This window comes from Numenius arquata, chromosome 24 (genome assembly GCF_964106895.1).
Source record: "Numenius arquata chromosome 24, bNumArq3.hap1.1, whole genome shotgun sequence".
NCBI lineage: Eukaryota > Metazoa > Chordata > Aves > Charadriiformes > Scolopacidae > Numenius > Numenius arquata.
The window spans coordinates 7,230,180-7,299,450 of NC_133599.1; the positions used below are offsets into that span (position 1 = coordinate 7,230,180).

Genomic DNA, 69,271 nt, shown 5'->3' on the forward strand with positions numbered 1-69,271 from the left:
GACCCAGTCCTAACGCACTGCTGGTGATCAGCTTTTCCTGGTGATTAGCTTAAGTCTCACCTCCTCCCACTGAACCTGTCCCAGTCTTGCTAGACAAAAGGGCCATGACAGTGTGCTGTTGGGACACCACCAGCCAAGCTGCAGCAGGACTGTTGGGCATGACCACACACACTCACACCATCACATCCTACTGATCATCAGCACCTGCCTTAAATCCTCCCACAGGATGCCAAGCAGCTGGAGAGCTGGAGTGTCCCCAGAACTACACATTCCCCCCCCGCAGGTCACTAGCAGAGAAGAATGAGCACGTGGGGGTCCTGTGGCACTGGAGATGCAGCACCATGTCTCTGGTCCTGACTTGAAAATACTGCACTTCCCAGATGGAGTCGTATCTACAGCCATGATCAGCACAGGACCATCTGGGTGTTACTCTGCCAGGAACTCCCACAAGGAGTTGATGGTGCTCCTTGATAGAGGAGAAGCAGGACTGCTGTCCCATCCCCACTGCTGGGGAAGAAAGTGCCCAGGTGGACCAGGCATGTAGTGACTGAAGCAGGAGCTGGGGTGACACCGTGGTTAGTGGGGTGACACTCACTGATGGAGGATAAATACAAACATCTCAGCAGCTTCCTTCCACAGCCCTAGGTTACACATAGGGATATAGTTCCCTCGAGCAAATATACCAGCTTTCCACCTGGTCTGCTCCTCAAAACACACAGATGCTTCTGTTTGTAGCCAGTCTTCACAGGCAAGCAAGCCGTACCTTGGGTGGGGGGTGGGTTTGGCCAGCCAAGTTCATGCCATGAAGAGCTTCACTGCTCCAACCTGGTGGGAGTGAAGTCTCATGGCAGCCAAGACCTGTAGTTTTGGCCTTAGGTAGACATAAAGCTCCTCTGGCCACAGGGTAGCCCAAAGCGGACCCAGACCCTTCCTTTACCTAACTGTGGCCTCACTTATTTTGGCTCCTGTTCTCCTTCCCTGCTGGCTGCCCCCAGTCCCAGGAGTAGAGGGATGCCGGGAGACACGGCATCAGGTGTCATGCGAACTGTCTTGCTGCAGCCCAGCAGTGTCTTTGTACGGTCGTGAGCTAAAGCCTCGGGGAGGAGCTGCCCACTGTGGGTGCAGAGCTCCACGGGCTGATCTAGATGTGGGACGAACTTGTGTCAGGGCTAGGGCAGATCCAGACAAGTCCTGAAGGGCTGGATGTGGTGTCTGCATTGGGTCCTGGCAACGGGACAGTGTTGCATGGGCCCCGGGCTTGGGGCTTTGGTTTCATTTCTTGCTGCAGTATCACCCTTCCCGAACAGCCTGCAGGGGGGTCAGAGTGGGTCACCAGCTCTGGTCTGGGGTCTGAGTGAGACCTGGGTGCCCTGAGCCCTTCCCACGCTCCAGGGCATGCTGGGGCACACGCTGTGGGAGCCTGGGTTTGGCTGTGGCAGGGGCCAGGGGCGCAGGCACAGGGGAGGAACAGCTGCCTGCGGGGCCCCGAGGCGCACGTTTTCTTTTCAAACAAGCTGTTAGCATTCACCTCCATAAATAAATAAATACCAGGAGCCTGGCACTCGCCTGCTCCCAGCCATTACAAAGAGGCCAGTGTTCGCAGCCAGGCTCCTCCTCTGGCACTCTCAGGGCTTGCTCATCCCCAGGGCCACTGCGGTTTTGCAAAGTCAGGACGTGGGCTCTTCTCCAGGGCCGAGATCCGCTCAGGAGAGTGTGTGGGGCTGGCTGGGGGCAGAGCCCTCGGGATGCCTGGGTGCCGAGGCGGAGCAGGTCCTGGGGATCGGAGGGAGGTGGGGAATTTCCACGGCCAGGCAGCCAGCAGCTGAGCCGAGCCTGCACCTTGGGAAGCCCAATGACACAGGAAGACGTGGTGGCCAACCCAAGGTCGGACTATGAGTCAGCGGCACGGGTAGCAAGGTGCAGGGCTGGGGACAAGCCTACAAACTCCATGGCACGTGTAGCAGCAGCAGGCACAGCCTGCAAGGCTGCAGGGCTCCTGCCCGAGGGTGCCAAATGAACCACCCTTCTTCCAGGAAGACAGGAGTGAAGTGCAGAAGATCCTGCAGCCCTTCCCCTCCCTGCAAGCCTGTTCTTTCCCTGGGAATGAGGGCAAATTTCTGCCTTCATCCAGGATGGGTATCTCTTCCAGTCCTGTGTTAAAAGGAGTAAGCAGCTCTGCCACACTTGCATGGGGTTTGGTTTGGGGTCTCCACTGCCACTCTCAGTGTTGCTTTTTATTTCTGTGAGGAAAAGATTTGCAGGAAAATTAGTTTCAGGAACAGTACATGTCTGAAAAGGAACAGAGCTCCCCAGAGCCTGCAGCCCCTGTGCTGCTGGTAGGGGGCTGCCCCAGCGCTGCAGGTCCCGTCCATGTGGCAGACCTGAGCCACAGCCAGGCACGGAGCCACCTCTGTGCCCTAAAAGCCCCCTGCAGCGAAGATACCTCCTGGAGCTGCCGGAGAAGCGGGGCTGTGGTGAGGCTGACACATCCCCGAGGGCTCAGAGGTTGGGCCATGCCTGGCCACCTGCACCCATCGTTCCTGTCCTGGGGAACCACTTGGTCAGGCTGACGAGGTGGCCAGGGGTCTTCCCATGCCATGCCTTGATGTCCCTTGCTGCAAGACAGCTGGGATGGGAAGGCAGAATAGCAGAGAGTGGCCAAGGACTTCTCCTAAAGCCAGGGCAGGCAGGGACACCTCAGACAGGAAATCCAGCCCCGACTGTTGCTGCTGCAGCAAGGAACAAGTGGTGCTGGTCACTGTGGCTAAGCTGAGCTAAAAGCTTAGCCAACCTCAGCAGCCCTGGGAGACCCAGCAAGCTTGCAAGATCTCCAGCTGCCCTGGAGATCTGGGTGGGTGCCGGAAACCTCCTGCCTTCCCGCATCTCTGCCTGGAGTGCAGCCAGAAGGCGATGAACCCCAGGTCCACGTGCCCGTTGCTGGGGGAGGCGAGCAGGAATGCAGTCCCAGCTGTTACACGCCCTCCAGGCACTTGGCTGGGGGAATCCTCAGTCCCAACACGTTTCAGTTTCACATGAGTTGGTGGTGTGCTTTGTGTATGCTGGGGTAAAGGGGTTTGCTGTGTCCCTTCATCCACCCTCTGCGCCCCGCTGCCACTCGGCTCTCCCAGGCTGACCTGGATGAGGGAGGTGCGGTTCAGCCCGGGCACTGGCAGAACCCACATCTGCCCTTTATGTAGTTCATGACCCAACGTCTGTTTGCAAAATGAATGTCTGGGCGGTGCCGCACCCCTGGCTGACATGACGTCCTCGCTCAGCTCCACGCTCGGGGGCCCTGCCCACACGTACATGCGTGCGCACACACACACAGACCTCCCACAACACAAACAGTGCTAGGGTTAAGCCAGCCCTGGGTCGGCGGCCGTGGTGTGAGGCTGCAGGTGGGTCCCTCCGCTCACCAGGTCAGGCAGGGAGGGACCTGCTCTGGCGCTGGCTCCGTGGGCCATCAGGAAACAGTGTCTGTGGCCATGTTTTGGCTGGAAAAGAGAAGATTTCCAACCATCATCAGGGCAGGAAGGATCTGCAATCGTTTCCCACATAAGCAGCTGGAGCAAGGAACAGACAAGGTGTTGAGGCAATGCTTGACCTGTCCACAAGAAGGGGGGCCTGTGGGGTCCCTCAGACCCCGGGGGCAGACGTTCCTGCTGGCCCTCTGCCCTGGCCTGGGGATGGAGCCAAGGGCAGCGTGGCCAGACTGGCCTTTCACTGGTGTCCGGCTGCTCTGCAGCCACAGGGCAGGTCTGGGGCAGCGCAGGGTCGGTGGACATCGGGAACATCCTCAGCTCTCACAGTGCTTCTCTAGTCCCTCCTCAGTTTTCTGGAGGCTGTGGCCAAGGCCAAATCTCTGTGTAGACCACATGTGGTACCAGGTTTCCAGCCCTGACTCCTCCAAGGGGACCCTCTGGGTCAGCAGCCAAGACCCCCTCTAATACCCAAACCACAAGCCCAAAGGGTAGAGCAGGGAGAGACATGGATGGGGGGACATTGTGGTACCTGGGATGCTCCTTCCCTCTCTTTCCCTTAGGTTTTGTTTCCAGAGAAGAGCCTTGGGCTTGCTGAAACCTGCAGACGTGCTTTGAGCTACCCTGCCTAGGGCTGGACCCACCACCCACGCTGGGTCGCACCCCAGGGGGAGAAGATGGGTGTTTGCAGGTTCACGCTTTATGGGATCCCAAAAGCAAAAAGGGGAGAAAAAACAGACAGTCCCAGGGGCTGGCACGTGTGTGTGCACATAGGCACGCAGAAAAGATGACTGCAAGGATGGGGAGTGTGTGTGCAGGGCTGAGGTGTGCATGAGAGGAGCAAGGGGTCTGTGTGGCCAGAGGGGAGTGTATGGTGCAGGGGGCGAGGGGACAGCACTGCAACCTCCCCAGTGGCACATGGGGTGAGCACAGGTCTTCAGGGGCTATGGCCGTGGCATGTCCCAGTGGGAAAAGCAGCTGTTGGAGAATCATAGAATCATAGAATGGTTGGAGTTGGAAGGGGCCTTAAAGAAGAGGAGAATGAGCTTCCCATGAAGCATCACCAGGTGTCAGAGGTACCGAGGGGGTCCAATGCCTTGGGATGGCAGACCAGCAGGGCTGCTGTGCCTGGTCCCTGTGCCCTGCAGGGTCGTGGCCCCATGAAAAATGTTGCCCAGTTTTGTGATCAGGTAGCAAAGGGCAATCTGGGGAGGACAGGAGGGAGCTCCAGGGGCTGTGAAAAATGTTCTGGTCCTTCAGGGGACATTTACCCCACTGGCTGTCAGGCTGGGGAGATGACAGTGAGGGACACACCTACTGCAAAGGACAGAGATCCTGTCCCAAACAGCAGAGGGATGCTTTCATGCTGCAAAACTCATCACAGAGGTCTCTGTTGATCCCATCCAGGTCAGGTCTCCCGATCTGACCCAAATGTGACCCATCCTGACCCCAAACTGCCTTTTCCGGGTTTGATGATAATTATGCCCTGCAGACTGTTCAGCCTCTCTGCCGCACCTTGTAGGCGGGGGCGAAGTCTACCGCGCCCCCCCATCTGTGCCACGTGGCCATACTGCAGTGCCTGGCGCTGGGCTCCCAAGCCCCCACCCCTCCGGAGCTCCCATGGGAAGAGGAGGGGGCTGCACCTGCCTGACTACCCTGCTCCCGCACCCCCAGACACCCCTGGCTCCCACTCACCTGTGCTTGCCCTGGGCCCTGCAGACCTTGAATAACCTGTTCCCACTCCTCTTGCCTCATGACAAAGCTCCTGGCATGCAGCAAGGAGAGTAACCACAGCAAAATGAGCTCATCGCCACCCCAGGGACAGCGTGGGACAATCGCAGGGTCATGGGAGCTGCGGCCAAGGACCCCTTCCCCATTCAGCTTTCTCTGCAGCACATCCGTGTTAGGTGCCTGTTTCTTCAGGATAAGTGGGATTTGCTCTCACTGCGGACAGGGGGTCATCAAGCTAGAGACTATTGTAGGCTCTGCATCTAGATTCCCAAAGTGCTGTTGTAGATCCAGAGTGAGCATCTGCTCTCCCCACCACCCTGTGCACCAGCAGTTTAGCCTGAGTGTCTGTGCAGTGCCAAGTCACTTCTTGCTATGCTGCACTCTCAGCCTTCCTCACCTCCCAGCTGCAGTCATCTCCTTTGAACACTGGCCAGCGCCTCTCGCCTCTGCCTCATGGTAGACCTGATTGCTGCTTTCATCCAAGTGAACTCCCATCACCCTGCCCCTGCTTTCTGGGACTCACATGTTATGCTCACCCAACAGCCCCAGGGATGCTTGGTGGCTTTCTCCTGGGCAAACTGAGATAAATACCAGTCGGTTGGTCTGGTCTGTGAACAACCCACTGTGGTCAGCTTGCTGGGGCAGAGGGCTGCCCACCAACCTCTCCACCTGGGCAGCTGCATGGCACTCCCACCCCATCCTGTGGGGCACCCAGGGAGCTGGAACAGCTTCAGCAGCACCCCACGGGACAGGGAGGTGCAGTGTTGGCGTGTCAAGCACGGGCTCCATGGGATCTTTGGGTTGCATCTCACAGCGGGAACAGCAAGAGGACACAGGACCTGCCTGGAGGAGAGACAGAGCCCACACCTCTGCTTTGTTTTCAAGAGGGTTGTGATGTCTGCAGCCAGTCTGGGAGACCTTGAGCTGTTTGGCTTGTTTGCAAGTGGCTGGACAAGATGCTGAAGGCCTGTTGCCTGGGGCTGGAGTGGCCCGGCCAGATGCTGGTGGCTGTTTGTGACCCTCAGTTATCTGCTGCGATGCTGGAGGTGTCTGACCCCAGACAAGTCTGTCGCTGAGCTCAGGTCACTAATAGGTCAACGAGGACTGAAACTAGGAAAATAAACAGCATGCGATCACACAGCCCTTGGACACTGCCCAGCTGTGTGCCAAACGGGCCCTCGCAGTCCCTGCTGGGGACATGCTGGGTGGATGGTGCCAGAGCTGGCTGGGTGCTGGCCAGCACTCCCACAGGTACAGGTCTGGCATTGCCTCCTCTTGCTAAAATACCCAGGGATGGAGGAGAGCCCACCCATGATCTGCTTGCACCTTCACCAGGCAGGGCTGGCGGTTGGCTCCTGACTGTTGGGGGTTCCTGCTGCCCCAAACAGGGAACACTCACCCTGCATCCGCAGGTGCCTTTGCCTGTTGCTTCCAGCTGGCCCAGGGCTGGAGCAGGGCATGACACACCACTGTGATTCCTTGGCCCCGTCAGCAAGCCGCAGGGATTTCTGCCCATCCCAAAGCCCTCCCCAGCCCAGAGAGCTGGGAGCAAGAAGACAGGCTGGGGAGTGATCGGCTGGCACAGCAGGGCTCGGGGGGCACCGGGGCACCTGGGCATTTTCTGTAGGTGGTGGGAATGGGACAGAGGTGTATCTTGGGCTGCCACCATGCTGGGTGCAGCCTGTCCAAGGGAACATGGGTGCCCGCGGGTGAGGAGTTGTGTAGGGGCTTGTGTGAGTAACTGCATGTGAGTAACCGTGTGTAACTGCTGACATGCCTGAGGAATGCAGTGAGTAATTTTGTGTGTACACCTGCAACACACACTGTGTGTGCAATGCGCTGTGCGTATGTGTGCAGCTGTGTCCGTAACCATCACGCTGTGCATGCATCTATTGTGTAACTGCAATTGTGACTACCAGGGTGGCACACTCTGCACACATCTATATGCATCCATAACTGTATGTCTGCAGGTGTGCCTGTTGCTGTGTAACCCACTGCGCATGCGCTCACCCATGTGCAACTGAGTGTGCTTGTGGGCAACGTGCCACGGTGCAGGATATCTCCACCCAGCAGTGAGTTGCCTCCCGACGTCCCTCTGTGCCAGGGGCAGATCCGTGCTGTCCCTGCAGGCTGGCACTGCTCCTCCTGCCCACGGCAGCGGGGCCACCCCTGGCAGGGCCCCGGCAGGTCGGGACAGGCAGTGGGTGCCAGCAGCTGCCCCCACCCTCGCTCTACCTGTCAGACAGGTGGGGCTGGCCGCCTGCCACCACCTGCCACCGTCACTTCTGGGAAGGGAGGATGCAGGAGGGATGGGTCTCAGCACAAAGGCTGGGGACCTGCACGCAGATAGATCAACCTTTGGGACCTGCTACCTGAGATGGCTTGGGAAGGGTTCCCAGCACCAGGGGCCCTGGAAAGCCTCAGGGCTGGAGTGTGCCAAGGAGAGGGGACTGCAGCCCACAGACACTCAGCCACCCCAGGTGCCCATCTCCTCCACTGCTGTGCTTGAAGAACCCCTGAGCAACATCCCAGGACCCCTCCTCCCAGTCCCATGGCTGGAGCAGGGTCTCCTGCACTTGGGTCCCACCAACTTGTTGGGGTGGAGAAGGTGAAGGGCTTCCCCTGTGTGTCCTGGGGAAGTCAGTGCCCATCAGCCCCTATAGATCCTACCCAGACCATCCTGGCCGTTGGCAGAAGCTGACTTGGGGCCAGACACTTTCTGTCCATCCTGATGGACCTGCTGCCTGCTCTGACCCTGGCTCCTGACAAGGCCAGCACCCCAGAAAGGCACCAGTTGGTACGTGGTGCCAGACAGAGCCAGGTCTTGCTGTGCTCAGCTGGGTACACTGAGAATTTACAGGCAAGAAAACTGGGACACAGCAGCTCTGGCATCTCCACCTCTGGAAGCCTGATCTACAGATCACCTGATAGACAACAGCCACACTGTGGCCACTGTATCAGTTGCAGCTCATGCACCAAAAAGTGCTTGGTGCCACTAATGTAGAGGCTATCCTTAGTGCAGGTACAGAGATTGCCCCAGTGGGATACGGCGCTGGGGCATGCAGGTCTCATTGGGACAGTGCAGGTGGTGGGCATGGTCTATGGTGTCATCCTGCAGGACCTTGTCCCAAAGTCCCCGTACCCCCTCAGGCTCACCTCCCTATGGCTCAGGCACCGGGCTTCTTATCAGTTCAGCCTGCTGGCCGCCTAAAACATCTCATGTAATGGCAGTGGTGGAGGTAGCTCCTTCAGTGCTCTGAAACTCAGCTCTTTTTAGAAAGGCCTGGAGCAATGAGATCCTCTTGTAGGACCCACCCCTTGCCTGAAAGCAGTCTCAGGCCTGGACTTGCTTGCCTGCAAGCAAGGCAGAAGGCAAAAACTAGAGGAGTGCCAGCTCTCTGGAGAGCCTGAAGATCCCACCGGAGCTGCCACCATGTTACTCCATGATGACAGCACCTTGGCCGGCTGGATGCGCCCCAGATGAGATGTGTCTGTGGCCTGCACACTGTGGCCACAGGAGCTTGCCAGCAGATGGGGGGGTCACGTTGCCTGGCATGTGTTGTGACAGCAAAGACCCTGTCACCCTAGGGGTCACTCCCCTGAATGAAGAAAGCCTAGCCAAGGGGATTTGGCCCCCCAGCCAGATCAATGTGAAGGGACATCCTCAAAGGTTTTGTCTTAGGATGACCAGGACTAGATCCTCAGCTCATTTCTAGACCAGGACTAGATCCTCATCTTCATCTCCCTGGCTCACCCTGTCCTTTGGAGATGGAGGGAGCTCTGCCACCTCCACCCCAAGCAGACCTTTGCCCTAGGGCTCTGGAGGAGCGTGTAGTTGACGCAAGAGCGTGTCTCGTGCTCAGCGGGTGTGCCCGCAGTTCAGCAGGGCACCGCCATGCCTGTCGTTGCATGCTGACACACCAGGCAGCTGGAAATTTCTGATGTTTGTGGCCAATGACAGGATACATCACTTGGGCCTGTGGGGGTCACCCTGCCCTGCAGCACAGCTGCGCTCTCTGGTGCTGTACTCTTCTAGGAGCTTTGGAAGAGGTTGAGCTGAGGAGTGTCACCACTGGCCCAGCCATCAACTTCAGGGGCCAGCAGGCAGGGAAATCTGGCAAATACGGTACAGCCAGCTGGACATTTCATTATGCATGTCTTCCATCTCTGCTCACTGACCCCTTGAGCCCTGCCAGAAATAGACACAGGAGGAGTGTGATGCTCCCATCCATTGCCATGGCAGTCCTGACCTCCCTGGCCCACCACAGAGTGGCACACTGACTGTGTGATGGTTTCCATGTCCCGTCCCGCCCCCCCCCCCCCCCCAAGGTGCTCTTGTCACATTGCTGGCCATCGGCAACCCTCGTGCCATACCTGGTGCTGGAGGCCAGGAACCCCCAGAATTCTTCATGAAGCACGCAGAGAGACTGCACTCTCCACCCAGGCGTGATGGGCACAGTAAAATGCTCAGCAAATGGTTCCCCATGTATCTGGATTCTTTAGGCACCCAGGAATGTGGCATTGCAGGGGGGTGGTCAACTTCTGTCTTCCAGCTCCCATCACTCCCTTGCATCTTCTCTCAGGTGTGTTGGGCACCTGTGCTCCTCATCTTCCTTCCCTCTCCACCACCTCATTCCCTTCTTCCTTCCTCTCTGACTGCATGTGTTCATGTGCTCTGTCACAGGGTGCTGGGGTACTTCAGCAGGGGAAGGCAGGGAGCTGGGACACCCTTGTTCATACACCTCTACGCTGCAGCAAGGCAGGTCAGTCCTGGCTGTGCTTTCAAAGCTGTGGATTTCAAAGAGTAGCTCAATGACTAGTGCCTTGCTGAACTGGGGTCAGAATGTACCCAAAATGCTCTCGTGGACTCAAACACCTTAATTTACTGCCTGGATTCTCAGCTGAAAACTTAAAGGTGAGCACGTGGCCATGACTGGGGAGGAAGGTGAGCAACGAATGGAGGAAATCAGGGCTACTGAAGACTCATTTCACTGTGAAATGAGTCTGCAGAAGCCAGAGGAAAGAAAATATCAGCTGGGAGCTGCAGCCCCTGAGTTAACACAGCTCTGTCCCCCCCCCATCCCCAGCTGCAGTGTCTGCAACTGTCCCCATCCCCATGTGCTCTCATCACAAAGCCAGGAAGAAGCCTTTCCAGGACACAGGGCTTTCAGGACCGCACATCTTAATGGTTTGACAGAAGGTTTCTGGGTCTGTTTCAGCATGGCCTGCTCAGCAGGAAGTGGGGAGAAGAGCTAGAGGTGTGTGGTCGTCTGTGAGAAGGTTAGGAGATCTCAGGAGGCATTGGTCCGTTGAAGTGAAATGTGTGTGTGATGGGACTCCGGGCAGCCTCTTCAGCATCTGCCAACCTGCCGCTGATGCCATGAGCTCGATTGGGACCTTCAGTTCATGCTTTCTTGTTCCTGGGCTTTCCAGCTCACACCCAGTGACTCCATTTGCAAGCTGGTGCAGTGCCAGGCTCTGTGCCCTGTTTGGTGGATAACAAAGGGTAGAGTTGGCCAGGAAACAAGAATGTGATTAATATTTCTTTTTGTTTCACAATGAAACAGGACTGGGATTTTTTGGTGGCAGTGGTGGAGGGAGGGGAGGGGAAGAAGCTGGAAAGACCCAAGAAGACCCATCAGTGCCACCTTTCTGAGGATGCCAGAGACCAAGAGCTGAACATCTATCCTGACCTGGGCAGCCCAGGATCTGGTGTTTGCTGCAGGAGGGGAAGCACCTGTGCAGGGAACACAGGCTGGGGAAGATGCAGAGATGCAACTTTGTCAGACTTCGGTGGGAATAAAGCTTTGGGCTGGGAGCAGGTCCCCAGGTCTGTTCTTAAGGAGCAGGTACCAGCTTATGTGGCCAGCTTGAGCCACATGTGCAGCACGGCCAAGCCGCAGGCAGAGCCCTGGTCCCAGAGAAGCAGCAAGCGCAGGACAGGACAGATGGGGCTAGTGCTATCCTTCCCCATGGGAGGTGACAAGGTCCCTTCTTCTTTACTCACAGGCTGCGGGGAAAATGTCTGGTGCTGAATCACCATGGGGGCAACCAGGAGCAAACTGCTTGGGGAGCCTGAACCCTCCAGCACCATCCTGGATGTGCTGGAGTGTCAGGGAGACAAGCAGAGGACCTTCTAGTACAGACTTCTAGGAGCTCTGGCTGGAGGCAAGGGATGGGTGGGATGCAGAAGCCTGGATGCAGTGCTGACCATAGGGAAAGGGGAAAATGGGCATGAGCAGGCAGAGGCATGTGGCGTGCCCCAGGGTGGTACCCCTGTGCCCTGCAGGTGCTTCCCGGAGTGCGCAGCCCACTGGCCACCTGCTATCTCTGGTTCCAGGCAGCCACCGCAGTGGCTTCCCTGTTCCTACAGCAGGAACAGCCGCACTCTTTTTTAACAACCAAACAGCCCAGGGTTTTAACAGATGAGCGGGTAGCTCTCCTGGACAAGCCAGACACCCCCAGGGCAGCTACTGCTGAAAGCAATTATCAAAGAAACTGTTGGGCTGCGAGGCAGGGGGGAACGTTGTCTGGGAGCCCAGGTAACTGCTGTTGCCCCGGGGAAGAGGGACGCAGCCCTGGGGGGCCTGCCCAGCCCCAGGCATGCCAGCCCAGCCCAGCCCTGAAACCGGGCTGCATTTGAGCCTGCCGTGGCAGCACCCTGCTACAAACGACTGGCAGCAGTGTCCTTCCCAGCTCCTATATATATATAGGATATATACCCTCTGGGCAATAACTCTGCCCTGCTTATCGCACCTGAGCATCAACCCTCCCCTCATATAATTCAGTTTCCAGAAGTGCAGGTATAAAACACCCCCATCTCTTACAGCGCTTTCTCCAGCGCAATTCACCTTCCTGCCCCCAGCACAGCCCCTAAAAAGACCCCATGAGACCCCTCCCAGGACTGCAACCTGCAGCTGTGCAACCTGCCCCACAGCCTTTACTCCCCCAGCGCAGTGTGGAGATCCCCTCCCATGCAATGCCCTTGGTCGCCAAGGTGTACCTTGTTCCCAGCTCAGCAGATGTCTGTCCCCAGAGCACAGTCCCCCCTGCAACGGTGGTGCCCCTGCTCTGCCACCCCTGCTCACAAACCACGGCTGCTCCCAGGTTGGCTCAGGGCTATGCAGATGGGGTGCCCCATCAGGAGGATGCTTCTCCAGGTATGTTTATACCAGCTGATTGCTAATCTGCTGGAAAAGCACCCAGAACACTTGGGCAGCTCAAACTGTCTGACACTGCTGCTTCTCTAACAATTTCCATGGCAGAGTGTGGGTATTCTGGAGCTTGGTTCTGTCCATGCCGAATCCTGCACACCTCCTCCAGGTACAGCCAGTCCAGAAACCTGGGAGATATTAGCCTGGGTGGCATGAAGCAAGCTTGGGGCTGGCCAGGGACTGGCCAGGGCAGTGCCAGGTGAAATCCAGCAGGGAGAGGGTTGCTTTGTCACAGCTGCAGAAGTCCAGCTGCAATATACATATATTGCATGTGTTCCTCCCACAGGCTTCTAAGGCTTTTTCCCCCTGGATGTTTTTAGGAGGACCAGACTCAGCAATTTACACACCTTTCCCTCTTTCTGCAAGCTTGTTCTCAGAGTCTGAAGGGCTGATTCCCATCTGGACCAGGTAACCCAGGAAGAAACACACCAAAGAAATGCCCCACCAAATAAATGTTTCCCCTGAGGAAAGAAGACATTGGATATTTTGAGCCAACCTTCATTTTAGGTCAGGTGCTGTCCTGGCCCCACACTTGAGCTCTCTCCTCAGGCCCTCTCTGTGGAGCTGGGGTTGGTTTCCATCCTTGTCCTACTGGGAGCTTCCTTACACATGGCAATGGGAAGGCAGCTGGGACCCCACACGCCCAGTGACTCCCAGTATGGGGTTCAGTCCTGCTCCCTCATCCCGCTGAGCCAGAGGCAGGAGGGTAAGATAGGGTGAAAGCCAGTAGGCACTGCAGGGAGCTTGAAGAAAAGGCAGTGGTAGTGAGAGGGAGAGCAAGAGGTCCCAGGGAGACGGTCTCTGCCGCCCGCAGACTGTCCCCATCCCCGCCACATTCCCATCTACCCTGATCTGCTGCAGGGATGGTCACAGTCTGGCTCAGCTGGAAAATCGGGTCATGCCGTTGTGCTCGGGGGCAGTTCATGGTCTGGCATGTGCGATATTGAACACCTTCTTGCTGACCCAGCTGAAACCTCTGCCCTCGCCCCATTTCTCTGCTCCCATTTGCCACATTTCAGCCACAGCAGCCTGCTTTGACTCCATGGCTCCAAAGCAAGTACTGCTCAGGGCAAATTGCCCTCCTCTTCCCTAACTGGTACCAGGGATCAGCAACAGCCCCTATGTCCCTTTGGGGGGCCTTGGAGGAGAGAAAACCCACTTTAAAGCTCAAACTTGAAGGGCAACCAAGATATTTCTATGGGAACTCTGTGGCAGAAACACGTTCAGCCTGGAACCACCTGGAAGGAAAGGTCTCCCAGCAGACCCCAGCGTAAATCATAGAATCACAGAATGATTTAGGTGGAAAAGGACCTTAAAGAGCATCAAGTTCCAGCCCCCACCCAAGCCCTGGGCAGGGAGACCTCCTACCAGACCAGGTCGCTCAAAGCCCCATCCAATCCAGCTTTGAACGCCTCCAGGAGCAGGGCAGCCACTGGGTAACCTGTTCCACCCTCACAGTAAAGAATTTCTTCCTAAAATCTAATCTAAATCTACTCTCTTTCAGTTTAAAACCGTTACCCCTCATCCTGTCACTAATGTGTGAGGGGAAGTTGTTTTGGAGGAAAATCCTATTTTTCTCCATTTTCTGCCATGATTTGCCACAGCCATAAAATCCAGGCACCTCCAAAGAGATTAAAAAAACAAATAAATCATCTCTTTTTGGTTTCAGTGTGCTGGGAGGCTCTGCTGGGTTGGTTCAATGCGGGCTTGGAGGTTTCTGTGGGGATTACTCTGAGTGTGTGTCAGTGTGTGCACACGCGCGTGTGTGTGTGTCTGGCTTTGCTCGCCCTCCTCCAGGTCTCCCTGGCTCTTCACCCCACAGACCCACACGGCCTTCATGGCAGACTCCAGGATCTGGTCCCCATGCCTGCACACCCCTGCCCCTTTCTCCTCCTCTGGCACAGGGTGCCCATGCAGCTGAGGGCACCATGGACTCCCCGCCTCTGCCCCCAGCCTCCCAGCCGGCGTGGCCCCCACATGGCAATGGCAATGGTGGCAGGTGGTGGGGACACCGGGGGCACGGGAGGGGAGGCAGACAGGTTCCCTGCTGCTGCCGGAGCTGGTTAAACATTGTCCCAGGCCAGTCAGGTAACACAAACCGCAGCGGGAAAGAAATGAAACTGCTTGAGCAAACAAGGTGTGCTTGGCAGGGCAACAGGCTGCGTGACAAAGTGCTCCCCTCTCCCTGCCAGCCTGCCAGGGTTATCTATTGATGGAGAATAAACACCTCGCCCACAACCCCAAACTCAGAGGGATGGTAGCCAGGAGCACAGACGGCTCCCGCGAGACCTGGCCTGGGGCTGGGCTTGCCCTGCTCACTGTGTCCCTTACCTGGACATGCTGACCGTCACCAAGCACCATGCCAGCCCCCTCGCACACTTGCCCCTTGTGTGGGCAGCCCAAGCATCTCAGCATTGTCCCTCCAGCCACCCCATCCAGCCTGCTCCTTGAGGCAGCCCCAGGAGGTCAGGGATGGGCCTGGAGCATGCTCTGCTCGCTGGAGCCAGCAGATGCCAGCTGGGAAAACCTGTTCCCTGGGGAAGGTTATGCAAGGAACGTGACGGAGGTCTGGCTGCAGCCCAGGCCACGTTCTGGCTCCTGGTTCACACCCAGGGAATGGGACCTCTTCTTGCACCACAGGGTAACCCTCATGGCCTCATCTCAGCATGTAGATCTGGGAGCAGTACAACTTCAGCCTAGCCCACCAGGAGGCAAGGGATGGAGCTTTTTCCATATGATTTTGTCATCCCCGGGATTTTGCATGACTGCAGACCCCCTCTTATTGTCTTGCTGAATTGCCAGCGTGGGCAGGGCATGGCATGGCATGGCTGCAGGAGACCAGGCATCCCAGCTGGACCAGTAATGTAACTTCTCATGTAAACAGCAGTTGAATTCACCCAAAAGAGGCTGGATCTGGCCCATGGGCACCTTCTGCCCCTGGCAAAGCAAATGGGTCATGCCTTTGATGCCACTGCAGCGTCTCCAGGAGGTCCTTCAACTGCCACCTAGGGCCATCGCCACTGAGAGCTTGGAAGTGAAACAAGAGACTTGCAGCCAGGCCTGTGGTTCCCCCAGCCCCTGGAACCATCTCTTGTTATCCATGTCCTGGTGAAGCAGAAGCTTGGGGCTCCCCAGGCAGCACAGCGGTTTGACATCAGGGATGCTCCAAGCCACCAGCTTCATGCTTGAGCTGAGGCCAGGCAGACTGAGATCAGTTCCAGCTGCTGCAGCCAGGACAGTCCAGGGGAGACAGCACTGATGGTAAGATCTTGTTTTGAAGGACTTATTTCTCCCTCTTTTTTTGCATTGGGTCACACTCTTGCAAGCGCAGGATGGGTGACTTTTAACTGTACCGTGTCTCCAGCAGTAATGAAGGGCAGTCAGGGAACAATGGCTGGGTCCTCCTGCCGAAAAGGCATCTCAGGCTTTGCAGGGCACCCTCACTGCCAAGCACATCCCAAAAACTCCCCTCACCCACCCCATGCCCCTCCCTGCCACTGGTGGTCTGGCTCCCCTCCTTAGTCACTCCAGGCAGTGGTTGAAACCATTTAGAAGGATGTGGCGTTGCATTTGCCTGGGCATCCCAGACCTGGTCAAGCTCCAAGCTCAGAGGAGGGGTTCCAGGGTCTTTCCCCTTGAGGGTGAACAGGAGCTGAGCAGTGCTATCCCCTGCAGGGTTCTATGCACCAGCAAGAGGTTAGGGTGGCAACAAGACCCTTTGGTGCCCAGCAGTATGGAGAAATACTTGTCATGAAATGCAGGCAATGCATGCCAATGGGAACGATGCACGGCCCACTGGTTGCCAGGCTCACAGTAGAAAGAGATCTGAGAACCTGTTTGGCCTCCAGTCCCATGAATTCCTTCTTGCTACCCCACAGACATATCCTGTGGGTCTGAAAGATCCTCCCAGCACCCCTGGGGCACCTTCCCTGCCCTCTCATGACCGGGCTAACTAGGGAAGGCTGGTGTTGCCATTGAGCAAGAAGGGGCAGATGATGTGTTTGGGCTGTCCACATTGCCAGGCCTTAGCAATCCCCCCTCCTGAAGATGTGGTCCTTGAGAGGCACCCAGGTCCTAGGAGAGGCTCCCAAATAGCCAGACTGGAAAATGAGCAAGCCTCAAACATATTACAGTGCCTGTGCTTCTCCTTGATGTTCCTTCACATCTCAGAGGAGAGCAGTGTCCAGAGAGCTGGAGGTCCAGCCAGGCTGGCACCTTAATGCGGAGGGAGCTGAGAACCCCCCAACTGGACCATGGCAGGCTGGGCTCTGGAACCAGAAATTTGCTTCCCAGCAGCCTGTGACTGACCAAGCTCTGGCTATGAGCTAGTGTTCCAGGAAAGCCCTCCCGCAAAGGTGAGCACCAAGGCTGAGTTTCTGGAGGGTCCTCGGAAGGTCCAAGGTTTGGGAGCAGGTGCGAGATGCCCCTGCATGGCTGGCTTTGAGACAAAGCCTCCAGATCTCACTCCCAGCAGCCTAAGGACAAGCAGCCCACCTCACCCTAAGGAACACCCTGTGACCCTGTGCCATGATGACCAGGCAAGTCCAGGCCACAGCAGGCAGGAAGGATGGTGGTAGATGGGGTTCATGCAATGGGACATCCCAGGTAACATGAGTCTGATCTCAACTAAGTAAAACAAGCAAAATGACAGAGAGGTACAAAAAAAACCCAACCAAACAATTTATTCCTCTTATGTTCCCATTTGAAAAGGAGGAAACCACATGCACCTGCTGGGTGCCTGGCTGGGCAGGCATCCCCCTCCTGTGGCTGACACAGAGCCAGTCTGTGCCCCTGTGACATCGCTTCAGTCCAGCTGAGCATCACCATCCACCACAAGACATGTGTGTGTCCTACAATGCACACTCTCACAAGGGAACATCTTACTCATGAAAAAATATATCTGTACATTCATTCATTTTTTGGTCTTACATAAATTAGAAGCTACTTTTGGGGAAAAGGCCTGTTTCTAGATACAGGAAACCAGGCTGGAAATGTGGAGTGACCCTGCTGTGCCAAGTCCTCTCCCCGCCTGAGGGCTCTCCAGGTGAAGCTCCACAATGTTCCCATCTTCTCTCAGCAGGTGCCACACTGAGAAGCTGCTGTGCAGGGGGGCTGCACCCATCTCACACGGAGCAAACAGGACGGTGGGCATCTTCAGCACGGCAGGAACAATGATGAGAGAGGACCCCACAGCTGGGACAAGTTCTGCCCGGTCACAGGTGAGACGGTGGTGCTGCCCCTCCACCCGGGCAGGAGGTGGGTGACAGCAGGAGACCTGGGCTCTCACTGCGGTGCCAGCTGCCACTGGAACTTATTTTCCCCTGTGTGTTTGTCCAGGCTTTGAAACAGCCAAAGTCACTGCAACTCCAGTTGGAGGTACAAATCCAGCGAGGGAAATAACGGTTTACAATAACCTACCGGAGCCAAAGTATTAGCTTTAAACACCTCAGTGCCAGCAGTCACCAGCACGCACGAGCGTGCCCATGCAAGAGTCAGAGTTTCACACGCTGCGCAGGGCAGCAGCCTCCAGATACAGCTGCAGGCAAAGTTTCCTGCCGAAGAGCCCGGCTCGGGGCTGGCCCTGAGGGGCTTGTCAGACCCCAGCTCATCCAGGACTCCTACAGCTCCTTGTTCCTGTTGAGCACCTCCTCCTCCTTCCAGCCACTGGAATTCTTCCCAAACTTGTACACCAGCCGTCGCCCATCGACTCTCTCCAGGATCTCTCGTTTGTAGTAATATCTAGAGGAGATGGAGGTGGAGTCAGGGCTCTGGATGCAGACCCACATGCTGGGGAGCTACTGTGGGGGTTCAGGGCTGAGCCCTGGTCGCCTGACCCAGCCCTGTGGGGCAGGTCCCCCCTGGGGACAGGGGAGGGCACTCACCTCATGGCTCGGCTCAGCTTCTCGTAGGTCATGCTGCTGTTTTTCTTCTTCTGGCCCCAGAGCTGAGCCACCGCTTCCGAGCGCAGGAACTTGAAGACACCCTCCCGCCGGTCCTCCCACTTCATCAGCCCCTCGTTCAGCTCAGGGTGGATCAGGATGTCCCGGATGAACTCCCACAGGTGGGTACCTCTTGGGGCTGGAAGAGGAAAGCAAGCTGTAGAGGAGGGAAGATCCTGCACATTGGATCTCCCTAAACTCCCCTGCCAAGGGGCACGGCCAAGCAGACATGGCCCTTTCTCCCATCTCCCCGCTATGCAGCCACGTTGGGAGAGGCAGTCCGAGCTCCCGGACTGGAGGATCCACGTACAGTGCTTGCTCTTCCGGCTCTCCAGGCAGTCTCTGCTCTCCCTGCTGAGTTTTCGGGGCCGTCCCCGTTTCCGCTTGCCATGTTTGCTGTCCCCTTTCTTGCTCCCTGCAAAGCCATCTGTGCACACAGACAAGGGCAGACGTTACACCATGCGGAGCCTGCTGGGTTGCCGGCTCTCTCAATGGAGAGATACAGACCCAGGGCACACAGAAAACCAGCCCCCTCCCTCCTTCCCAGTGTGACAATGGATGTTCAGGTGTTGCCCCTAAATCATTGCCAGATGGGATGTGCTCTGCAGCTGCTGGAAGTGCCTGGGAGCAGGCCCTCCTCTCCCAGCTCCAGGCGGGAAGCAAACGACTCACCATCAGGGAAGAGCTTTGCTTCTGCGGGGTCGAGGTCAAGGTCGAGGTCACTTCCACCGGAGTCCTGGGAGTTGGGGCTGTGGGACATCACAGGCCCTGAGAGGTAAAGGGACAGGGCTCAGACCACCAGCTACCGGCACCTGGAGATGCCTCCCCCCACCACCCTGCCCCAGTCCCCAGCAAGCAGCCTGGTGCCAGAACCAAACCCGCCCTTGGTGGTGGGGCAGTTCCCCACTGATGTCCCAGATCAGCGCAAGCGAAGGCAGCTTTTCACTGGGCAAAACACTGACCTGAGACATCAGAGCTGCCTGGGGACATGGCACCAGGCAAGCAGGTGAAGTCTGTGGATAAGAAAGGGTTTGTGGGCTTCATGTCCTCCAGGGAGTCCTTGGCACAGGGATTTCCCAGCTCTGGAAGGGGCAGAGAAGGGAAGAAGGGGTTAGCCCTGCCGGCATCAGCATGTGGTCCCTGGAGAAAAGGCTTGGCCAGGGCCCCTCTCTTACCCAGGTGGCTGGAGTTCAGGAAAGTCTCCTGGGAAGTCACATCCTCTTTTTCCAGCAAGTCAATGATCCAGTTCAGCTCATCGGAGGCTGCAAGGGTGGGGGGACTGGGATTAGCGATGCCTGTTTGGTATGGAGGGGAATGGTGCATACTGGGAGCCGAGCCCAGCCCTGCCTGGACCCTGGGCTGTGCCCCCATGTCCCCCTGCGCAGCCTCCCCAGTGAAACCTCCCCCAGGCAGCCCTCTGCAGTGCCAGGGAAGTATATGGTCCTGGGCTGGTGAGGGGGGGTCTCAGCTTTATTCTTCAAGCTGCCAGGCCTGGGGACGAAGGGGACATTGGGACACTCACTAATCTCATGCAGGCGGTCGTAGAGCTCATCCCCCAGGGGCCCAAAGATAAGGCGCATCTGGTCCCTGGTGCAGTGGCAGAGGGCATGCCCATCCATATTGCAGCAGGAGAAGTCGATGGAGCTGGCATCATACTTGTTCTTCTCTACGTGGTAGCTGATCCACTCCAGCACCTGCACCTTGGTCCAGAAGTACGGGAGCTCACTGAACCACTCTGGCTTGTCTGCAAGGGACAGAGAGCAGGGCTCAGGGCAGGGCTCCGTGTGCCGCGCGTGGGCTGCCAGCTGCAGTTGGGCACCGGGTCCGGTCCTGTGGCGATCATGTTGGGAACAGCGGGTCCTGCACTTGAAGGGCTGTGGGACTGACAGACACTTAGTGCCTGCTCCCAGGTCACCTCGCTCTGTCCTGCTCCTGTCCTGGGGGACAGCAAGGACCTGACGCTCCCCCCGCCGTTGGTTTTGGTGTCATTTGTCCCATCCATGCTGGGATCTGCCCTGCTCTGCTGGTGTGTTCCCTGTGCCTCCCCCAGGGCCATCCCATGACAGTTCTACTGGTGGACTGGGGACCCCCATCACCAGGACTGTACTTCCAAGCTGCTCTCCTGGTGACCCCTGGCAGCTGATCCCCTGGGACATGCAGGGGGAGGAGGGCAATGATTCCTTCATCCTCCGTATGCACCTGATGTGCTCCAAGCAGTTGCACCTTGTGCCACCCACCTTGTCTCCTACAGCAATCTTTTAGCTAACACACCCCTGGGGAAACTGAGGCGCAGTGGGACCTGTTGACCTGCCGACCTGCCCCAGTGGGACAAGGACCTTGCAATGTGCTTCCAAGCCTTGTGTACTGGCTCCCCTGGGCAGCCACCTCTTCTCCCCTCGTCCTACCTGTGCTCTGTGCTGGGGGCTGGCTGGTGGGGAGGCTCAGCCCCAGGGTGCTGTCATCCCCAGGGTGTCCCAGCATCTCCAAGGTTGGCTGCACCTCGTCCGGCTGGTACATGGCACTGATGTAGTTAGAGAAGATGTTGCTGATCTCACAAGATCCCGCCATCAAGCCCTGTGCCGAGAGACGACAGTGAGCCCTGGCCCCATGGATGCAGTGGGACTCGAGACCGCAGTGCCCACAGCACCCCAGGACCAGGCTGGGTGAGGCCGGGCTCTCCCTCCCTCCACCCATCGTCACCACTCAGGTCACTTCAGCAGAAACATCCGCCCAGCACCCACCGGCCGGGGCTGGAGCCTGACTCACCACCACCCCGGGGCTGGGAGCGAGGGAGGCTGAGCCAGAGCAAACTGGGGACAGAGCGTCACCCTGCCTGCAGAAGGGACCTGTCCCCAGCCGCCTGACCTCACCAGCCCCACTGGCAGCCGCAGCAAGCAGGTGGCTCGCAGAGAATGGCACAGCACAGCCCCTCCGTGGGGACGGGCATTGCAGGGCACTCATCCAATGCTCCCCCAGCCCCACAGCACAGCAGTGCTTGGGCTGGCAAAGCACCTGCCCCGCTGCCCGCTGCAAGGACTCCAGTGCCAGCAGCTCCAGTCCTCTCAGCCAGTCGCAAGAAGCACATCCCAGTAACGCTGCAGCCAGGAGGGGACCAAGCCTCTGCCCAGCCCTTGTGGAAGAGCCAAATCTTGCTGTTCACTTGACAAAACCTGGGGGCCGGAGGGGCACCCCTCCAGACTGCCATCTCGCTGGCCCCTCGAAATGTCTGGGAGAACAGGCATGCAGCAAGAAAAGACCAAGCGCATCCCCCGGCAAGAGCGACGATGCACAGGGAGGGGAGCAAAGCAGCCATCCTGGGCTGGGGGTCATCAACAGGCCCCGGACGAAAAAGCTTTGGTACCTTCTGCGATGGCAATCCCGGGAGCGGCAGCTAATCCAGAAAGCAGCAAGGGGAGACGGAGCGCCCTGCTCAGCCGCTAGCCACTGCTCATGGGCCCGGGGAGGCTGGTGCCGATGGGCAAGCCCTGCCCTCCTCTCCTCTTTTATAGCACGGGCGGCGTAACGCGATCTGGCGGCCCGAGGGGAATTCCAGCCCGAAACGTTCATGCTCCCAGATCCAGGTGATTTGCATAATATGAACCACCGGGTCCCAGCCCAGCGCTGCCTTGCCGGGAAATCTGGGTTGGCCAGTTTAATCATTGTCAGAGCCCTTGCCCTGCCGGTGCCCAGAGTTTCACCCACACCGGCTTCGCGGGGTGTTTTCTTCGCTGCCTTTTGCCCGACTCGTGTTTGTTTGCTCGCAGCAGCAGCAGGTTCACGCGGCCCCTGCTGCCAAGCAAACACACCCAGCAGGGCCGGAGCGGGCCCCGGGGACTGCGCATCCCTCCCCCGGGGCTCTGCTGACAGCAAAGGGGCCCTGGGTGCCCACCTGGCCATATGGCATCCTCCTGCTCCAGAGGGCTGCCCAGCCCTTACACCCAGCGGGTACTGTGGCCACGCTGGGGGCACAGGCTCAGTCACTCCCCAGTCTGGCACAGGCACGGCTTCTCCCAAAGGGGGAGGAAGGACTCAGTGACCAAACTGGGCGGATGCTGGGGGGGGGACTCGGATGGGGAGAGGTGGTCTGCATGGGGATGGAGCAGAGAGCAGGCAGGTGCCCAAGTATTGTTGCTCTCTGTTAGGATGGGTTCATCTTTGCCTAGGGGGGAGGTCTGGGACAGGCTGCAAAGCTGTGACAGCCCATTCCCTGCTAGTTCACAAGCGCCTGGCACAGACACACACGTACACTCACCAGGGGCACAAGCCAAGGGGCAAGGCAGGGTTGTGGGATGGATTTGGAGAATTTTCTGGTGGCTTTTGCCCCTCTGGGTCTTGGGACGGGTACACGGGACCCTGTCTGGATATGTTCATGCTGGTTTTAGCCGTGTGCCGGAAGAGGAGCCCCAGGCCAGTCCAAGTCAACACCTTGGCACTCATTTGCTTGGTGCTGGTACTTTGCTGAACCAGCCACATCCATGCCACACAAGGGCTGGTGTAAACTCTAGGTCCTTGTCACTTCAAACCAGTGCCTGGCAGCAAATCTTCTCATATGACAGGGTGCTGACAGACTGTTGTAAACGTGGATGCTCTACTTCGACCCACAGGCCAGCGAGAGAAGGGTGGCTGTGTGCCCCATCCCCCTTGTCATGTCACCCTGGCCTGCCATGCCATGATGTGGCCCCGGGGCAGGCAGGGCCAGCGTGCCAGCCAGGAGGCACCAAGTCACACTAGCTGATCACCTGCCCCAGCTTCATTCCTCCGCAGCGCAGTCACGAATGCCGGGTGCTGCCAGGCCCTTTTGTTTCCTGGGCAGAGCATCCCAGAGTGCACAGGGATGTCACCGTGCCTGGGAGCAGCCCCTGTTAAGGCAAGCCAAGACCATCGGGGAAAACACTGGTGCTGGGCAGATACAGAACCTTCAGACACAGAGCTGAGCCCAGGGCTCCACTGTGGTCAGGGACCTGGCTGCCCGGCTGGGCTTCCAGAGCTTATGGTTAGAAACCTGCCCCTGGGAAAGCTTTTTCTACCCATTGCTGAAATGCAGGTGTCTCTGGAGCAAAGTGGGACCTGACAGCTCTGTACCATGCACAGGGCCACAGGCCAAGGGGTGATGGGGAGGGCGTGTAGTATTTAGGAGTCTCCTGCCCAAGTTCTGCCCAGCCCAGCCATGGCTCTCCCCTGCCCTGGGAGATCTGATTGGATGCCTGATGGGACACTGGCATGGACCACATTGAGCATCCCCTGTCCCATGTCTCCCCTCTCTGTAGACCCCCAGCAGACACCGGAGAAGTGCCGTGGTCAGTCCATGCACCTGGGCTATGCCACTGGTGCCCTCAGTGGGTGACACCCTCCCAGCCCTTGACATGTTGGGAAACATCTGGGTCCTCCTGGGGCCCCGCCTGTCCCCTTCCTTCCCCTTTGGGAAGGTTTGGGAGCCAGGAGGCCAGCGGACCTGAGCAATCCTCCCCAACTCCCTGCAGGCACCCTCCAGTTTTACTGACCTGGAGAAATGGCCTTGCTGCCCATCTACCTGACCGATGTGCCACAACCCAGGCCCCATAATGGGTCATGCAGAGAAGATCACAGTGGGGCTGTGGGCTCACTCTCTGGATATGCTGAGACACTATGCCAGGAGCATGGAGGAGCATAAGCCTTTCCTGGGGTGTCCCCATGCTCTCCCCAAAGCCACAGTGCAGCAGCAAGCTGCTGGATGGTGCCCATGGGACCCTCCTCAGCTGAGGAGCAGCCACAGCACTGATGGGCTGAGGGCAACTCCTCCTTGAGCCTGGGGATGGGTGGCAGAGGGCTGCCACAATCTGAGAGCTGGTGGGTCCCAATAATGTGTCCTTGCTGTCCCTTTGCTGCTGGTCCAAACTCCAAGGGCACCTTCGGGCACATGGGGAGCATGGCACAGGGTGCTCCCATCCCCAGCTTGGTGTCTTGCTGCAGCAGGAAAAAGGTTGTTATGAGTTTGGAGTGAGTTGGTGACATCACGGCCAGCAAGAAAAGGTGTCTGTGGTGCAGTGACTGGCTGGGTCACCAGGTGGGAGGGAGATGCTACTCCCATCACCTGCCCTGCCAGGAGTAATTGGGCCTGTGATACCCCCACGTTTGTTGCCCCCACAGATCCTGTTTGCCCTGGCAGCACCAAGATAAGCCATGACACAGGGTGATGCAGGACACAGCACTGGGGACTGGTATGGCTTTGGGCACTACCAGCCCTCCAGAGACACCGTTAGGGCCAGGCTGGCACCGGTCTCAGGCCGAGCACTGCAGGGTGTGTTTTGAGCACAGGGCCAGCGCCCCCAGCTCTCTCCCTGCGGTGGCAGCAGGGTGTGGGGTGCCCCAGGCGGGGAGCAGGGTGCGGGCCAGGAGGAACCACATCCGGGGTGGTCGGTGTGGGCACGGCCCATGGCTGGCGGCTCCCCACTCGGCTGCTCCATCCAACCAGTTTAACCAGTGCTGGCTGGCTGGCTGGGAAAGAGAAAGTGGTCTCCTCCCCTCCACCATCAGCTGCTGCCCCACCTCTCGTGGCGGGGGGGGACCCTGCTGCCCCAGCTCCGGCAGCTCTGCCGAGCCCCGGGCCCCGCGGTCCCGCAGCCGGGGCTGCCACCTGCCGGCTGTCCCCAAGGCCACCGCTCCCCTCAGCCAGCCGGGCCGCTCCCCAGCATGGGATGGGCGGGTGCCCGCTGTCCCCAGGGAGCCCCCAAGCCCCCAGCCCCAGGAGAGCCGGCCGCCCTGAAGGCAACCACCCGAGCCCCTGTCCCACAGCACCTTTCCACAGCCCCGGGGCCCTGCCAGCCTGGGGACCTGGGGACTCCCCCTCAGGGCGGTGATGCGATGATGCAGGGTTGGGGATGCTCTGATTCCTGCGGGGGTTGGCTGCCACTTGGGACTGCCTGGCCAGACTCCTTCCTCCCCTCCTCCTCGCCAGGAGAGAGGGGCAGAGCCAGCCGGGCGGGGTCTGTGCTTCCTCCACCTCCCAGTGCAATCACATCTGCCCTGGCTGCCTGAGGACTCGGTGCCCGTAAGGATGCAGGTCACCTTCTCACACCACCCAAGGCAGGGCCAGAAGGGCTGCAGCAGCAGCAGCCTTTCCCCCAGCCCCTTTGCTAGGTGCATCAGGGTGGGACAGGCAGTTCCCGGCTGTGCTCTTCCCCTCTTCAAAGCCATCTCTGCTCCGTCGCTTCATTTTAGTACATTTTATTTGTGAAGACAAAAAGGCAAGAAACAAACACAGCCATCGAAAAAACCATGTACATCATGAGACCAAAATAACTTACACTATTTACAGGAACACATCAAGGTATAAAATATATGTACACGCCCTGTCTTCTGACAAACCCAGACCACTGGGCTGGGCTGCACAACCCAGCAGAGAAAAAAAAAGCCTTCACAAGAATTGGCCACTAGAAAACAGCTCCAAGCAAGAAAAGGCACCTGCTATTTGCGATACTTGTGCAGCGGGAAGGGGTGACGGAGCAGGCGACACAACACTGCAGCTGCCGAAGCCCTGCCGCAGGGCTGGACCGGAGGATACTGGGTGGTCCCAGGACATGGGGGATGCGGAACAGCTGGCAGGTACCAGGGGCAGAACTGTCGTGGATGAGGGGACAAGCCCCTGGGGGCAGGAGGAAGGCGCAGGGCTGTGCTTTTCTCAGGGTTACGCGCAGGAAGGCAGGACAGGGCCTTGGAGGGTCAGGGATGTACTGGGGTCCCTCCCAGTTACAGCTGGAGCACCATGCAGCACATGGAGAGTCCAGGGCTTGGGGTCCCCTTCCCGCCCCAGGAGAGTGAAGGGGGCTCAGGGAGGGTGTGCAGCCTGCAAGACGGAGCAAAGCTCCAGTGAGTTTGCTGAAAAGCAAGTGGGACCCCTGGGCTTTGCAGGGATTGTACCTGGACCCCATCCAGCGTGGGACAGGGAAGGACTGGGATAGGGGCACTGGGAGAGCACCCTGGGGAGCAGGCACTGGTTCTGCAGCACCAAGGCAGGAGGCAGCATCCAAGACCCCAAAGCTGCTGTGCTGGGAGGTGCTGGAGAGGAACAACGTACCTGGGGTGGGCAGGACCCTGGTGCTCCAGCTCCTCACAGCTGGCCAGACTGGGAGACGCGCTGCCAGCCCGTCTTTTTGTGCAGTAAGAGCTGTGGGTGCCAGGGAGGGGGCACTGCCCAGGCTCTCTGGGTGGCCTCACAGTGGTTTGGGGGCCCAGTGCTTTCAGGCTCCTGAGTCATCTCCACCCCTTGTGTGCAAAGCTCAGCTCTGGGCCAGCACTACACCCTCAGCAGAGGCTGGAGCTGGGCCCTGTGTGCTGGAGGGAGGTGACCCATGGAGCAAGAGTCAGGGCCAGGGGACAAAAGCAGCACCCAGCAATTTGAGGAAGGGAAGGACCTCCCTGGACTTCAGGTATCATCACACCCTCAGCACAAGCCAAGACAGCTAAGGGTGAAGGAAAATGAGGTGCATGGTGCAAAGGCAGCTCCAAACTGTCTCTGAAATGGAGGGGCTGGCAGAGGGGCTCAGAGACCATAAGAATAGACTTAAGCTATGCAGCAGTGCAAGTCCTGAGCCCCAGGGGAGCACCCCAGCACAGTGCAAAAGGATGAAAGAGCTCACTTGCTTCCTCCACCAGACAAACGGCCCTCACCATCATCCCTAGCCTCACCTCCACCTTGGTTGTCTGAGCCCGTGGTCCCATTCTGAGTTCTGAAGGACCAGAGTCCAAGGGGCCACCCTTGCTAGACCACCTGCATGTTGGGACCTTGTGCTTTAGTGTTTGGGGGAACCTGCCCCCCTAAACTGACAGTGTGGCTCAGAGCTGTTAGCCTCTTCCCAAACCTGATTGTGGCAGGGGAGCAGGGTACGGCCCTGTGCCAGCTGCCCAGCCCCAAGGAGGGGGTAATCTGGGGGCTCCAGGGTTACCCTGGTTTATGTTCAGTGCCTGGGACAGGATCTAGATTCAACTATGTTTTGGGGGTGAAAAATCAAACATCACACACGAGAATCAGCTTCCCACGCACAGAGGCTTTTACAGCACCAGTTCCCTGTCCCTGCTGCTCCAGGCTGCCAGCGAATTACAGCAGGGTCTGGAAAATGGAGACTAGGACCCATCATTCCAGTGATGTGCTTTGCATGACATTTTTCCAGACAAAGAAGGGCTTCATTGCATCCACAGAGAATATCTGTGAGAGCAGAGGCAGGAATACAGGCTGAGCTGAGCCTTTCAGAGGTCCCTTTCCATCCTGCAAAGGGCCAAGAGGGACCACTTCCAGGCTGCAGATCAACCCAATAACTAACGGCAACACCACCGAGCCTCAGTCTAAGCATCCCAACAGCAACGGGAGCAAAATCTCAGTGTTGCGACTCAACTGGGGGATTCCATTGCAAAGGTGAGAACTGGAACCACAGGAGAGAGCAGGATGATGGTCCTGCTGCACTGCCTGGGAGGAGGCAGACAGGGGGACATGAGGGCTGGCTCAGACATGCAACGAGGTGGGGTGGAGGCCATGTGTCCCCCAGACGAATTCAAGTGTCAAAACCATAACAATAATTAAAAGAAGAAAAAACTAAAGCCACAAACTCCCCACCTCATCCCCAAAACAAAACCCAGTGGCGACAGCACCCAGCTTGCACCATGAGGTAGCCAAACCAGATCAACACCCAAGAAACGCTCTCCTGCATGGAAAATACAAACCCACTCAGATACTAAAACGTACACACAGAGAGCTAGGAGATCACAGTCTCTCCTCGCTTCAAAGACACCCCCCTCTCCAGAGGCTTGTTGCTGTGCCACAGAAGCCAGCTCCCTACACTTGCAGGCTGCTGGATGTAGCAGAGAGGCGGATGCTCAGGACTACCCAGGATTGGCCACAGCCCTTGAAAATCAAGCAGGCACTTGCAGCCGACACACAGGAAGAAACTGGAGGAGAAAGGCAAGGCGGGCCTGACCCAAACCCTCCCCCTGAGCAGGTCCCTTCACTGACTGGGAACAGTGAGAGGTTTCAGGTCAGGCACGGGCAGACACCGATGTATGTGGCACACCTGGTTACAGACAGTCAAACACAATGCAGCCGCTGGTCCCGGGCTGTGCAGGGCTCGGTCGTGACCATGAGGGACCGGCTCCCGGGCAGGGTGACACCCACACACGCCATCACACTCTCCCTCAAGGCAAGGCAGCAGGATGGCGTTTTTTTCCCCCAAGAGGCAAAACCCCCATGAACTCAACAGAGATGCTCCTGCCTTTCAAGACGTGGAGGAACTTCCACACTCCATCTGAAATGGTTTAAAGGAGGGCTGCTGGCAAATGACCTGGGGCTGGTCCGTGAGTCGCCATGGTTGGAGAAAGCAGAGGGAAAACAGTCTGTGCTTCATGGGGCAGATCTTGGAGCCACCGACCTCTGAGATCCCAGTTCAGTGCTAATGGGATCACGTGAAGAAATCCTTAAAATTGAGTTCAAATGCTGCTTCTTCTGTGACAGAGGGGAAGCGAGAGCACATGAGGCAAGGGCACCACTCCCAGGGTCTCCTCAGCCATCCCACAACAAGCGCTGCCCGGCCCAGGGCAGGACAGAGTAGGAGATGGTCCAATGAACCATGAGAGAGATGGAGGAAAGTGTGAGACCAGGGCCTTGCCAGCCTCTTGCACAGGAGAGAGGGTGGAGAGAGCCTGGTGAAGCTGTTGTGTCCTTGGGGACACACTCCTGGACAGAGTGCCCAGCCTTTCATGGAGGTTGGATTGTGCAAGATCTTCCACTGCAGGATTCAAGCGTGGGGTGAATCAGGGGACTTATGCGAGACCAGTGTGTGCAACCCCTTCCTCCTGGCACAGCCAGCTCCACCCTGGCCCGAACTCTGGCTGCTCGGATCCTTGCTGGACCCCCTCTGGCTCCGGATCCATAGGAGCCAACGGGCCAAACCCCAGTTAGCCCCTTCCCTTGCAGAAGGCTGAGAGAAGAGCCCAGGGAAAGGAGTTAGATCTTCCAGCTCCCAGTGATGGCAAAACAAGATGGGCCACAGGGGTGAGGGATGACAAATCCAGCCTTGGCTTCTTTGCCCTGTAACCTCCATTCCTGCCTCGTTTCTCCATCTCAAGGGGGTTAACATGCTGCAGGAACCCACCACAAAACCCCTGCTTTAGGTCAAAGTGTCAAGAGCAGGGCTAAGTAGCCCTTCTGACCTCCACTTCAGAGCAGGGTGGGCACGTGGGGAGAAGCCCAAGAGCCATGGGTCAGCTGAGTTTATGACTGGGGTTTGGAGAACGTTGAAGGGAACTGCAGAGCCTTTGTTTGGAAGTCGGCTGACAGATATGTCCCTCCACAGCTGGAACACGGCAAAGGAGCTCACCTCCAATTACTAAGGACAGGTAAACGAAGGATGGGGAATGATGGGATTACCTGGAAATCCTTCTGCAGGTCCCCCACAGCAGAGAGGCTGTCCCACAAGCAATGTCTCTAAAGAAGCAGCCCCTCTATGCTGTGGTCCTGGCTAGACATCAAATAGCCTCATGGCCGTGGAGTGGAGAAAGACTCCTGCAGGAACCAGCCCCGGAGCCAACAGGGACAGAAGAAGTACACCATGGTGGAGACCATATGAGCCCACAGTAGCATGAGGGAATCGGGTGTCTCTGAAAGGAGCCAAGGAGTTCTGACCCCGAGAAGTCCCAGCAAGCGTTGCAGCAGGGTGGGTGAGAAGTGAGACGAAACATTTCCTGGTCATTGGAAAACCATCAAGAAACCTCAGCAGGAGGGAAGGTGGAGCTGATGGTGCCCCACAAAGCTGCCTTCTCACAGGAGCTGGCAGTGCTCAAAGTACCAGATGGGACATCATCCACCCCGTTGGGTCAGGCACAAAGAAAACCCTATCCCTGGGCTGAGCTCCTGTAGATGACAGGGTCTTGATAGCAAGGGAGAGGTACCCTGACTTTCACCCTCCTGTCATGTCTTCCAGGTGTTTTGCAGTTCCTAGTTCGACCCTGCGGGCAACCTCCTCCCGCTCCAGAGCTTCACTGTCAAGTCGCTGAGAAACAAAGGTGAGAGGGACGGCGTGACCCACGGGTTCCCACAGGAGCCCCACAGACATGCTGCGGAGAGGCACTGCAAGGAGAAACACTCCCCACCCCCAGCCCATGGCAGCATGCAGCCCACAAGACTTCCAGGCCCTTTTCTCTTGGCAGGAGGTTGCCCAGTCCATTTTGGGGAGCAGGCAGGCCCAATGGGGCTCAGCCTCCAGCTCACCCACTGGCAGCAACTGGGGACAAAGGGAGATGGTGACCTCCAGGGCTGACCCCGACAGCAGGACTCCTGCACCCCTTGCATGAGCTCTAACTAGGTGACACTGCAGGGAGCTGCTGTGCTTGGTCTCCCCAGGGCATGGGCTGCTTTGGGGGTGGCTGCTGACTCCCACCCCACCATCCATGCAAGCCACGGCTTCCACAGAGCTGACACAGTGGATGTGGGCACTCAGCAAGGAAAAAAAAAAGTCAAACCAAATCAATGTAGGGGTATAGCTGGGACAAAGGGGCAAGTCACTTCTAACAAAGATTTATAAAGTGGGGAAAATCGCAAAATAGTTTCATACCGTGAAGAAGCAGCTCAGACCAGAGAGAAAGAAAGAAAAAGAGAGAGAGAGGAGCTAAAGCAAGCAACAGAGAGAAAGACAGAGGCAGAAGGAGATGAAGAAAAAGAGAAAAGGAAAGAAAAGACAGAAGAAGAGTGCATGAGCAAGAGAGTCAGAGCAGGAGGGTCAAGGCAGACTAGTAGCACGGCCCTTTATGGCAAGGACGCGTCGTGGAAGGCAAGGGGTGAGCCCAGGCACGTAATTCCATAACTTTACCCGGCAGTCACTGTGGCACAGATGGGAGGTGGGGCAGAGGAGAGACAGAGAGAGACAGAGAAAAAAGAAGGGAGAAAAGGGACATGGTCGAAAAGGAGACATCAGAGTCTTGCTGCCAAAGAGCTCCCCGAGAACAGCAGAGGATGCCCAGCCCCAGGGGAGAGAGAGGCGTCCCTGCATGGGGAATAACCCGAGGCATCACCAGAGCATGGGCAAGGGATGGCTGGGGGAAGAGCTCTTGGCACTGCAGCGGGCAGGCCGTGTCACGGGGCAGGCTAAGGTCAGCATGATGAGATGAAGGACTGGAGGGACTAGAAAGCTGCAAGACTCCCTCCTTCCCTCCCCTCCCTGCCCTCTGTCTACTCAGCGCAATCCCACCCGGGGATGACAGTTCAACCCAAGGGTCTCCCACATCCCAGAGGCTCTGGGAAGCGGAAAGCCTGGGGCTCACCTGGAGGCAGTGAAGATATGCTTTGAGTTGGTGCAGATGGCGTTGATGGGGCTGTCGTGCCCTTTGATCTCCCCAACTGGGGTGAAGGTGTCCACGTTCCAGACCTTGATCATTCCTCCTCGGCAGGCACTCAGCACCATGGGGCGGCCAGGGATGAAGGCTAGGGCACAGACCCAATCTTTGTGGGCATTGGGGATTTGCTGTAGGTATAAGCAAAGAGCGGACATCGTGACCAACCTCATCTGCAGCACCACCAGCAGCGTCATGCATCCAGTCTGTGAGGCTCAGATCCTCACTGTTGTCTCAGGGCTAATCTGGATCGTGAGGCTAGTGATGCAAAGGGGATGGATTCAAAAGTCAGGGCTTGGTTTGTCCCTTGGGCAGAAGACAACAGACCTGTCTTCAGAGAGGAACACGACACTTAGCACTGCAATTGATGTTGCAGCCTGTGTGCCGGGGGAGCTGGCAATCCTGAAAGCTCTACAGCACAAACTTATGGGGGTACAGAGCCACCTCACACATGCACTGCCAGATTCCCAGGAACAGGAGTTGCCCATTAGCTCAGTACAGGACCCCAGCAGCAACATTCCTCTGCCCCACATTACCCCAAGGACCTGTGCTGTACGCTCCCCTCCAGACCTGGATAAGTTCCTGCTGCTCCAGATCCCACTTCTTTATGCCGTTGTCCCTGGAGCCGCTGAAGAGGATGTCTCCCTGGATGGCCAGGCACTCAATGCCATCATAGTGAGGGGGCTCAAAGTTGTGAGTGGGGCCAATATTGCCCACCATGCCCTCAGCAATCTCAAACACCTGAGGGAAAAACAGTGGTTGAGAGACACCAGATGCCTCTGGAAACAGAGTTGAACCTCTCTTGGAGAACATGGCTTTCACCCTCTGTTTTCTAGGCTCAGGGAACCCAGAGTGATGCTGGAAAGGGGAGTGGGCATTGGCCAGCTGAAGCTTTTTTGGGGCTGAGGTCTCTCCAGGGGTCCTGCCACCATCACGGGAGGTCTTCCACCAGAGACAATCCCCATTCTGCTGCATTTTACTCATGGTGAGCTTTTACACACCTCCATGAGACAAGTTAACAGCTTGCAGCTGTTGGAAGAGTGGGAACCTACCTCCCTCATCATCTCACCATCCCTCTTCACTCCCCTGGTGCCAGTTGCAATTCAATCTGCTAAAAACCAGCAAAAACCTAAAAGGGAGGGGCAAACTCTTGCTGTGCAGGAACTGTGAAGGAGCAAGTGCAAAGCATCTGTATCAGGGAAGAGAATTGAGCAGAACAGGGCAAGCTGCTAATCTGGGTCAGCCATAACATGCAAGTACCAGCCACAGAGCCTAAGGGATGGGAGAGATGCAAATCCATCTCCAGAGGTGCATTTGTACTGTGGACCAAGCAAAAGGCAGGATTTAGGGTGAGGAGATATGCAAAAACTTCACATGCAGAGGTGAAAACAGAAATCTGGGCTCTGATTTCAGGAGAAGAGACCTTAGGGGTTGCCAACATCTGAGCTTTCCTATGGGACGCACGGCTCTGCTCTCCAAGAAGAGTACCTTGACATAGTGATCTTTGGAGCCTGTCACCACCAGATCATGGTTGCTGGCTGTCTGGTTTACCGTGAGACACATCACAGGCCCGATGTGGCCACTCAGCTTCCCGATGGGCTGCAACCTGAGTTCAATAACATGGGTCAGCCAACCCCTTCCTGGTTGCCCAAGCACCTCCAAGGGGCTCTCCTTGACGGAGCCCCCCACAGCCTTGGAGCTCCCCAGTAGGGGTTGTTCCCTTTGGGGGACTGTGAGCAGGGACACCCCTCTTCCCAGTGATGCCAGGGGAGGAAGGCAGCCTTGGGGCATGCCAACATCTGGCTACAGAGCCTAGGCTGCAGCATGGGGGCAGCAGCCCAGGGCCCACCTGGCAGGGAGGCAGGCAAGGGTAAAACCAGGGGGCTACTGCTGCTCATCTCATGTGTCCTTCCCCTTCTCCTAAGCTCTGCCCACCTCACAGACAAACCCCCGACCCCAAGTAGCTCCTTGATTGCTGCTCATCACCCCTTGAGTCCCATAGGAAAGAATCCTGAAAGTCTTTATTCCAAGTAACTTCCATTGCTAAAAGGGCTTTCACTTTCCCTGGGGGGGAGTCATTTCAGGCCCCTCTGAGCAGACAATATCTACTCAGCATCCACAAGCTGTCCTGCCCACCCCAGCGCTACCCTCTCACCTGCTCAGCTCCCAGATGCGGACAGAGTTACCAGTGGCAGCATAGAGCATGGTGCCAGCGGGGTTGAGAGCAATCTGGTTGATCTGGTGCTCCCCCTGCACACTGGTGACAGTGCGGGTGGTGGTTCCAGCACACGCGTCCCCAGAGATCACCTGTCCAGAAGACCTAAGGGAGAGAGAGAGCAAAGGATGAGCAGAGATCAGAGTCACCAAGGAGGAACCACATGGGGCTGTTGGCTCCAGGCTGGCACAGGTGGGTTCCACATCAGGGAAAGGCCCTACAAGTATCACCATCTCTCTGGCCACCGTGGGATCAACAAGACCTCTGTCCCCTAGGCCAGCGCCCTGCTTGCAGAGAGAGACAAGGATGTCAGGTGTGCGCGTGATATGGAGCAGCCCGCCCTGGTTTCCATTTGAGGGCTGCTCTGCTCTCCTCCCATTCCTCTTTGCTTCCTGCAGTGAGAGCTGGCTAGTGCTGGCAGTCAGCACAGGGAGGCAGAGGTATTTGTCCTCTGCACCAGGGGAGAAGCACCTTCAGGCCAAGGTAGATGAGCTGAGGCTGGATGGAGAAAGGAGTTCTATGCTGGAGTGAGCTGGTAACCCTGGACTGCCATACTCTCCTAACATTTGAGCCCTGCTCCAGACTGGCCGACTACAGCTACAGCGTGTCCCATGCTTCTTTCTGGTCCTCAAACTCCTCATAAAGATTTGAGTTTCCCAATGGAGAGCCTGTGATTTACACAGCCATGATGTTGTTAGGGGGTGTGCCTCCTCTACAGAGCTGCTGGCTCCCTTGGCCACCCAGGTGCAGGAGGTTGCAGCATCCTTGCTGCAGGAGGTGCCCATGAGTCCCCTCACCCCAAGCTCCCTGTTCCCTAAGGATGCAGCGCTGCAAACTGGCACTAAAGCTGCTGGTACTCAGCCCTGTCCGCAGCCCCAGTAGGTCCTGGGACTGGCTTCTGCAGAGCCAAAGATGCCCAGAATACCCAGGTCCCCCACAGCTGCTCCCGTCTGCCACGTACGTGAGGGTGCGGATGCACCGGGCCGAGTCACGGATGTCCCACACTTTGATGTACGACGTGGACACAGTGAACACAAGCCCTGTGTGGCTGCAGTACTTGATGGAAACCACGTTGTTTGGATGACCCTTGAGGGAAGCAATTTCTTGGCCCGTCACCAGGTTCCACATTTTGCAGCTCCGGTCTGTGGGAGGAGTAATGTGGCCAAGAGTGTCAGGCTGGTGGCAACACCCCTTCTGAGCATTGCCTCCCCCTACCCACAGGGCCAGAGGAAAGGAGCCAGCCAGCCCCAGCACCAGGGCAGTGCAGGGTAAGGTTCAACGTTGAGGACAGGGGAGAGGTCAAGGAGTGGCCTCTCCACCATCCCCATGTTGCCCGGTGCTTCACGTATTCCCCTGTGCTGACCTGCTCCCATCGTGTCTGCCGGCCAGCACCCCCATGTCCTTTCTGTCCACCACGCACCTTTGGACCCAGTGAAAAGCAGCTCGTCGGTGGCATCCAGGCAGAGCACAGGCTTGGTGTGTCCTTCTGCCACGGAGACGCACTGCAGCGGGGCTGTCCGGGCGTTCTTGGTGCCACCCACCGGGTTAATGATGCCCCTTACATGGGAAAGAAAGAAGCAGCATGGTAGGGGGTGTGTGTGGAAAGGCACCACGCTACGCAGTCCCAGGGGCATGGGAGAGCAAGAGCTGCCTCACCCCAAGCATCTTCCACCGTGTGGTAGGTGATGGGCCCCTCCATCTGAACCCGGCACGTCTGAGCAAAGCTCTTCATGGAAACCCTGGGAACCTCCCTAGGAACAGCCCCTGCCCACTGCCTCTGCCCCAGCAATACAGATTGGGAAAGAGGGGCCACGCAGTGGCCTCTGCTGTCCTGCCAAACCTCTCATGCCTGGCCAGCACAGACCCAAGCAGGCAAGAGACTCAGCTTCTTGGTCCTCAGGTCAGTTTGCAACAAACTACACCTTCTCCAGCCTGAAGCTCTGCTGGGATAGGTGTTTCAGAGTACCAATATACAGCACCGCAGCTCCTTGGAGGCCATCAGCCTGTGGCTGGTGACATTTACATGGACCTGTTGGAGCGGGGCCAGAGGAGGCCACGGAGATGCTGGGAGGGCTGGAGCCCCTCTGCTGTGAGGACAGGCTGAGAGAGTTGGGGGGGTTCAGCCTGGAGAAGAGAAGGCTCCGGGGAGACCTGAGAGCCCCTTCCAGTCCCTAAAGGGGCTCCAGGAGAGATGGGGAGGAACCCTTTATTGGGGAGTGTAGTGGTAGGATGAGGGGGAACGGTTTTAAACTGAAAGAGGGGAAATTTAGATTAGATACCAGGAAGAAGTTCTTTGCTGTGAGGGTAGTGAAACACTGGCCCAGGTTGCCCAGAGAAGTTGTGGATGCCCAGGTTGGACGGGGCTTTGAGCAACCTGGTCTAGTGGGAGCTCTCCCTGCCCATGGCAGGGGGTTGAAAATAGATGGTCTTTAAGGTCCTTTCCAACCCAAACTATTCTATGATTCTGTAATTTGGAGACAGGGCCCTGCTCCTATACATAAGGCCACAAGGGTGACAGGACAGCACTAGCATTTGCACCCAGCACCCCTGTTGCGATGGCTGTGGAAGTTCCACGCCCACCACTGGCTCTGAGCAGGAGAGGACCTGTCCCTGGCAAACCTTCCTCCAAGGGACACCTGCTGCCTATCCCTCTGGACACAGCATCTGCCAATCCCCTCCACCTTAGCAGTGCTCAGGGTGCTGAGGACCAACAGCCCTACCCTTCCAGACCCTAGTGTGCATGGCCACCAACAGCTTGTCCCAGCTGACGTCCCAAAGAACAGCCTCCACACAGCCGTGGGGCACCGGGTTGTGCTGATCTCTTCTTAGAGGCAGGGAAACTGAGGCACGGGGCTGGAGAAGGGAAGGCCTGAGGCCTCATAAGGTTTGCATTAGTCATGAGGACGAAACACGGCTCATTAATTTGCGTTTGGAAATCACTACATGGGATCTTTCTCAGTCAGCAGCTGCACTTAAAACTCTAATGAAACAGCCCTCCCCTGACCCCTAGTGTTTCTACCACTCTCGAAGTGACACTGAATCTAAACGGAAATCCTGGCTCCCCAGGGTGAGATGTTATCGATGGACTTTGGTTGCTGCCTGACTGCAAACTGCCCAAGGTGATGCAGCACAGACACGTTTGATGCCACCTCCCCAGCAACTGTGGGAACTCGGGGCACGGGCAACATGCGGGGACACTGAGGTGCTGGAGAGCTGTTGTTCTTAAAGGACGGGGGAAAGGCGGCCCTCGTGTTGGGAAACCTCTGTAGGCAGAAGGGTGCAGTGGGACAAGCACAGGAGAACCTTAACCCCAAGGCTGAGCTCTGCACCACAATCTGACTTGGTTTCTTTGGGAAAAACATCTACCCACCCTCAACCCAGCACTAGGGAAGCACAACCAGGTGTTTGGAGCACCTGGAGATATTTGTCTGGAAGATGCTTGCAAGAAGGACACACTAGGAGTGCCCAGGGTTGCTTGCCCCCTTCCCCAGCATCACACCATCCTGCTGGAGAGCTGTGGGGACAGGATGGGACACGGTGATGTCATGCTGATGACAGCCCACCAGAGATGAAGGAGAACATGCTGCCACCCCAAACCAGCCAGTGCCCGCAGGTAAGCTCAATGCCAAGTTTCCAAGGGCTGATCAGAGCACGAACAGTTCAAATTCGTAACCGAGGAGACAGGGTCAGACGCTAGAGGTGGCATGCCAGGAGGGGACAGCACACACAGGCTGGGAGATGGGGGAGAGCAGCAAGGCGCAGGTGGAGCATGCAGGGACAAGGGAGAGGAGACTCATGAGACAGAGAGAAGGAGGAAGAGGATAATAAATAGAAAGTTGTCTATACCTCAGCACCTCCGAGACAGAGGAATCGCTGTCATCAGACCTAGGGGCAGAAAATTAGCAGGATTATGGGAGAGAAAACCCAGACTAGAGGAGGCGGCAGAGGAGTCAGAGATGGAGGATTGTTATTGCATCCAAGCCAGTGTAGGACAGAGAGAAGGAGGAAGGGAGAGAGGGAGAGAGAGAAGCACACATGGAGAACCAGGGGAGAGGGCAGAGGAGCAGGAGGGCATGTGAGGATCAGACAGCAGGTCTTCATCAGGGAACGTCAGCGCTGCTAGCAATGCTCCAAGACAAGGGCAGCTGCCCGACCTGCTGCAGGGGGAGGCTGGAGCAGCATTTGTGGGTTGATGCCAGTCCTTCAAATTCCTGCAAGCCCCCATCCCGCCTCACCCCATCCTGCTCCACAGCCTTTTCCAGGGGTTCAAGTCTGGCAATGCCATGTCTCCAAGCAGAGTTTAGCCAGAGGCCAGGACTGTGAACTCCTGAAAGCAGCCAGCTCAAAGGTGACACACAACAGGCGGGACAGGGCAAGGTCCAGCACGTCCCTTGTAGAGCATCTGCTCCCTCATGAAGAGGAGCAGGGAGCAAAAACGGTGGCAGAAGGCTGGCTGAAGCCGACTCAGGTCCTTTGCTCCTACACCCCACCACCATGGGACCGGGTACACGCCATTTGTCATGGTATGGTTCCCACTCCCTCAGACCCTGCCCGCCCCACCAGCACTTACTTATCCAAGGCAGACCCCTGACTCTGGTTGCTCGTGAGACGAGAGAAGACATTGCGGTCGTTGCGTGGACGGGTGGGTGGGGATGAGGGAGGCGTGAAGCCAACATCTGGAGGCCTGAGCCAGGAAGGATGAGAGGGACACACGACTTGGGAATTGTTCACTTAGCAGCTGCCTGGCATACCAGGGCCCAGCAAGAGCTGGCCCAGCAAGAGCTGGCCCAGCCAGCATCTCTTCCCACTTGTCTGGGCCACCCAGCCTCTCCCTGCCCAAGCGGCCATTTCTCCAGCTCCCAAGCTCACCTGGCGGGTTGCCCACGGTCATAGGATTTCCTCCTTGTCAGAGGTGAAGTGTCTGAGCCACGAGATTGCCTGGGACTAAAGCAAGTGAAACAGAGCACAGTGGGTGCCTGCTCCCCCTGCTCAGATCCCTCCATCCTGAATATCCATGTCCTTCCCCAGCAGAGCAAAGGAGAAGTTGGGCTGCCCTGGAGTCACAATCACAAGATCAGAGGGTGCCTCGAGCCATCCCATGAGTGGCAGAGACTTTTGGCAATGCAAGAAGCCTCCAAGGAGGCTAATAATCCCAGGCAGCGAGCCGGGAACAACCCTTGCATGCCGCCCTTCTTTTCCTCCTCCTGGAGTACCCATCTCTCCATCTGCAGAGGATGCCAACATACTCCTAGACACTTTCCAAGGCCTGCTGGAGAAACCTACCACTACCTGCTGCAGACAAGCCTGGAAAGACGCAGAATTGGTCTCACCCTCACTGCTCTGCAACTCCACAGCCTGGGCACGGCTTCCCACCTACTGGCCCATGCATCCACAAGCCTCCCAATGCCCAGAGACCCATCACCCCATGCTCACAAGGTGCTTCCTCGCGTGGGCAGGCTGATGGTGCGCGACACCTTCTCCTTGTAATAGGCGTCTCGGACGGAGAAGCTGATCCCATCCTCTTTGATCTCCATGAGGGATGCCAAGGACTTGGTGATGTTCTTGGTGGAGATGTCCAGAGTGGGTCCTAGACACTCAGCTGACACTGCCTTCATCTGCCCTGAAAGCTTGGGCTCTCCCTAGAGCAGGTCAGAGGGCTTAGGCACAGGCAGCATGGGGGGAAGACAGCAAGAGCAGCCAGAGAGCTGTGGGGTGGAGCAGCTCATGCTCTCTGGCCACAGGAGATTGAGTTCCCCCTGCATCGTGCTGGGAGGCCCATCACAGTGCTGCCTCTCCATACTCTAAGCAAATGTGCAGAACAATAGGCGCTTTCCTCCGCCTTTGCCCACAATGGATGCAGCGCTGCACAGGAACCTCCTTGGTGCCCACTCAAATCTGGAGGCCGGTGTTGTGGATGTTTCCCAAGTCTCTGATGCTTCAGAGGACCACAGGACCAGGAGGCCTGGGTTCCACCTCGCCTAGAGCTGACCCCACCCAGACACCAGCCATACTGCCTTATGCCAAGCCTGTCTCTCCAAGGGTCAGACTATGGAGCAGAGACCTGAAGCATTGCTGAACAACATGCCCCTCCATCCCTCCTCCCATTCCCTGTGACAGGGCCACACAGAAAGGCCAACTAACCTTGAACTTGAAGTCATCCTGGCTCGCTGAGCCCTTCATGGTGAAAGACTGGGAGATGCTGTAAGGGGAAGGGACCAAAGATGGATTTTCAGTGCCAAACCCCTTTCAGAGAGCCGGTTGCCACCAGCCCACCAAACTCCTTGGGTCACCCCCTGTTCTCCAGCACCCGTTCTCCAAGGGATGACCTAGTTTTCACTCCCTGCTGATGTCTAAGAGATTTCTTTGCTCTCCTCCCCAAGGGCTGGGCACCACAGGAAAGCTTAGGTGGAGCTTTGTTCATCCTTGTCCGTCTGCAAGGTTTTGTGGATGGCACCAAACATCCCACCCCACCCCTGGTGTCCCCAGCCACCACCAGCACAGGCAGGGCTGAGCTGGGCGCTCACCTCCCATCTGAAGCCAGGCTGAACTCTGAGACCTCCTCGTCCGTGCTGGTGTAGCCGTTTTCTGTCCAGGAGGGAGACAGCACATCAGCAGTTCAGAGGGGACCCCTTTGTACCGAGTCCCATCTGAACCGCATGGTGGAAGTGACAGCTTGGGCAGTTTGGGGGTGGGAGGACGGCTGGTCTTCAACCCTGTTGTGTGGTGGCCAGAGCACATGCCCCCACCCGGCATCACCCTTGGGGGAGCCCTGGGCCCAGCCATGGAACCTCCATGTGCTTCTTGGGGGGCTGGCATGGGTGGGCACCTCGCCCTACAGGCAGCACTCCCGGCGTGAGGATGTGCCAGCCCTGGGTCCCACCTTGCTGGACATTGTGGATCAGAGCCTGCAGCTCGGGGTGCGACTCGGCCTTCTCCCGCAGGGCATCCAGGATGGCGTGGTTCTGCGAGGCGCCGGTCATGTCTGTCTGCCGCAGGCGCCCCTCCAGCAGGCGGATCTGGGCCTCCTTCTGTGCCACCTGCAGCCCCTGGGGAAGGACAGCCACGCCGGGCCTCAAGCGGGTGTCTTGGGTCCCCACCAGCAGGTCCCCACCCTGGCACTCTCCTCCCGTCCCCAGCTGCGGGAAACCCCATCTGGGGAAACGCATCTGGGTCCCGACTTGGCCCCACACCTTGTCGATGGAGGCCTTCAGGAAGTTGTCCAGCAGAAGACGGGCTTCGGCCAGGGAGCAGGAGCTGATCACAACCGAGGTGTCTGTGGAGTCCAGCTCCTCCTGAAATGTGGAGGGACAGGCGTTGGATGCAGCAGGGGAGCTTTGCCACTGGGCATGGGATGGACAGAATGGGCGCTGCGGCCAGCACAGCACCTCCACTGCCCCACCAGCACTCCCCAGTCCTGATGTTTGCTCTCCCCAGTCTGCCCAAGGGGCTACTGGGGAGATCCAGCTACGAAGACAGCCAACGCAACCTGAAGGGCTTCTGTGTTGCTACAGGAATCCTGGTGCCAACACTTAATTAGACACTAATCTGCAGACACCAACCTCACCCGAATCCACAGCAGGTCAGGTCACCAGTCCAAAAGCTACTGTGAATTAAAACCAGCCCCTTCTTCCCTGCCAATCTGTGTGACCGCAGGGGACAGCACACAGCCTCCAAGCCAGGCTGCAGCCACTAGAGGGGAGCCAGGAGCTGCACAGCATCTCTGTGGCTTGCCCAGTGTCTAAACTGGACACACCACCTGCAGGGTTTCTGCTAGAAAAAAAGGCAATCCTTCTTGGGATGTTTCCAGCACATAAAACTCCCCGGATAGGTTGGGGGCCGCAGCTTCTCTACAGCCCAGGACGGTGGGGCGTGGGGCATCATCAGCGGGTCCATGGACCTGCAAGGACCTGGCAGCACTCCCCTCCACAATTAACCACCTAATGAGGAGCGACTGTGTGGGTGAAGCCCCACGGACCGTGTGGCACAGCTCACAGGAGGACTCCAGGACGCCCAGCCTGACCATTCCCAAGGACACCCTCGCCTCCCAGGAACGCTCCTACTCTCTCTTTACCAGCTGGGCCCAGTCCATCCGCCCACCTTGGTCTCTTCGATCTGCATGATGGTGGCCTGGCAGTCAGAAATGCTATCGTTGATGTAGTCGATGTTGGCCCCCAGCACCTCGATCTCCTCGTTCAGCTCCTGCAGCCCCTTCTGCTCCTTGGGGCCCTCTGCCTGCAGTTTCGCCCTCTTGCCCAGCAACACTTCCTGCAGCAACGCCAGCTCCTCACGTTTCTGGGGGAAAGAGGGAGATTGGCACTGTCAGCGTGCTGTACCCCTGCCCCGCACCCACCAGCCAGCCTTCTCTGTCCCCAGCGCCACCGTCACCTTGATGAGCCGCTCCATGTCAGCCTCCAGGTTGACGATGGTCATCCTCTGCATGACAATGTCGAAGATGCGCCGCTCCAGCGACTGCCACTTGAGGCGGGCGGCTTTGCTGAAGGTCTGGCTTGCCCCCTTCTTGGGGAACTTCTTCCTACAGCCAGAGGGGAGAAGACGCACATGGGTGACTGGCCTGGCAAGCTGTGCTTGCCCCAAAAGGATGCTTGGCCTCTGGCCAGCCAGGAGTGAAGGAGGCATCTGCATAATTTCTGGATTGCCCAACTTTTCCATTGCCCCTTAGCAAAGAGAGGGACAAGAGATGAGCCCAGAGGCTTTGTGCCGTGATGTTTAATGCTCGTGGAAGGCCAGCACTGGGCTCAAGCCCAGGTGACAGTCAGTCACGCTGCCAGCACAGCCTGTCACTGGATCAGTGGTTTAACATGGGCCAAAGGCACAGTAAGAAGCTGGCGTTCAACCTCCATCATCAGCCAGACATGGGAATCCTGGGATGCCTCATCACCTGTCCACACAGTCCCTGCCCTGACCTGGTGGGTCGAGCCCCATTAACGGAGGATGAGGGGTCTCCCAGGAAATTGTTGATTTTCCTGTTCCACTGTCGCACAATGCTGGAGACGGAGCGAGCACCAGACTCAGGCTCGGAGGAGGTGGTGCTGGCTGAGACCTCTGCACCTGAGTCCAGCATGGCCGGCTTCTGGCTCGTCCTGCCCGCGACCCGGTCTGACATGGGCTTGGCGAGACGGCGCAGCGCTGAAACCTGTTCAGAGGAGAGGCAGAGCAAGGGAGTGTCAGACAGCCCAAACCTGTTGCTGTCACTCCCAGGTCCCCACGGGATCAAGAGCAGCAGCTCTGGAGACCTTAAACCCCAGGGCCATTTGTGCCCCGTGGGTTTCCCTCTTCTCCCTCATAGCCCATCCCCTGCTGCCAGGCTCGGCTGCCCCGGGAGATGGGCAATTGTCTCTTGCCTGCAACCATCTCCCACCTGGTTACTGAGCCATAAAAATCCTCCCACCCTTTTGATAAACCCCCTTCCAGAGCTGGCACTGTCTGGAGGACGATGTGTCTCTGAGCCAAGCACCGGGGCCAGGGCCCCCATGGGGGCTGGGGGCTACATGGAGACAAAACCACTCTCCTGCCCCTTACCTCCTGGGTTTTCCTCCGCAGCACTATTTCCTGCTGCCGCTTCTGAGACTCCAGAGCCCGGATCTGAAACTGCACAAGAAAGAGAGAAACTCCTGGGGTCCTGCCCGGGCACCCCAGTGATGCTCACAGTCCCGAGGCTCCCACCACCAAAGCTTGGAGCAGTTACTTTGCCATGAACAGCCTCACTTCTGATTTTAACAGCGAGCAGGTTTGCAGCCTTGAGGCTCTTGAGGCTGACCCTGATGGCACATTGCCCCCCACGCATGGCGGGGAGCTCACAGCATCTCCCACAACTGCACTAGGAGCTGCGGGAAGCCCTCGAGAGCCATTCAGCTGGGGCTGTGCGGTACTGGTGAGGCCATAGGTGTAGCCACAGGCCCCGAGCTTCACCAGCAGGTATTTATGAGCACCTCGGAGTGCCAGGGCAGGACAAACATCCACTCCCAGCCAGCCCGGTTCTCCCCCTGCATGGGGACACCCAGGGCCACGTGGGCAGACTGAGCTCTCACCTCCTGCCGGCGCTGCTCCTTCTTGAGCTGTGCAATCTCCCGATTCCTCTTCGTCTCTGCCAGTCGCCTCCGCTGCTGCTCCTCCCGCATCTGCTTCATCAGGGCAACCTGGAACAGGAAGGTACCGCGTGTCAGTGCAGGCGCCTGTCCCAGACAGACAGATGCCCTGCACTTGCTACCACAGGTGGAAAACATCGCTTCTGAACAGGGAGCCAGACTGGACTGGGGGATGCCCTTCCTGCCCTGGCATGTCCAGGTACCTTTGCCTTCTTCATCTCGGCCACCTCTGCCTGCAGCTTCCTCAGCTCCCGCTCGTAGCGGGACTGGTTCTTGAGCAGGCGAGCATGCTCCTTCTGGGCTGCCTGGAGCTTCTGCAGGTCCCGGTTCATCTCCTTCAGCCGCTTCTCATAGTCTGCTTTGATCTTGTTGGCTTTCTCCTCTGTGTAGCACTCCATGGTGCCTGGCAGAGCGAGGAGAGAGCTTGTGATGGCCATGCACCCCAGGCCCGCACCTACACCTCCATGCCTGGAGGCGCCAGGCACTGTTCCCTCCTCATCCCTCACCCCTCTGCTCTGGCCCCATCACAGGCTGGGATCTATCCGGGAGCACCCACTGGAAGAGATGGGTTTGGGCTCAGTGCAGGGTGCGAACAGTGCGTTACAGCACAGTTGTTGGCCTGAGAGGAGTTACAGACCTAGACCTACAGCCATGAGCTTGTGTGATCCTGCCCTGCTGAGCCTAGAGATGAGCTACACCACTAGGTCTTTGGCGTCTTCATGTGCCCCTCAGCACCTCAACTTCCCAACGTATTCCCACATCCCATGAAGTGGTTTTCAAGGGTATAAGCTTTGCCTCGCCATCCTTTCCAGCCACCTCTCCAGCACCAGTGCAATTAGGAGCTCTTCAGCTGACTAGTCCCGCTCCCACAGCAAGACAAGCAGGGTCTTGGGAATCCCAGCGGCTCAAGCAGAGGCAGGGGGAGGGCAAAGCCAGAGCCAGCATTGTGTGCAGGGGGTGGATGCTCTGGGTCTGAGTGAGCTTGGGCAAGAGCGGGGACTGGGGCCCCATGCTGCAGGGATGGGATCCCACGGGTGAGGTGATTCTCACTGAGGTTCTGTAGGACCCGGTCCCGCTCCAGTTGTGTGTCCCGGATCTTGTTCTGCAGCAGGATCAGCTTCTCCTCGTACTGGTGCTTGAGGGTCTGCAGGCGCCGCTGACTGTTCTCCAGCTCATCAATCAGCTTCTGCTTGATCTCTATCTCACAAGTCAGATCCGCCAGGTCGGCCTGGAAATTCACGGCTGGAGGCCAGTGGCAAACAGTCAGGCTGGGAGGGATGGGAGAGCATCGCTCCCACGGCCCCTCTGAGCCACAGCACACAGAGAGGGCAGAGGGAGCCGATGAGAACCCTCTTTGGGAGCAGCAGCACCCCAAAGAGCATAGAGACTCCCTGCAGCAACCCTGGTGCTTTTCCAAGCCCCCTTCCAGGAGAACTCAGGCCCAGGAGACACCAGCAAACACACCCCCATACCCTGGGCAGCATGCGTGGCTCCGCACTTTACCCTTCTCCTCTGCATCTGAGTCTGAGTCCACCAGGCTCTCCTCACTGCCCGAGTCCTCATCTTCATCCTCACGTCCATCCTCTTCCTCACAGCCACTCTCGTCCTGTTCCTCCTCCTCCTAAGAGACAAGTGCCTAACCTCAGCCTGCAGCATGGCCTTGCCCTTCTCTCTGCAGCTCTTCCCTCCTCTAAACCTGAGCTGCAGCACCCACCATGGGCCTCAGCCTCCCACACAGGATGCCTGGGGGCTGCAGCACCATTTCTGCCCCCCTGGTGTATACTGTTGAGAGGAGCAGCTCTGTGCCCCATCCATCCCCTCCCAGATGAATAGCACTGCATCACCCAACCCACTTCACCTACATTTGTTGAAACCAAGCCCAAAAAGAAGTGGGCTCCTTGCTCCACAGCGGGGCTGGCTGGGGAGTATCCAACTTTCCCCTACTTCAGCATGCAGTCCTTGGCTCCTCGACCCCCCCAGCCTGCTTGCAGGGCCAGGCTGGGCTTGGACCCTCTCCCATGTGGGGCGATGACAATGCTCCAACAACCCCCTCTGTATGAGCATGAAGCCTGCTCACCTCTTCCCCTTCATTCTCATCCGTTTCCTCCCCGTTGTCCTGCTGCAGTTTCTGCCGCTTCTTAAATGCTTCCTTCTCCGGGCTGGGGGAGAGCAGAGGGGTGCTGGTGAGTCCCAGCGCGGGGAAGCCCAGGGATGGGTCCTGCCGGAGTCCCCTCACCTCCTGCTTTTGGGCCCTTTGGGGAAAACAGCCTCCGGGATCATGTGGTGGGTGACCAGGAGGCCAAGGGCAAGGCAGCGCTGGGAGGGGAATGCAGGCATCTGCGCTCTGCATTTAGCATGTGTGGGGGAAGAAGGAGGATACCCGACCCTACAAGTACAGACAGGGACCGACATGCAGCCTCCCCTTCCCAACATCTCACAGCAGCTGCCTTCACCTTTTCCTCCGCTGCCTCCTCTCTTTCTTTTTCAAGCGCTCCAGGTCCTGCTTGGCCCGTCGGAGGACATCGGAGGCCTCTGTCTCCACTGGAGCAGCTGGGCTGCACAGACCAGCCAAGCCAGGTGCTGGGGACGAGCTCATGGAGTAGGGGGGCCGGGCAGAGACACGTGAGAGGCTGCGACGCAGAGACTCATTCATGGACTCGCTCTCCAGGAGCTTTGTCCTATGGAGTGGAGACAGGATGTGGTCAAAGAGGGGACATCCCACTGTCCCTGGAGGAGGGGACCTTGCCTGGTTTTAGGATGGTGTGAGCCAGGGACAGAGTCACCACAAACCCATTCCCATTCATGTTGGGTTAGAAGGTCAGGATGCTGCAAGACAGGGTCCAAGGACCACACAAGAGACTGGGACAGACCCAGCTTTGGGGGGCCAGCAGTCCCTGGAAGACATCACACACTTCTGCTAGGATTTTCTACTCCATCAATGGCCACAAAAAGGACAATACTGGCCAAAGCACTGCCCGGCACCAAGGCTGGGACTCCCACAGCCCCAGTGGTCTCAGCTGCTACTCCATCAGGGCTGATCACTCACCCCAGTGATGCTGGAGCCATGGAGCTGTGAGCCACACCTGGGCTCAGACCCCACCATGACACCCCCTGGCCCAGGGATCCAGGTGACTCACCAGCCCCCATGCCTGGCTCACCTCAGCTCTTCAATCTCCCGGATGTAGTTCTGGATGAGGGCACCAATGGCTTCATTACCATCACCTGGAGGCACGGGTGGATCAAGGCAAGACATAAGCTGTACCGTAGCACTCATCCCAGCTACGCTGGCTGTGCTGACCCACCATGCCACGCACTAGCCCAGCCTCACCTGCCTTGGCCAGCATCAGATTGGCCTCCTGGCTCATGAGGTGGGTGACCCTGCTGTTGATAGCATCGATGGCCTCCTGCATGGCCTTCACCCGCATGCGCAGGGCACTGTTCTCCTTCTGCAGCATGGCATTCTCGCGGAAAAGGTCACTGTAACCCTCCGAGCCATCATCCCCAATGACCCGCTTGCCCTGTGGGGACAAGAGGGGAGTCCCTGAGCATAGGGCAAGCCGGGACATGGAGGCCTACTGCTGCATCCTTGGGGGCAGCCCCAGCCATCAAAGCAGGGAAAAATCTAAGGACCAGGAAGGCCTGAGCTCAACAGGCAGGGTGAGAGATTCTTCAAGGCTGCTGCCTGCCTCGGCATCCCCAAGAGACTTGCCCAACGTCCTGTGCCAGGGCAGGAGCTGAGCCCTCGTCTCTTAAGCCTCCTCACCTCTCCCAGCAATTACGCCTATTAATAGGGGCAGAGCCTCGTAGGCAGGAGGGACTTTCCCACTAAAATCGCCCCAGTTAAAACATGAGGAGGAGGATTTGTGCTTCCGTATCCATCCCACCTCTGCAGGCTCGCTCGGCCACTCACCGCCTTGTACTCCATCAGCTCCATCTGCAGGCGGGCAATCTCGGCTCGCAGAGCACTGATCTGCTGACTTGTCTTGTCCTGGTTCACCACCACCTTGTTCTTGATGTTGCGAGCCCGGTTGGCATACTTGAGTGTGTTCAGGGTCTCCATGAAGTCCCGGTCAGATGGGCTCACGCAGGCGATCATGATGGTTTGGCTTGGGGAGGTGAAGGTCAGGGTGAAGAGACGGTTTCCTACACCCTGTGCCAACTTGACAAATGGACATCTGGGACCCAGCATAGGCCACATACCCCCCAGACATCCATCTTAGATGCTTTTGTGTTTTATAACCAAGGTATAAACTGGGTTCAGTCCCTCCCAGAGCCAGAGCACTGGCAAGACCCCATGAGCAACATATGCAGCACTGAGCAAAGCCAACCTCCACCAGCCAGCCTACACGCACCAGGACTGCTGGGGAAGAATGGGTTCTTCAGACAAGTACCCCCAAAGCAGGCAGGGAATTCAATCCATCTCGTGCTGGGCAACACCACCTGCCAAGTCCCAGATCTGCAAGGGCTCCGGAGTGTTTTGCACCAGCTAATTCTGCCACAGCTGGCTAATCGTGCCTGGGACTCCTGAGGAGCCAAGGTCTTTACATCGGCAAAGTCATACACTACCTACCAGGCGACATCCTCTCCCCACCAGGCAACCCAGGAGGCATTTGAATCCTGAAATAGCTCCTACATGGGTCCATAGACCTTCGGCCCTGTTTGCCCTGCAGTCCTTTCCCAGGGCTCAGCCCTAGCCTGGAACCTCCTTACCTGTTGCCCCCAAGGGAATCCTGCAGCAGGCGGGTGAGCTTGGAGTCGCGGTAGGGCACATGCACAACTTTCTTGCTCTGGTCTCCAAGGGCACTAATGACGTTCCCCAAAGCCAGCTACCAACAAAAAAGAAAGGCAACCCTCAAATTCAGCCCCTGCTGAGAATACAGCTGTCATGTAGCCAGCACGTCAGACCTGGGGTGTCTGCTGCGGCACAGCTTTGGGATGCAAGAGGCATGGGGCTTCCCTTGCCAGTCTCAGCATCTGGCCCCTCCCTGGGCTGTCCCTCTATCCCATGGGCACCGAGGAGCAGCATCGAGCCCTGGAGATTTTTTTCAAGCTCAAGTTAGCAGACCTTGACCTTTTGGGGACTTGCACCCTTGTGCCCAGCCCTACCCCTTCCTGCCCTCAACAGCAGGGCTGTGCCCTCACCACTGGCATTTTGGATTGTGCATATTCATTCCTACAGGGCCAGGCAGCATAAACCCCAGCAGAGACAGCAGCAACCCCAACAGCTCCAATCAGGACCCAAAGGTGTCCCAGGTTCCCCCAGGCAGGCCCTGCCTCCCCCCTCCCCTTGCATGCTGGTGCCCTACCAGCCCACAGTTGATGGAGATGCCTTCCTTCGCTCTCTCGCCGGTAGCTCCAGTTCGCTTCAGCCTCTCTGAGCCAGCCAGGTCTACGAAGTGAAACTTGGCCGTGAGGGTCTCATACTCGGTGGTGGGTTGGGTTCCATCTAGGAGGCTGCTCACCTCCCCGTTCACCTGCAGCCAGGCACACATGGAGAGGGTCACCACCAAGGACCCGGAGCAGGCAGGAGCTCCCTTGGCCACACTCAGACATTAGCAACAGATTAAGCATTCATGCTCTGCATCCCAACTCTCAAGGATAGGGGAGAGGATCCCAGCGGCATCTTGCTCTGGACCATCCCTTGGGCCAGACCATTCCTGCCTTGGAGGGGGCTGCTCCAAAGCAGACCTCAGCTCCCATTAAAGGCTAACGCTTGCTATGACTGGAAAGAAGAAAGACAAAGCCCTGCCCCTCTTTGCAAGACTTCAAACCCTTTCCCCTTTCCAAGGGACCCCCCACATTGCCTGGGTATCAGATCCAGGAACAGCCCAGCCATGAGGCAGGAGCACATCTCACCAGCTCTGGGCGGGTGCACACTCTCATCTGGCACAGGTGAATGGTGAAGATGGCGTGGGACCGGGAGCTCTGCACATTCATCTGGGTGCTGGCGGTGGTGCGGGAAAGAGCCCCCTGTTTTAGGCACTGGATCAGCTACAATGAGATGGGACAGGGAAGAACAAAACCTTGAAGCACCCTTCTAGGGAGCGAGGACAGCACCCTGCCGCAGCCCAGCAGGCACACCAACCTCTCCCTGCATCACTCCAGGGCTGCTCTCTCCCATCCCGGGTGAGATCCCCCCCCCTTGCCTGGCTGTCCCCACATAGCACATCCTCTGGTGGTGGGCATCCAGCTGCCATCCCTCCTCCAGGTATGTCCCATCCTGCACCCACCTCGTCCTGTGAGCTGATGAGGCGCGATGTCACCCCTGTGGTGTAGATACTCCCGCTGGCATCCTCATGGATTTTGATGTTGGATTTGCGGTGGCGTGCGTCAGGGTCGCGGGCACTGTCGAACAGGTCCAGGATCTCCTCGTTGTAGAGCTGAGCAGGGTTGGAAGCAGGTGCAGGGTGAGTAGTAGCAAGCAGGAAGCTGCTAGAGCCTGGCACAGCAGGACCAACAGGATCTGCCCTCTGCCATCCTGCTGCTGCAGTCCCGGGAGCCAGGAGGACAGGCTGCACAGCTGGGGGTGTGCACGTGCTCACACATACGCCCACATGTGTGTGCTTAGGCAGGGCTGAGCAGGAGAGCTGGTCTGCATGCAAGTGTAGGAGAGGACACACAAGCATGTGCACGCAGATAGGAGATGATGGATGGGCACGCTCTGACTTGCACACATGGGTTCCCAGCCAGTGATGCCCAGAAGGAACGGTGCCCGTGTGTACGTGTGTGCGCAGGTGTGCATACGTGTGCCTGACTGCCCCACGAAGCTCTGAGCTGCAGTCTGGGTTGGTTCCACCTGCCCGACCCTGGCCTGTGCCCGGCCCACAGAAGCAGCTGGGCAGCAACCACGACACTTTCAGAGCCCTGTCCCCAGAGCCTGAGCAGTCACCCAGGAGCTCTGCTTCTCCCCAGCCTTCCCTGCTCACCCAGGGAGCCCCCGACCACATGAGCCAGCGGAGCCCCTCTCCTAGCACAGTTCCCTGAGGTCACCTTTTCTGGGTGGAAAGAGGGCAAGGGGGACCAGGGAATGCTGGACGAGCAGGGAAAGCCCTGAGGGCCTAGAGCTGACAGAGGGTGCCCCCATCCATATCTTGACCCTGCAGCACCCTCTCTCGCCCTGGGGCAAAGGGACACCCCTGCCCATCTGTCCCACCACCACCACCACGCAATGCCACACGTCATCTTCTCGCACCCATGTCCCGGGGCAGAGCAGGGTCACCCGAGGACTGCAGGCTCCTGGCCAGCAGAGCAGATCAGGCTAATCTGTCCCTGGCCGTCCCAGGTGCAAAGGGGCTCCCCAAAGGTTTAAATCCTGCTCCAACAGCCTGCTCCCAGGAGGAGAGTCACAGGACAGGGATCAACAGGGACAAATCCTGTACCACTGCTGGGAGAGCAGGGCTGGCAACCAGCATCTGATGTGGCCACGTGCCCACGCTGGCACAGGAGAGCCGTTACACAAAGCCCTCCCTGCATTGCACAGCAGCAGAAGAGCTCCTGATTTGACATTCATGCCTGCAGGGTGGACCAGTGGGCAAAGCCCTCAGCAGGGTCCAATGGGCTTGGTCACCAGGCCATCAGGCAACGAAGGGGTTTTTATTTTTCCCACACATAACAGAGCCCTTGGAAAGCCTTCATGCCCCCTGAGCTGGCAGATGGCCCCCCACCCTGGGGCTGCCAGTGTCCCACTGGGCACAGCTGGAATGGGGAACATGACCATGAGTGGCTTTGAAACACAGCAGAGTAAGCCTTGCTCCCATCCTCCACCACAGCCGCTGGACAAACATCTCTGAGGCTATTTTGAGAGCCAAAACCACCAGGGGTCAGAGGTGGTGAAGGCAGAGAAAGGCTACAGGAAATCCCCATGGCAGCTGGTGAGACCCCATGCAGAGCCACTGCTCCATCACCCCAAGGTGCCCCTGGGGTTGCGCTGGATCTCTTGGACTGCAGAGGTGCTTCCTAGGATGGCTTGGGACAGAGGCAGCACAGGCATAGGCATCCCCTCCCCAGCGTTCATCCTTCACATGACCCAACCCCAGCTAACAAGACACCTAGCTCCTTGGGGCAGCGTTGGGTCATCCCAAACTGAGTGGGAGAAATTGAGGCAAGAGAAACTATAGCTGGACAGCAGAGGATCTCCTAGAGGGCAGATAGAGAGGCTGAGAGGAAAGGGAAAGTGTGTCGCATAGGGTGAGGGGACACATTGATGCCAGCTGAAGGTCAGTATCCAATCCGATACCCCAGGAAAGGCAGGACTATGCCCCAACCCCAACAGAGTTATGGGACACTCCAGCAGGGAGAAAGCCCGACAAGGTTCATCCCTCAGAAAGACTTTGGAACAGGCAGGAAATTGTCCCCATTTCCAACCCAGCCCACAGGTTCCCCAGAGCAGAGCCCCACAAGGCCAAAGATGCGTGGGAAGGCAGCCAAGAGCTTGGACCGGTTAAGTGGTGGGGAAGGAGAGATGTGGCTGGACACAACAGCACCATGGGAGCTAAACAAGGGCTCTGCAGATGGAAAGCTGATTGGGAAGGATTTCTCCAGCAAGGAGGTCAGCCCACCAGGCTAGAAGGTGACTTTGAGCACTGCTGCTACTCTCGAGGCCGTTGACTTCTGGAGGAAGCCAGATGTGACGGCCACCAAAGCCACATGAAAGCAAGATCACAACACGAGGCCTGTCTCTCTGCCTGCCTGTTTCCTCCGGGCTGTACCCCGGTCGGCACACCAACCAGACAAAGTTCGTTCAGGAGCTCAGCTTTGCTCAATGTTTTCTCACCAGGGCCTTAAACCAGTTCCCATCTTGAAATCCTTTGCACTTTCACCCCAGGACCTGCCACAGGGAAACCACTGCAGACACACAAGGTCCACAGGCTTTCTGGGACAAACCTCTCCAGGGAAAGAAGCAGTTAATAGAAGAGGCTTTTGAAATGGAGAGGCCAAAGCAGAGGCAGGAGAGAAATCAAAAATGCAACAAAGTACATGGGACAGCCTTTCCTCAAATCCCCACAAGAATGGCACCTCTTCCTCTCCTTGTTTCACAGGGAACACCGGTCCAGCCCCAGGGGAGCAGGTATGCCACTATCCTCAACCTCAAACAGGAGTTAGCGAGCCCAGAGCCCCCTGAACCTCCAGAGAACCAAGGCATAAGCCCCTCTTCCATGGGGATGGCTCTCTGCAGCCAAGAAAGTGCCACCTCACTTTGTGGCCATCATGAGGTCAACAACATTCTGGTGCTTTGAGTCTCCTCTGCCTAGACACGTATCCCCAGCCACACGCCTGCTGTGGGGTCCAGCTCAGCCAGGGAACAGCCAGGACGTGGAAGACTCAAGGAGCCCAGGACATGGGAGCTGAGCAAAGGACAGGGCAGTGCCACAGTGTCACCCAGGCGTGCTGTCACCAACCTCCAGGAACTGGGCGCTGACTTTGAATTCAGGTGCCGCCATGCCCTGACTCTGCGCCGCTCGCTTGCGCTCCTCGATGCCGCTGAAGAGGTGGCTGATAGCCCGTGGGATGATGCCCTGCTCATCCTCAGAGATGTTCATGTCGAAGCCGGTGCCCATGGTGTACGTCTTCCCTGCGCCAGTCTGCGAAGAGGCAGTGATGGGGGAGCTGGCTGGTCCCTCCCAGGCTCAGCTCTACCCGCTGCACCCCACACCTCCCTCTGCCACCCCAGGCTCCCCAAACGCCTCTGCTGATCCCCACCATCACACCGGTTCCCACACTCCCACCCCAGCCCTGCCTCCCTCTCCTTCCACCCAAGGCTACCCCCTGTCCCAGCCCTCACTCAGCCCAGGGACAACTCTCTGTCCCCTTCACATCCAGGAACTTGTATACCTCCCACCTCCCCTAACCTCTGCAGATGCCATCTCAGCATCCCCAGCGCCCAGCGCTGCAGGACAGCCCGATGCCCATGCCAGAGCCCAAGGAGCGGGCAGAGCACGTACCTGGCCATATGCCAGCACGGTGGCATTGTAGCCCTCGAAGCAGCCTTCAATGAGCTTGCCCACGCACGTCGTGTAGATCTGCTCCTGCCATGTGTCAAGGTCAAAGACAAAGTCATAGGTGAAGGCCTTGTCCTTCCCCAGCAGCACCTGGGGCTCGCCGGGTGTCACCGAGGTGCAGATGTGACATCCCTCTATTTTCTCTTTGGACAGTTGGGGACGGATCCTGTAGGAAGAGAAGCAGGCTGAGGGCAACCTCAGGGCTCGCCCCCGTCTGGGGGACACAAGCCTGGTCCTGAGGATGCGAGTGTGGCCCATGCTGGAACTGTGGCTGCTACGGGCAGGGGACCAGCAGCGCCTCCGCCCCAGGGTGCAGCAAACAGAGCAGGGCATGTTTCAGCTCCCGCACCCAGCGACAGCCTTGATCTGGTTGTGGCTGAGAAAAGAGGTTGCTGCATCCCAGCCGCCTCCGCAGCCCAGGTGACAGGCAGGGCTGGGTACCACGGCACAGGCAGACCCGGCAACGACATCCAGCCTGCACTTAAAAATGCCCTCACACCAACAGCTAAATAGGGCCCAGCCTGGCCCACACGGGGCCAGCCAGCCTCCCCGCGCCTACGCTGGCTCGTTCACCGCCATGCCCCCGGCCAGGCAGCCAGCTCTGGGCTGCACGTAGCCGCTGATCAATACATCAAAGCAGCCCTCATGGGGACTGCCAGGGTACAGGCAGGCAGACAGGACGTGCTGCCACCAGCCACGCTGGCTTGAGAGGCAGCGAGATCAAACTGCAGTTACAAGGCTTGAAATGCAAAATGCAAAAACACGACGAGACAGTCCCAGCGCCAAAACAACCATCTAACCCCAAACCACCGCCCAGCCCAATGGCTGTCCCCAGCTGTGGACTCGGCAGATGGGAAGGGGACAGGCGAGGCTGTGTTGTGCTCCTGACTCTGGCAGCATCCAGGACCGACCTGCCGCATCCCCACCCACCACGCTCAAATCCTCCCCGAGAAATTTGCGTAGAGAACAGGCGGCCCTGCGCAGGCTCCGCTTCGGCACAGGCACTGGCGTGTCTTAGGGCTGCAGCAGCTCCAGCTTTTGGTGGATGTGCTGGCTGCGGGAAGCACGTCCCTGGGGGACTCATGGAGAAAGAGGGAGAGCGGAGCCAAGCACCACGGCAAACGGCTCTCATTAGAGCTAATGACTGCACATCTCCCCTCCCTGGGTGCTTCATAAACACAGCTATTAATTCCTCTGAAGCCACATCGCTGGCAAGCCAGCGCAGCGACTGCAGCAGAAGCTTTGCAGACTGGGGCTCTGCACGAGCCGCCACTCCATGCCAGCCTAGCCGGCAGCAAGTGAAGTCCAGAAGGGCCAAAACCCACTGTGTTTGGGGGGACAGGGTGTCCCCAGCAGGAGCACCCCACTCACCCTCCTGGGAGCCTGCGCAGCAGACATGGGAACAGCTATGTATAACAGCTATAGGTATATTTAGCTCAGCAGCCACAACAGAAAGCAGCTTCTGATGTTCTCAGCCCTAGACTCGCTCCTGGTGCCTTCCCAGGGTCCCGCCCTCCTCCAGAAATATTAACCCCAGCTTTAATTACTTTTTGACCAACATGATGTGCTTCCCCCTTCCCCGCCCCAGACATGCACAGCGGCAGTGTCACCAGGGAACAGGCTGAGGAACAAACTGGAACCATGGTATTTTTGGAAAATTTTTTCCTCTCAAGACAAGAAAAATGAGAGAAGGGTTTTTAGCAAAAGATTTCTTATTTCCCCCCCCCCCCCCCCCCCAGGGTGATTAAATATGTGCACGTGGGTTTGGAAGACAGACAGCGCTGGAGGGGTAAGTGCACATGAATTTTCCATAGGGCATTTGGGGACCTGCCCCAAGCCTGGCCATGCTGGGCTATTCCAGCTGTCCATACGCCAACAGCAATGTCTCCCCTACTCCTGCTCCCCAGCCAGCTCCAAGCACCTGAGGGACCCCATCAGTCGCCCTGGCTCTCACAGCCAGGGACCTGCAGGGTCTGGAGGGGACCCAGGTACCAGACCTTAATGTGCACCCCTGTGCCATCTGTCTCCCCAGGGTGATGAGATGTGGGAATCCCCTAGGAGGGTCCTGCTGTCCAGGCCACTGGCCAAGCATCACCCAGAGATGTCCTTTGGGAGCTGCTTCCAGCTGGTGTGTGAATACTACAGACCCCCACTGCAACAGTGGGACATGTAGAGCGGGAGGGCAGGGACAAGCGCCAGCAGCCACAGCCCCGTGTGGGATGACACCAAGCGTTACAGGAGATTTACGTGGCCACCAAGAGACATCAGAGGGTTTCTCTAGGCCAGTGCAGATGCTACTCCTGCTCCCCAGCATCCGACTGTCCCAGTTCTCCTGCACCAGGGGGGTCCCATCCCTGCCCACCCAGGAGGAACATCACCCTGCCAGGAACTGGGCAACATGAGACCCTGGTCAGGTCAGGTCAGGTAGGTGCACACGTGTAGGTCAAGTCATGCCCAGGCACCACGATACCTCCTCCAAACATGACATAAGCATCTGCAGAGCCAGCATGAGCTCTCTTCTTGGCCCTGTCCTCAACCCCACCAGGTGATGCTGAGGGAGCTGGCAGCACTTGTCATGCTCTGCCTCAGTTTCCCTGCTCTGCAACAGATATCAGCGACTTTGGTGGTCATAAAGTCACCACCTGAGTGTGTTCTGGCACTCCTTGTCCCTGCCTCTACGAAAAAAGATGCTGGTCGTGTCCTGTCTGTCGATGGCTTCACAAGAACTAGGTGTGATGCTGTCAGGGCCCAACCTGCAGGACGATGGAGCTGCTCCCTCACCTGCGTCTGGACACAGCCAGCCAAGCTGCTCTGCACCTGCTCATGGGCCACCAGTCAGAAGGACAGCTTGCACCCAGCACTAGAACCCATTGCAAGGCCAAACATGCTGGGGTGCCCTGTCCTAAAGGGCTGGGACACCCACAGAGAGCCTGGCTGATTCCCTGGGAGCCCATGGCACAGGCTCCTACAGTTACGTGGCAATTAGGGACTTATCTGTAAAGCAGCAACCAAAATAAATCAGCGCTTTACCAGTGGGGTGCTGCCTTGCCACCCCCCCAGCTCAGGCAGGAGTGGAGCAGAGCCCCAGCTCCACTGGGCAGCCTGCGCCCAGCCATCCCCACGCTGGCACAGGTGACTGCTTTTTCTGCTCAAAGCCAGCATGGGGAGAACACAGGCTGTCCTGGGGCCAGCAGGATGATCAGTACCAACCTCATCTCCCTCCCGGCCATGCTGATAAACCAGCCTCAAAACAGGCACTACACCCAAGGAGCCCAGGGAGGAGAGAGCTGGCAGGACCACAGCAGTACCACGAGCCTGGCCACCACCTGGGGCCCCTCTGAGCTCAGCTCACTGTGCAGGGACAGTGACAGGGACTGAGCACCCAGGACAGAGCTGCATGGTCCCGGCTGAGCACTCCTGACAAGCAAACCTGGCTTCTTCCCAACCCTGGGCACCCAACACATAGGGCTGGGAGGCAGACAGACGCACAGAGACAGAGGCACAGGCAGGGGAGGAGATCACTCCACCCCGAACCAGCAGCTCTCACTGGGGTGATGATGGGCAGCATGGCAGGAGCCTGCCTGCATCCAAACCCGGCAGCATGAGTGGCGTTCATGCCAGGGAGAGCCCACAGTCAACTGGGGACACAAAGGGACCTTGGCCGGGAGCCTCTCCATCACTCCCCTTCCCTTCCCTGCTGGGCTGGCAGGCTGTGAAAGCCCTGTCTCCACGGCTGGGCTGCCAGGGCGAGCGAGCATCTGGGAGGAAGCGGGGAGCGGGTCCTGCACCCCGAGGGGCAGGGAGCTTCGGCGCACACACGGGCCTGCTTGGCTGCAAGCACAAAGGCTGAGTTGTTCAGCGCCGCTGCCCTACGCCAGCATTTGGCCACGGATGGGGGAGCCGAGCGAGGCTGGAAGCCAAGCACTGGATGGGCACCATGGGGCAGGCAGCCCTCAGAGGGTTGGCTCAGGGGTCTCTCCACCCCAGCAGTATTCGTCCCCCATCCCGGCATCTCAAGCCCTGCGACCAGTGGAGGGGATGGGGTGCACCACACCGGGCAGAGCCAGTATCCCCATGTCAGGGCTGGATCCACCAGCAGACACCACCCAGCCCCCTCTGTGCACCAAAGAGTGGCTGTTTCCTTGCACAGGAAGGCATAATGCGGCTGACATGGGCTGCTGGGTTCATGTCCTTGTGTCCCCCTGCCTCCTCACTCAACTGCCTCAGTTTCCCCCCTCGCAGCCCACTGCTATGGCAACTCCAAGAGGCTCCAGAGCATCCTTTGGCCCCCAGCACTTTGACAAAGCTGTGGCTGCACACTCCCACAGCCCTCCGGCCCATGGTGAGAGACACGACACGCACCACCCCCACCCCAAACTGCCTGCAGCTCCCCCCAGGATGCACCACCCTGCTGACACACAGCCACCCCGGGGCAGGGCGGCCATCCCACCCAGCACACCCCAGCAGGAGAGGATGGGCATGGAGGCAGAGGGGAGCCAGCCTCCCCCAGACCCATCACCCGGCATCATCCACCTCAGACAGGGGCTGTCCCAGCCCAGGGAGGCCAAGCACACACCTCCTCACCACCATTTCTCAGCGCTGTCAGGGGCCTGCAGGGCAGCTGCTCCAGTATGGGGGTGTGGGCGACCCCCCAGCTGCAGTTGCCTTTTCTAACCTTCCCACCACAGAGAGGCAGAGCAGCAGGCTCCCCAGCTACGGCAGGGAGCTCCCATCCCTCTAAGACTGTTCTGGGAGGGGAGGGTGGCTGCCCCCCTGCAAGGAGCCATTCCTCTCCCCTCCCAAGGCTGGATCCGAGTGGCCTGCCCAGCCAGGCAGGGCTGGTTTCCCAGGAAGCTGAGCCAGAGAGCCGGGGAGTGGTGGATGGAAGCATTTTCCTTCTCCACGCCAGGCCCTGTAGGCTCGGAGGCACTTGCTCTTTCCCCCCCCATCTCCAAGGCTGCCTGCTGCGATGCTGGCAGCCCCAGCACCAGGTGAGGGGCTGGGGCACTGCCCCCACCTGGCTACAGGCACCTCTGCCAGCGTGGGCTGGGAGAGGTTGGAGCTGGCAGACCCCAACCAGCCACGCAGCCCAGCTGCTCTGGATGTGCCTGCCAAGACACGCAGGCTGGGCAAGCCCAGGCAGCACTTGGCTCTGCTCCCCATGTTGCCCGCATTCATCCTGCTCTCATCCCCACTCCCTGCATCACTTGCATTCACCCTGCTCCCATCCCTGCATCATTCTGCTCCCCACATCACCTGCGTTTGCCCCATTTCTCCTCTCCACATCACCTTGCATTCACCCCGCTCCCATCTCTGCATCACCTGTGTTTGCCCTGCTGCCATCCCCACTCCCCCCATTGCCACATCCCCGCTCCTTGCATCACCCCATTTGCCCTCTCTCCAGCCTCCCCAGCACCGGAGCTGCAGCAGCATCTGCCAGACAGCCTGGACTCACACGTAGCCCATCTGTCAGTCTCGCTACCCTCTCTGCTCCCTGCACGCTTTGCTCTCCTCTTCCCCAAACCTGCCCTCCACGCTTTGCTGCTGCCCTATTATCCCTCCCAGCAGCACAGGGCAGCCAGGAGGAGAGCAGCTTTAACGTTGTCCTGTGCTGCCCTAGGACATTCTATGGGTCGAGGACACCCTGGGCACTGCAAACCCACCAGGCAAGGCAGTGTGTGGCACACAGGGTGCAGTGTGGCAGAGTATGGGGCAAGTAGCTCTCCAGGGAGCCGGGAGCTGCCAGCATCACCAGGGTAAGATCAGAGCAAAGTGCTCCAGGTTTTCCCGTATCTCCAGGCCAGCATGGCAAGCATGGGGCTGCCTGCCCTAACCAGCGGGCAGCAGCTCCCCAGGTCTCAGCTCAGCGTGGCTTGATCCCGTGGGGGCATCTGCCCCCTTGCCCAGGAAGGGATGCCCTATTTCCCCTGAGCACGGGGTCCCGGGAGAGGGCTGGCTGCCAAGGGCTGGCTGGTTGCACACAGGTTGCTTTGGACCCAAATCAAGGCAAAGTTAAGCATTTAATTACCACGGCAGGGAAGCAGCTCAGCAATCAGAGAAAATTGAATCAGGGTCCCCAGAGACTGCCAGGTCTGGTCAGCAAACGTTCCAATGAAGTATAGCAAGCCACCTCCCAGCAGGAGCGAGCACAGGAGAGCGCCAGGCTCAGGCTGCCTGCAGAGCCACCCACGCCACGCGGTCCCTGCCCGTGCTCCAGCCAAACACCACCAAAGCAGAGGGTGCCATGGCCAGCACAGCTGGACCAGCACCAGGGGCAAGACGGAGCTCCCTGGCTGCTGGGTCCCTGGCTGCTGGCTTCTTCACCACAGCGCCAGGAAGCCTGGGGACAGGCAAGTCCCCACAGAGCTGGGGTGTGTGGGGATGGGTGCTGGACACAGCTCAGCGTAAGGACATGCCTCCACTCTGCATTCACCCCCCGAGGAAGCAACCCCAATACAGATCCTCTGCATGGATGTGCTGGCTGTGCCCAGCTCCCGGCTGCCCAGCCTGCTCCCTGGAGGGACAAACCCTGCTGCCTTGGACCTCAGAACCCACTGGGCCCCTCCTAATCCTCCTGCTCCAGGCTTTCCCAGGCTTAGGGAAACCTTTAAATCAGGCCTTGGCAGCCACCATGTGCTGCTCATTAGCTCTGGCAGGAGCACACCGGTGCTGAGCTGTGCCATCTGCTCTGTGCCGAGACCCACCGCAGGTCGGGGATGAGGGACTTGCTGCCCGCACAGGGACCCAGTACCCGGGGACACCCACCCCAAAGCAACGGGCAGAGACCAGCAGAGCCCGGGGGAAGCACGGGATCGTGCTCTACCCAGCCTAGAGGTGAGCAGGAGCAAACCAAGTTTGGGATCTCCCTGGACTCCTCCTTCACCTCCATACGTGGCTGGCAATGCCATCAGCTCTGTGCTGGACCTGCCCGAGAGAAGAGGCTGGGAAACACCACGAGGTTGCTTGCAAACAACATACCAGGACAGTCATCCACAAAGGGGTGCGAGGCCCCAGAACCCCGGGTGGGGTGGGCAAACACACGTGTGGCAGCAGACGCAACTCGACGCACACCCTGTGAGTTCACCGTGTCCGAATCCCACTCCAGTACTGGAGATAAGGTGTTCCTGGGCCCCCTGAAAGCAGGCACACCTGCAGCCCACTGGCACACTCTGATTGCCACTGGGAAAACACCCCAATCTTGGTAGAAGATGCTGCAACTCCAGAGCCCACAGAGGACATCTGGAGCAACATGCCCACAAGACAGGAGAGCGGGTGGCAGAAAAGAGGTGTCTCTCCAACACCCACCCCCTCCAAATAGTCCCAAGCCTTTGGCCAGCAGGACAGGGGGTGCTACCAAGCACCCAGGAGCAAAACTGGTCCCACAGCTTGGAAGGGAACAGGCACATTTTGCCCTAACACCCTCCTCGGGCAGGTGCAGCATGAAATAATAGATGAGCAGAGACCACGGTGACACGGCCCGAGAGACCCCCACTCCTAACGCAGGCAGGGGTTGGGCTCTGCCTCCCAGCCTTGCAACACCGGGCCAAGGAACTGCCCTTGCTCAGTACTTGGAGGGCAGAGAGGAAGGCAAGGATCAGGAGCCCAGCTCCAGCCTTTCTCCCCCAAGACAATGCCTTTCCTCCCTTACCAGCACTGCTCATCTCCTGCCAGACCAGTGCTGGGATGGAGACATCCCACTCCTGCCACCCAAGCCCCCAGCACACTCACAGGGCTCTGCCAACACATTATTTGGGTTATTGTGTCCAGCAGCACCAGAAGCTCGCATGAAGCTCACAGGACCCTTGCAACTTCTGGGGAAGAGCGTGCCAAACAGACCCGGCACATCCCACCCTGCCCCACCGAGCCTCCTTGCCCCCAGCACCTCCATCCCTTTCCCCGGAGCACCCACACTTGGTCCTTGGGCTCCAGCACTCAGGTGTGCCCCAGGCTGTTGCCAAGGAGGAAGGAAGAGCCCGGGGAAGAAGTCAGAGGTAGTTTTGTGCCTGGTGCTGAAGATCAGGCTGCATTGCTCTCCGGGAAGGGGCTGAGAGCCTGTAGGCCCCTGGCTGCAGCAAAGCCCAAGGGCAGGGTGGGCAGAAGCAACTTTATTAAATCTTTCAGCCTTGGGGAGGGCCGGGCTGGTGCAGGAATGCCCCTTGGGTTGCCCCTGTGCCAGTCTCCAGAGCTTTGCCCTCAGTGCTGGCCCAGACACGGGGCTGGCAACACTGGGAGAACAGACCCAGAGCCTGGAGGGAGGTGGCTGCGGAGCCACCCTCCCGGGGCACCACAGGGGCACCCACCAAGAACAACAGCCCGGCGTGAATGGATGGGCAGGCAGGCGTTCACAGCCCTGTGCGGTTTGGTGGGGTGTGAGACCATGAGACAGGGGAGTTTGGAACCAGGATCGGCTACAGCAAGCTGTGACAAGAAACAGCTCCCCAGCATGTCTGGGAACTGCAGAGGAAGGGAAGGGATTTCACTGGGACCTGGGGGCTCAGCCCTGAATCCTCACTTGGAAATGGGGGCGACAACCATGCTGTGTCCACATGGAGCAGGGCAGAGGAGCAGATGCCAAGCGCGATGGGGCTGCCAACCACCCCTGCTCTCAGAGCAGTGCAGAGCCAGCGGGGACACAGGGACATGCCACTAGACCAGCTCCGGGGCCGCCCGGAGGGGAAGGGATGGCGGGAGGCCGGTCACCTTCCCTCCCACCAAGCCAAAGCACAAACCCACCAGCATCCAGCCAGGGCAGGCAATCACCCCATGGAATGCTGATCTCCTGCAGTAGAGCCTGGTGGCAGCTGCTCTCACAGTCCACCACATCCCAAACCTGCCGGCTGTTTTACCAACGACAGGGACTGTTTTGACAGCCTGTGGCAGGAAACAGCCCTGTGGGACCACCAGGGCCAGCCCCCCCCATCAGGAAGAGCACAACAGTCACCCAACCAGGGCTGGCTCCTCAATTAGCACTGGACTCAGCGGGGATATCGCCTTCCCTCTCCTGGGGCCAGGAGCCATGTTCCTGGCAGCTTTGTTTAGGGCTTCATCTCCTGCAATTTCCTCCTGCCCCCAATTTCACTGCTGGTGCAGGAAAGCCACAGCTGGCTCCGTCTTCTGGCTTAGAGACAGCCCCGGCCTCCCAAGTTCCCGACACTTCATGGCATTACACGTTTAAATCCCTCGCTGATGGATGATGGGTGCAGGCACCAAAAGCCTCTTGAAGCTGCTTTGCTCCGAGCAATACCACAAGCGATGGTGTATCTGTGTGGGACCGCAGGGTGCAGCACTGCTCCCCCCTCACACCGGCACCATCCCCTTTCTAACATTTCCGCTGTAAAAGCCAGTGAGGGCACGCCTGATTGAAGCCAGGCACAGAAAACCCCTTCGCGCCCACACACCTGGGCTCAGCACTTCCCTCCGAGACCCATTGGGGCCCCCTACCCACCACAGCCCCCAGCGTCTCTCTCCACACAGGGGAGGCCAATTTAACCCTGCTTGCTGGGAGCTGAGAGCACACACACCCCTGCATCGCAGCGTGGCTGGGAAGCCCCAGAGCAGCTCTCCCAGATGGGTTCAGCACAGCAGCGAAAGAGCCACAGGACACGGGGGGCCCTCACTGCCAGAGCTGAGCTGCCCTCGGTGGAGGCAAAGGACGGGGAAAGCAGCTGGGGATGCTCACGCTGGTGTTCTGCCTGCCCAGCACCCCCGGGCTGTAGAAGCCTCTTGAGATATTTCCTCTGTGGGATCGGGGCTGCTCGACAGGGAGCCTCCCAGCCCCTGCAGATGGAAGATGGGGCACCCCAGGGCTGTGCTGTGCCACTACAGCAGCACAGGCTGTCTCCTCCTCAAGACCACAGGAGCACATCGCATGCAGAGGGGTGGGTTTGCCTCATCTCTCCCCTGTGTCCCCTCCCCTGTGACATCTGAGCAAAACCAGCCCAACACCAGCCAGCCCTGGCAGGAGTCCATGTCCCACGAGCCACCCCACAGCGTCCCCTCAGGACCACATCGAAGGGGCTCGGAGCTGCAGCAGCAGCTGATGTGCTGATGGTGGGCAGAAGGTACCAGGCTGTACCACCCCTCTCCGTGCTGGAGCCCTTGAGCAGCACATGCACCGGTGTGGCACGAGTTAGGCTCACACCACCTTGCCATCCAGACCCAAAACTGCCCCAGGAGGAGCTGGTTTGCAAGGGCTACAACAACTCTGCCTCCACAGGGACCAACCCCAGCTGGTCCCACAGCCTTCGGGTTCACAGAAACCATCCCAGCAGGCAGGGGAGTCCTGGCCACGTGGCAGCAAAGATGCCAGGATGCTGGCAGGGTCGGGAGCCCAGCTGATCCTGGCACCTAGCCTTTGCCAGCATGCTCCCACTGAGCCCAGGCCCTCCAGGGCACATGGTGATGGGTGCATGAGTTTGCCCCATCACGAGCGGCACATCCCATCCTTCTTCCCAAGGAGGAGGTGGGAGCAGCTCCCCAGGGCAGGAGACAGCCAGCACCGGGCTGCCCACACAGAGTGCAGGGCATAACGGCATGAGTGTTTCTGAGAGCAGCAGAGCACTGGAGGTTGCAGGGTTTAAATAAACTTGAAATCCGACTCAACTTCCTTCCCCAATTTCACAAGCTCCGTTTCCTGAGTCTCCGCAGCCAGCCGGGCGTGCTCGGGTGCCGTGGGCAGCTCTGGCACAGGGGGTGCCACCTTCTCTCTGATGAACTGGGCAGTTTGAAAGTACCCTCAGGGAGCACTTCTGCAGCCAGCCCGGCTTCTCAGACCTCTTCCGGCCAAGGAGTTTAATGGCCTCTGGGTCAATATGCGCCCTCAGCCCTTCCTGACACAGCAAAACCACCCCGTGTGCAGCAGAGCTGGGCTCCACCTCCTGCAGCCAGCACGGGGGTCCCGCTTCCCCCGCTGCACCCCCAGGCAGCTGACAGCACCTGACTGCACCGGGTGGGGGGGAACTGCTGGGAGGGGGGGGCCGCTGAGGCTCAGGAGAAGGCACAAGCCTCAGCTCGGCGGCTCTGCTCCCCGGATGGAGGAGGCATTGCAACCACCCATTTGAAGGTCACCTACAGAAGGAAACGGCAGTCGGTGCCTTCCCCGGTCCCTGAGGAAACCACCCCGCAGCAGCAAGGAGCGAGGGTTCCCAGGCCACCCCGCTCCGCACCGCCGCAGCCGGCGGCCGCTTCCCAGCTGAGACCGTTACACCAGCACCCAGCCCGACCGCCGCCAGCAGCTCGGCCCCATCGCTTCCTCCCCAGTGGCGTCTGCCGGAGCTGGCAAGCTCAGACTCGCCCATGAAGCGACACGCCAGGCTTTAGGCTGATGGGCAAGTGAAGGCAGAGCTCGGGCAGCCTTAATGCCGAAAGCAGACCCTGCCTGCAGGGAGGGCGGGAGTCGGGGCAGGATCCAGCCCTTCCCTTGCAGACAGTGTAGGTCTGAGTTGCAGGTACAAGGTGCAGGTACAAATCAGGCCCCGGGCCAGGAGCCGCCACTGGGCCTGCATTTCCCTCTGCCAACAGCAGTGCTGCAGCAGATACCAGCTGCTTCACCCCTGGTACACAGGAAGCCCCTGTGCCCCAACCAGTGGCTCAGCACTCGGGTCCTTTGGGCTCTCAGTGCCAATGGGGCAGCCGGGGGTCTCCCGAGGGAAGGATGGAGCCTGTGAAGCTGATAATGAAACGCCACAGCATCTCTCCTGCCTCCTCCTGCCAGGTCAGGAGAACCAGCAGGAACTGGGGTCCCTCCAAGGACAGCACGGTCCCACCGCCCCTGCTCCTCTGTCCCCACTCCTCCCACCACGAGAGGTCCGTGAGGCCCCAGAGATGGTTCCTGGTGGCTGCAGCACCTCTTGACATCAGCTGGACCATCCCCATCACCCAGCCATTTAACCCCATCAGCACACGGCCCCTTCCTTCAAAGCCCCCCTCACTGCCCAGTGCCCGTGGTCCTTCCCCAGGTCGCAGTTCGCTCCCACCAGCAGCACAGACACAGAGACCCCGAAGAAATGGCACAGCTGGCACATTGATGTTATTATAAAGGGACAAAAGGGGAGCTTTGATGCGTGTCCCACCACACCCCAGAGGCATTCAACCTCCTCTATGCTCTGATGGCTGAGGGAGGTGGGATCTGGGGGCAGGTTTCAGAGGGTGGGAGGTCTTGGAGACTCCCACAGCCCAGCTGCTCCACTGGCAGGGTGTCACGAGCGCTCACAAAGGAAGACCTCGCTCTGCTCCCAGCCCAGGGCAGGAGGGGACTCAGCACCAGCCCCCCAAGGGCTGCTTTGGCAGAAAAGCCGGGTCGCCTGCAGGGAGAGCGGCTCACAGCCCGGCCTTGGGAGCCACCTTCCCGCATGGCGCTGCGACCTGCCTGCTTTGTCTCGCAGTCTCCTTGCTCCCAGCCCTGCTCCTTTGTCCTGCACGCTCACCTTCGCCAACATATTGCCCCAGCTCCCTGGCACCCACCGGCCACACCAAGTGGGATGCCAGCTCGCTCCATCAAGGAGGGGGTGGGAGAGAGTTGTACACACCCTCCCCCCGCCCCCCCCAGATCCTTGCCATGGGCACCCCAGTCCCACTGCAACGCTGCATAGTCAAGTTACCTCCCAGTCGTGATCCCCTCCCTGTGCACCACACAGTCCTCGACCCAAATTGCTGGCAGGGGCCAAAGGGATTAGGTAGGAAAAGCCCAAGAGAAACGACTCCACAGCCACCATCCCCAGTGGCACCCATTCCATATCCCGGGCAAAAGGGACCCCAGCCTTGAGCCGGGCCTTAGTTAAAAGGCTTCATCCCGAGAGAAATGCAGGATGGAGGACGGGAAGAGTCTGGCCAGCAGGAAATCTCCACCCTCAGCTGCCAGCATCACTCAGTTCCCAGGTCAGTGTCCTGGCATGGACACCCCTGCCTGGGCACAGCCCGGCTCTGCCCCTGTGCAGGCACCCCAGCAGCACCCGCACAAGGGGATGCTGTCACCTCCCCGGCAGCTCCCTCAGCCTTTGAAACCACAGCCTGGCCCCGATTCTCAGCCTCCTGAAGAGAACAAGGCAGAAAATTGCCCCTGACTGCTTCCAAGATGGGCAGATTGGACTGGTTGGCAGCGCTGGGAGGTGTCTTGGTGCACACACACGCATGCACACACACACAGACACGCACACCCGCACACAGGCATGCACAGCCCCACACCCATCCTCTTCCTCCATCTGCTGCACCCAGCATCTTTTGTGCTCTTGCTCTGCCCAGGTAGGCAGGGACTGGCCCTCTGCAAATCCTGCTCCCAGGACTAAGGCAGCCCCCCCCGCAGACTGCCAGCGACACCCCAACCTGCCCGGTGCCGTCCAGGGTATGGACAGAGGGACACTTCGTGCCCAGCCCTGCGGGAGACGGGGATGTCGGTGTAACCGCCTGGGGCTGGGCCCGCCGAGCCCTGTCCCCGCGGGGGCCCGATCCGCCCCTCGCCCGGCTCCGCTCCCACACCCCGCACGGGAGCCGGGGGCGCCGAGGGCCAGGCCGGGTTCACGCGTGTCCCGCGGACCCGGTGAGCAGGGGGAAGCCGCACACGCGGTGCCTTCCCCACGCGGGACGGCAGCTCCGGCCGTGCCCGGGGTCCTTCCCCCCCCCGCCCCCCGCCTCTCCCGCCGGCTCCGGCGGGGCTCGTACCCCCCCCCTTCCTCCGGGGGCTCCTTCTTCCTCCTCCCGGGGCAGGGAGAAGCCGATCGCCGCCGGGCTGCGGGACCCCAGCGGCAGCGCACGGAATACACCCAGCCTGGCACGGCGCTAACAAAGAGCCCCCCCGGGGTTCGCCCGCCCCCGCGGGGCTCTGCGGACGATGCGGCGTCTGTCCCGCCGGCTGCCGCCGAGCCCCGCGCCCCTCGGGCTCCCGCAGCGCCCCCCGAGTCCCCGCGGGAATCAGACGCTCCCGGCAGCTCCTTTATTGCGGTGCCCGATCCCGGGCGCATTGTTCCCAGCCCGGGAGCGCACAAAGGACACCGCGATGCCGCATCCTTCCCTACCGCGGCGGGGAGGGAGGCGGGGGGGGAACAGGCGGGGACCCCCCCCCCCCACACACACACACACACTCCCCCGGCATCTTGCCTGGCACCACCGGGGGGGCCAAAGCCACCGCGAGGCCGCCGGGAGCTGCCGAGCTGCAAAGGCTGGGCTCGCCAGGTGAGGGGACCGGGGGGTCCCTGCCTCCAACCCCCTCCCCCGGCCGCAGGGGAGGGGAAGCGGGGGCATCGCGGGGCTGCGCGGCCGGGGGGAGCCGTGTGGTGAGGGGGGAGGCAGCCCCGAAACGATGCCGAGTGGGGGGTGGGGAGGATAGCGGCGGCGGGGCCGGGGAGAGCAAAACCCGGCTCGGGGGGGGGACGACGACGGACTCGGTGCACCGAGCCCCCCCCCCCGCTCCTCCCGCCGCGCACAGCCGACTGCAGCCACCGACCCGCCGGGGGGCACCGAGTCCCCTGTCGTGCCGAGCTGCCCGTGCCCCGGAGGATGCCCCGAGCTCCCCGCGGCCCCCCCAGCGCTCACCTCACGGCCACCTTGACACAGCTGTCCGGGGCCGCCATGGCCCCGCCGCCCGGGCACCGCCGCTGCCCGACAGCATCCACGGGCGGGGGAGGGGCGGGGGCGGGGCCAGGTGCGGGGCGGGGCCGGGACACGCCCCCAGGCGACAGGCGACAGGCGGGGACACGGCCAGACACACAGACACGGGGCTGTCATGTGCGCCCCGCGCAGCCCCCCCCGAGCCCCCCGAGTCACAACAGAACACAAACGCATCCAGCCCCCCCCACACTCACACACTCACACTCACACACACTCACTACTCACACTCACACTCACACTCACACAATCACACACTCACACAGAGACTCACTCACACACACACTCACTACTCACACTGACACTCACTACACACACTCACACGCACACACACTCACACTCACATAGAGACTCACACACACACACTCACTACTCACACTGACACTCACTACACACACTCACACTCGCACACACACAGAGACTCACTCACTCACTACACACACACATTCACTACTCACACTCACACTCACACAATCACACACTCACACAGAGACTCACTCACACACACACTCACTACTCACACTGACACTCACTACACACACTCACACGCACACACACTCACACTCACATAGAGACTCACACACACACACTCACTACTCACACTGACACTCACTACACACACTCACACTCGCACACACACA

At 58.8% G+C, this 69,271-nt stretch overlaps 2 protein-coding genes across 2 annotated transcripts; both read right to left on the reverse strand.

The window, feature by feature from the left end:
* Positions 1–18,042: 18,042 nt before the first annotated feature.
* ELF3 (E74 like ETS transcription factor 3) lies at positions 18,043–20,931 on the reverse strand. Its single transcript, XM_074163404.1, has 8 exons — positions 20,769–20,931; positions 19,886–20,107; positions 19,539–19,625; positions 19,326–19,445; positions 19,036–19,131; positions 18,674–18,790; positions 18,307–18,502; positions 18,043–18,163 (listed from the first exon to the last, which is right to left on the reverse strand). Exons 1-8 carry the CDS (start codon positions 20,929–20,931, stop codon positions 18,043–18,045), a joined length of 1,122 nt encoding a protein of 373 aa, XP_074019505.1.
* A 9,391-nt stretch (positions 20,932–30,322) lies between these two features.
* On the reverse strand, positions 30,323–54,611 carry KIF21B (kinesin family member 21B). Its single transcript, XM_074163557.1, has 35 exons — positions 54,592–54,611; positions 53,976–54,198; positions 53,433–53,615; positions 50,265–50,414; positions 49,891–50,025; positions 49,341–49,508; positions 48,745–48,860; positions 47,945–48,140; positions 47,363–47,552; positions 47,193–47,256; positions 46,488–46,712; positions 46,112–46,193; positions 45,538–45,655; positions 45,085–45,276; positions 44,238–44,437; positions 43,978–44,085; positions 43,469–43,537; positions 42,853–43,082; positions 42,314–42,461; positions 42,026–42,220; positions 41,119–41,220; positions 40,809–40,974; positions 40,453–40,513; positions 40,070–40,127; positions 39,362–39,567; positions 38,798–38,872; positions 38,499–38,612; positions 37,775–37,813; positions 35,349–35,485; positions 34,890–35,070; positions 33,869–34,033; positions 33,202–33,319; positions 32,284–32,454; positions 31,645–31,844; positions 30,323–30,377 (listed from the first exon to the last, which is right to left on the reverse strand). The coding sequence occupies exons 1-35, from the start codon at positions 54,609–54,611 to the stop codon at positions 30,323–30,325; spliced, it is 4,860 nt and encodes a 1,619-aa protein (XP_074019658.1).
* Between the last annotated feature and the right edge of the window lie 14,660 nt (positions 54,612–69,271).

Bases quoted from the DNA above. Each gene is read 5' to 3' on its own strand.
- KIF21B (XM_074163557.1), bottom strand. From the start codon at position 54,611: ATGGCGGTGAACGAGCCAGC. The intron at 50,026-50,264 runs GTGGGTGCAGGA...ATCTCATTGTAG, and splicing joins TCATCAGCTCACAGGACGAG to CTGATCCAGTGCCTAAAACA. The intron at 40,128-40,452 runs GTGAGCGCCCAG...TTCCCCTTACAG, and splicing joins AGCCTGGCTTCAGATGGGAG to CATCTCCCAGTCTTTCACCA.
- ELF3 (XM_074163404.1), bottom strand. From the start codon at position 20,931: ATGGCGGGATCTTGTGAGATCAGCAACATCTTCTCTAACTACATCAGT. The intron at 18,503-18,673 runs GTACGTGGATCC...TTCCTCTTCCAG, and splicing joins GAGCCGGAAGAGCAAGCACT to CCCCAAGAGGTACCCACCTG. The intron at 18,164-18,306 runs GTGAGTGCCCTC...CATCTCCTCTAG, and splicing joins AAGCTGAGCCGAGCCATGAG to ATATTACTACAAACGAGAGA.